Source organism: Rattus norvegicus, chromosome 7 (assembly GCF_021556685.1).
Source record: "Rattus norvegicus strain SHRSP/BbbUtx chromosome 7, alternate assembly SHRSP_T2T, whole genome shotgun sequence".
In the NCBI taxonomy this organism is placed as follows: domain Eukaryota; kingdom Metazoa; phylum Chordata; class Mammalia; order Rodentia; family Muridae; genus Rattus; species Rattus norvegicus.
The window spans coordinates 82,730,065-82,802,153 of record NC_141540.1 but is presented as its reverse complement, the minus strand read 5'-3'; positions in this window follow the sequence as shown (position 1 = coordinate 82,802,153).

Sequence of the window (72,089 nt, the reverse complement as noted above, 5' to 3'; positions counted from 1 at the left end):
GGACTTCATTTTATAGCTGAGGGAAATAGCCAGTCTAAGACGATAAGCTCTCCCCAGTAATGTTGTTACATTTAACTTACATAGTCATTTAGGCAATGTCAAATTCATATGCAATATTCCGTGCGACACTCTGAGCCAAATATCAAAAACATGAAAATTTACTCATTGTTACATATGTTTCATGGTGTATGCATGACAATTTCTTTATGTCTAGATATTAAGGAAAACATTCTTGTTTATCTGTGAAAATAAATTTAAGTCCCATGATCTTTTTCTTTTATTTGGTGTGACAATCTGTATGTCTGTTACTGTCAACACTTTTCTTTTTTCTATTGCCATGTCCAATTCCATAGCTATGTCTGATTTGGATTCTTTAAAGTTCTTTTTCTCTTTGAAAATCCATCACTAGCTAGACAATAGATTGAAGGTGACAGTAATATAAAACGAGCCTAAAATGTTGTGTTTCTAGATAATAATATAGCATATTATGGATATATTGTGTTGCTGTTCATAAAGAGATTCTGTAATAACCCACATATAAGTATCAATTATTTCCATAGTAAAATTGTAACTTCTATATCTTCATTAATTTTTGAGAATTCTTTACAGGGAATCTTAATCACATTCCTCCGAGACCTACTACACTTTGTGTTACTTGTTTTAATAATTCATCGACTCCTATTTGTGCTGCTCATATGATTCTGTGTGTGGAACCATTTACTAGACAATAGTTAACCTGCTAATAGCCAAACTCTGAAAGGTTCACCTTACTCCAGAAGCCATCAACTGCCTGTAACTCTTCAGATATGATGAAGAAGCTCATGAACTCGTCCCAATTCTATGTGTGGTGGCTAAATTGAAGAGTTTTTGATTAATTTCATTGGCAGAAAAATTTCAAAACAACCTGGTATTGACTCTGTTGTTTGGTTATTCATGTTCACTCTTAAGACAATCTATAATGAAAGGGAACAAACTGAGCAGTGAAAAATACAAAATGTACAGGAAACTATAAAAATTCAGGGAGAAAAGTTGCACCAGGAAGTGGAATTGGGCTAAATCATTGTTCAAGTTAATAAACACATTAAAGAAAAACCTGATGTTAAATGTAATCAAAGAGTTGTTACCTCAGGACAAGACTCCATGCAACTAAGCTTTCCACTAGCAAAACTGAATTAACAGATTAGATTCAGGCATGGTGGTACAGACCTTTAATCCCAGCACTCAGAAAACAGAGTCAAGCAGATCTCTGAGTTCAAGGCCAGCCTGGTCTGCAGAGTAAGTTTCAGGACAGATAAGTTTAGGTGTTTTAAAAAAAAACATTAAAAATGGATAACTGATGAAGATGTACCTGAAAGAGGGGTCATGTTCCAGCCCCCGCAGGCAGCAGAACTTGGTACTTTGGGCCAAGTGGTTCTGGCTTTAGAGCTGAGAATAGAAGAAAGGCATTATGTCAGGGTTGTCCATGAATAGAAGACTAGAGAGAGCACTGTGCAAAGATGTGAGGGTGAAGCCTGGATTACCGTGAAGACCCCAAATTATTGGAGATGCCAGAGCCATGGGCTACCTGAGCAGAGGAGTTACGAGCAGGGAGTAGAACCAGACCACGAGAAAGAAGTAAATGTACTGCAGTCAACAACGCTGGAAGTTGAAGATCTGAAAAGTGCTTTGACGTAAGACATGAAGATTCATAGTTTGGAGTTAGCCCAATTGGTTTTTGGTCTGCTTTGGTCCAGTATTTCTTCACTATGCTCCCTTTTTTCAATATGAAATGATAATATGTGTCCTATGTATGTTGGAAGTATGTAATTTGAATTTTGATTTTACAGGGGGGTAACAGTTAAGAGATTAACTTGAATCTCAGAAGAGACATTGTACTTTGGAATTTTAAACAGTGTTGACACTGTTATAGACTATGGGGACTTTTGAAGTTGGACTGAATGCATTTCTGCATTAAGTTATAGCTACAAAACTATGGGGGGCAGGGAGTAGAATGTGATAGTTTGAATAGGAATGGCCCCCATAGACTCATGTTTGACTGCTTGTCCCATAGGGAGTGGCACTAGGAAGAGTGCCCTTGTTGAAGTAGGTATAGCCTTGCTGGAGGAAGGTTTCAGTCTTTTTCTGCTGCCTGCCTGTCAAAATGCAGGACTCAAAGCTCCTACAGTACCATTTCAGCCTGTATACTGCTATGCTTTCCTCCATAATGATAATGGACTAAATTTCAGGAGCCTGTAAGCCAACACCAATTAAACACAGCAATTTGCAAATTCACTTGGAATAACAAAAATCCAGGATAGCTGAAACTATCTTCAACAATAAAAGAACATCTGGAGGAAGCACCATTCCTGACCTCAAGCTGTATTTTTAGAGCAATAGTGATAAAAACCTGTGTGATATTGGTACAAAGATAGGCAGGTAGATCAATGGAATAGAATTGAAGACCTGCAAATGAACCCACACAACTATGGTCACTTGATCTTTGACAAAGGAGCTAAAACCATCCAGTGGGAAAAAAGATAGCATTTTCAACAAATTTTAAGTCCAAGTGGATCAAGGACCTCCGCCTAAAACCAGATACACACAAACTAATAGAGGCAAAAGTGGGGAAGAGCCTCGAACACATGGGCACTGGGTAAATTTTCCTGAACAGATCACCAATAGCTTCTGCTCTAAGATCAAGAATCAAAAAATGGGACCTCATAAATTTGCAAAGCTTCTGTAAGGCAGAGTACTGTCACTAGGACAAAACGGCAACCAATAGATTGGGAAAAGATCTTTACCCATCCTTTATCCGATAGAGGACTAATATCCAAAATATAAAAAGAACTCAAGAAGTTAGACTCCAGAGAGCCAAATAACCCTATTAAAAATGGAGTGCAGAGCTAAACAAAGAATTCTCAGCTGAGGAATATCGAATGGCTGAGAAGTACCTAAAGTAATGTTCAACATCCTTCGTCATCAGGAACATGCAAATCAAAACAACACTGAAATTCCACCTCACACCAGTCACAATGGCAAAGACCAAAAATTCAGGTGACAGTAGATGCTGGCAAGGATGTGGAGAAAGAGGAACACTCCTCCATTGTTGGACTGCAAACTGGTACAATCACTCTGAAAATCAGTCTGGAGGTTCTTCAGAAAATTGGGCATTCTACTACCTGAGGACCTAGCTATACCTCAAAAGATGATCTAACATACAACAAAGACACATGCTCCACTATGTTCATAGCAGCCTTATTTATACTAGCCAGAACCTGGAAAGAGCCCAGATGCCCTTCAACAGAGGAATGGATACAGAAAATGTGGTACATCTACCCAATGGAGTACTACTTAGCTACCAAAAACAATGACTTCATGAAATTCATAGGCAAATGGATTGAACTGGAAAATATCAACCTGAGTGAGGTAACCCAGTCACAGAAAAGCACACATGGAATGCACTCCAGATAAGTGGATATTGGCCCAAAAGCTCGGACTACCCAAGATACAATTCAAAGACTACATGAAGTTTAAGAAGAAGGAAGACAAAATTTGGATGCTTCAGTCCTTCTTAGAATGGGGAACAAGGGGTTGGGGATTTAGCTCAGTGGTAGAGCTCTTGCCTAGCAAGCGCAAGGCCCTGGGCTCAGTCCCCAGCTCTGGAAAAAAAAAAAAAAGAATGGGGAAAAAAATACTCATGGTAGGTAAAGGGTGGGAGGGACTTGGAGGGAAAGGGAGAGGGGAGGGGAAAAAGGAGGGCAGAGTCAGGTATAAGAGGAGAAGGGGAAGATATACAGAGAGTCAGGAATTTGAACAGAGGTGTATAGCAATGAGGGATGAGGAACTGGGGAAAAACATTAACACTGTTCTATGTTCATATAAATAAAGTAAATTGGCATATCAGAAAAAAAAAACGTGAACTGCCAGCAATCACACAAAGTTCCCTAGTGAAGTATTTCTGAAAGCCACATTAATTTATAGATCACTATGAACTTAGATATCAATTTTCTGTCTCGAAGAAAGAAAAATAAATAAAAAACTAATGAAAAGATCTCAGATTTCAAATGCTGAGACTGGTTTTCAAAGCTATTATAGTGGGCTGACATGAAAACTCCTACCTTAGACTTGTAAATTCATCTTGGTTTCATTATTTCTTTTATATTTCATGTTGGAAGTTAATATTCAAAAGCAAATGCTGCAGTCTATAGTTTGACCAGAATAAGTTGATAGATGCTGTGAGGTTCTTTCCTTATGAAAAGGTGTAAGAGTACCTACATAGGGGTCATTACATGCATCGAACGGCAAGCTCCACTGAGGGCTATGTTTGTCACGTGGGAATATGATCAAGTGTCTACTGAGATAATTTGTGTTGAAAATATATCATCCCTTGCAGTTTTTCTTCATGGATGTTAAATAGTATAAAGGAGTAGAAATGTACACTGTGAAAATTAGACAAAGCTTTCACTTTTAGAGGAATTTTAAATTCTATCATATTTAGACAAAATAAAAATATATTTTATTCTTATTATATGTTATGGGTATAAAATTCCAAAACTTCAAAAATTATTTCAATAATCCAAAAGATATTTTTATTGATAATATCTCTTCAAATCCTAATGTTTTCTGTTAAAGCTCTAAATAAAAGCAAAAATGTCTTGATTTTGTTTTAAATTCTAAATTTTAAATTAATTCTCTACTTTGCTCTTCACTTAAAACTCATATTCAAAGACCATGTTTACCTGTATCTGAGCTGGTCACAGGATATAATAAAGGATTTGAAAATAGAAAAACATATTTTGAATGACCTTGGCATTTACTTCTTCCTTTTTGTAAACAAAGAAAAAAAGCATTTCCAATGTTTTAGGCAGCTTCTTTAAGAAGATGAAGAGAAGATATCTTTTGCTTACTCCTATACCACTCACAATTCTCTAGCTATAGAACCAGTTGGGATATCCATCAGCAAATGTATGAGCAGAAAACAGTGTCTGTATGTGTGTGTATGTGTGTGTGTGTATGTGTGTGTGTGTGTGTGTGTGTGTGTATACAATATGCTATAAATACATATAGTGATGTTTTATCCAGCCAAAAAAATAAGGAAATTATATCATTTACAGGAAAACTAGAGATATTATGTAAAACAAGCTATATTCAGAAAGAAAAATTCATGCTTAATATTATATGCAGAATCTATTGTGAATGTATATAACAGGAAAGTGGAAAGTGGAGGATAGACAATGAGTATGAAGAAGGGGTGAGAGAGGTCAATAAAAAATATTGAAAGAGAAGAAAAATGAAATATTTTATCTTGTATTTGGCATTTAGATTTAACCATAAAATGCACATATATTAATATATTACATATGTGTCATAAAGGCAGCAGGGATCATTTAGGGAAAGAAGAGACCATCAAAAAAGTGAAAGGATGAATAAAGCTTTAATTCTACTAACAGCAAATTACAATGGCATGTGTATGAAAATGGCATAGGGAAGCTCATCGTTTTTACTCTAAAAATTAACTTTAGTTTGCAGGCATATTTAAAAATTTCAATGCCTACAAAATTCTCAGAAAACCAGCAAATATATAAAAGAAGAATTCACAAATTTAGCATGAAAATATATCTATATTTGACATGTATTGAAGTTACTAAAAAAAAAAAATAGAGGGACTGGAGAGATGGCTCAGTGGTTAAGAGCACTGACTGCTCATCCAGATATCCTGAGTTCAATTCCCAGCAATCACATGGCGACTCACAACCATCTCTAATGGGATCCAATGCCATCTTCTAGTGTGTCTGAAGATGCCTACGGTGTACTCGTAGACATAAAATACATAAAATAAGGAAAAAATCTTTTTAAGTTACAAAAATAACTTCATAGAAATCAGACCAAAAAAATCATGTTTTATCTTCATTCCCAAAAGAAGATTATCAGAAAAACTACAGAATTTCAACTAACAACCTGAAACTTTAAGATATATTCAAGGTGATAGAAGTTAGATAACTCAATTATTGCAGTAAAAGAAAGAAAACATAAGCATGCCTCTCTGAGATGTTTAATTTTAAAAACACCAAGAATATACATGAAGAATAAAATATGTTGATAATGTTGGTCTGAGAGTTGCCAATTTACACATTAGCTATATAAGGTCTTACATACTAAAACCCATAGACAGTACTAAATGAAGTAGGAAAAGAAAGCTCTTAATAAATATTTTAATGTACAGTCATGATACAGGAAAAAAGATCAAGGCTACACTCAACCTTAAAGCTCTATTGAGTAAAATGTGTGTTAAGATCAGTAAAAGTGCTTTCCCTTCCACTGGTGCTCTTACTAGGCTATTCATTGCTACCTATGAGGTCAGAGTCCAGGGTCAGTCCATGTATAGTCTTTAGGTAGTGGCTTAGTCCCTGGAAGCTCTGGTTGCTTGGCATTGTTGTTCATATGGAAAGCGGGAAAGGGAATAACATTTGAAATGTAAGTAAGAAATACCCAATTTAATAAAGATGGGAAAAATCAGTAAAAGTAAGCACTATAAACATGAGCAACATGTACACAACATGTTGAGAAGAGATAAAAGGAGCTTGAAGAGGGAGGATAGAAAAAAAGCACACTTGGCAAAAATGAAAGCAGAATAGAATCGTGAGTGAGCATCTGCAGAGGGTAGAGATATTTCCAAATATTACAGTTACTGTAATAAGTACAACTTGTATACAATCATTAAAAGACAGTATTCTGTTGACTCAAAGGGACATTAAAATAAATACAAGTTTTTATTTCATATTTGTTGTCAGTTTCAGTAATACAGATGCTAAGAACTCTGAAGACGATGCCTCTGGTGTGTTATGAAATGAGTGGTGGGAAAGGTCAATGACAGTTTCAGGATGGCTACCAGAAAGACAAGGCAGAGACAACACCAACCCTGACTTCTATGAAGAAGAAAAAGAAGAAGGAGGAGGAGGAAGAGGAGGAGGAAAGGGAAGAAGAAGGAGGAGGAAGAAGAGGAAGAAGAAGAAGAACAAGAAGAAGAAGAAGAAGAAGAAGAAGAAGAAGAAGAAGAAGAAGAAGAAGAAGAAGAAGAAGAAGAAGAAGAAGAAGAAGAAGAGGAGGAGGAGGAGGAGGAGGAGGAGGAGGAGGAGGAGGAGGAGGAGGAGGAGGAGGAAGAGGAGGAGGAAGCAGCAGAAGCAGAAGCCGAGGAGGAGGAGGATGACGACAACAACGATGACCTTAGGCAGACTAAGCAGAGAGCACCAAGAATATAATCAAATGAACAAAATCAAAAATGAAAGGGGAGATATAATAGAATCTGAAGAAATTCAAAAAATCATCATATCCAACTACAAAAGCCTATGTTCAACAAAACTGGAAAATCTTGAGGAAATGGACAATTTTCTAGACAGATACCAGGTACCAAAGTTAAATCAGGATTAGATAAACCATCTAAACAATCCTATAACTCCTAAAGAAATAGAAGCAGTAATTAAAAGTCTCCCAACCAAAAAGAGACCAAGACCAGATGGATTTAGTGCAGAATTCTATCAGACCTTCATAGAAGACCCCATACCAATACTGCCCAAACTATTCCACAAAATAGAAACATAAGCAACACTATTCAATTACTTCTATGAAGCCACAATTATGCTTATACCTAAACCACACAAAGACACAACAAAGAAAGAGAACTTCAGGACAATTTCCCCTATTAATATCGCAGCAAAAGTACTCAATAAAATTCTCACAAACTGAATCCAAGAACACATAGAAACGATTATCCATCATGATCAAGTAGGCTTCATCCCAACAATGCAAGGATGGCTCAATATATGGAAATCCATCAATGTAATCCACTATGTAAACAAACTCAAACTAAAAAACCACATGATCATCTCAATAGATGTTGAGAAAGCATTTGACAAAATTCAACACCCTTTCATGTCTTGGAAAGATCAGGAATTCAAGGCCAATACCTAAACATAGTAAAACCAATATACAGCAAACCATGGGCAATAGGGAAAATTTCCTGAACAATGGCTTATGCTCTAGGATTAAGAACAACAAATGGGACCTCATAAAACTGTCAAGCTTCTGTAAGGCAAAGGACCCTGTCATTAGGACAAAGTGGAAACCAACAGATTGGGAAAAGATCTTTACCAATCCTACATCTGATAGAGGGCTAATATCCAAAATACACAAAGAACTCAAGAAGTTAGACTCCAGAGAGTCAAATAACCCTATTAAAAATGGGGTACACAGTGTAAGGGGAAGCCCTGTGTCCTGCTAAGACTGAACCCCCAGTGAACTAGATTGTTGGGGGGAGGGTGGCAATGGGGGGAGGATGGGGAGGGGAACACCCATAAAGAAGGGGAGGGGGAAGGATTAGGGGGTTGTTTACCCGGAAACCGGGAAAGGGAATAACACTCGAAATGTAAATAAGAAATACTCAAGTTAATAAAAACAAAAAACAAAAAAAATGGGGTACAAAGCTAAACAAAGAATTCTCAGCTGAGGAATATAGAATGGCTGAGAAGTACCTAAAGAAATGTTTGACCTCCTTAGTCATCAGGGAAATGCAAATCAAAACAACCCTGAGATTCCACCTCACACCAGTCAGAGTAAATAAGATCAAAATCTCAGGTGACAACAGATGCTGGTGGGGATGTGGAGAAAGAGGAACACTCCTCCATTGTTGGTGGAGGAGAAGGGAGACTGACATAGTGAACAATAGCCAGTGAGTCAAGCAATCAAGCCTACCCAGTGAAAGTCACATAAACCACGGGTCAGGAGGCCTTATAAGTCTAAGAAAATAGCAAGCAGCTGGGGCAATAACATCCTGGAACATATACAGGCTTTTCTGCCTTAATTACCTCTTCAACTGGCTGTTTATTTATGTTTTAATAAACCAAAATAGTAAGTAAAATATTTTCCTGAAGTTGTGCCATTTTCACAAGTTATGAAAATTGAGGAAGTCATCATGAAGCCTGACTGACTCGATGTTATGCACGTAACTCTAGTTCTTATGAATTCGTGAGTGCCAGGACCATGCCATAGCCTGAAGACAGTGTTAATGAATTTTTCCATATCGATGGCTCTTACCTCTCTCCATTTCTGCAACATTCCATAAGCCTCGAGGTCAGAGACGTGATTAGGTTCTCGATTTGAATATAGGGAGAGCTCAATGAATTATCAAAATAAGTCCACATTCTTACGAAGTCATAGAAAGAGCGGGTCTGAAAATATTTCTCGGCAGTGCTCAGAGATATGGCGATAGATGAGTAGGCAGAAAGGCAGAAGAATCGCCTACCACCATTTTTGGCTTTAGAGGCAGAGGGCCCACAAGTCACAAAATACTGGTGACCTATCAAAGCTGAAATCAACACCCTGCTGACAGAAAAATGAAAAATGAATACCTCCATTTTACCACTTTGACAACACAAACTCTCTACAACTGAATGAACAAATAAAGACCTTACCTAAATCCTCTGAAGGAAACAGAATCTTCTGGTCACCTGTTCTTAGCCTAACTTTGGTAGAGTTAATGAGACTGTTCCAAGTCTTTACAGTGATTGGAAAAAATTTCCACAAAAGTAAATTACTCACACCCACGTAGTATAGTTTGATACAAATTGCATGCCAGAAGTGTTTTCTGTTCAAACAGACAGACTGCAGATATTGTAAGCATTTATTTAAACTTTATATCTACCGTTGAGATCTGCTATTGAGGATTCTCCCAGAAGCTTGTCTGAGGTCACTGCTTCCAGGCAAGTCATAATTCTTTCTTCATATATTTACTGAAAAATCTCAATCTTCCCATTCCAAAATAAGGTTTGTATTTCTCCAGAACAGCTGTGGGCAAATCCATGGTACAAAATGCTTTCATTTAACAAAAAGATATGATTTTGATTATAATTACCAGAGAGATTACCAGATTGTTATAGAAAAGTAAAATAATATTTTTAAATTCTTAAACTTTTGTTATCACAGTTAAAATTTCAAAATGAGCATGAAAGTTATTACTCCTTCCTAAAATGAAGGTTTAAATGATCCCTTCAAACGCAATCCATTCTTGACTTTAGGAATAAATTGGACCCATATTTAAATACCTCATTAATTCACTGTGAGATTGCAATTTGCTTAACCCCTTACCTTGTATTGCACTTGCTGATGAAATTTACTTCACAGAGCTGTGGTAGAGAAGACAAAACTACACACATCTCCTATGATGATACTTGGCACATATTAAATATCAATAAATAATATATTTATCTTTTGTTTCACTAGTTCATACATAGTAAAGGAAAACTGTCCACTTTTACAAATTACAACTCTCTAGAGATAGATTCAATTTCTCTTCCAGTGCCCTCCATGCAATAATTAGAGCAGTATTTAGTAATTAGATAGAACTTTATAATTTAACATAGATTTAAAATACCTCATTTGCTATATAGCCATAGCAGTGAGCACTTCATACACTTCCAGAAGGTGGTAAATTGAGGCCCCTGTGGTGGTTTGAATAAGAATTGCCACATAGGCGCATACACTTGAATGCCTAGTCATCATAGAGTGGGACTATTTGGGAAGGATTAGGAGGTGTGGCCTTGATGAAAGAAACATCCAGATGAGATTGGGCTTTGATATTTCAAAAGCTCACACCAGATCAGCCTCTCAGCCTCTCTCTCTCTCTCTCTCTCTCTCTCTCTCTCTCTCTCTCTCTCTCTCTCTCTCTCTCTCTCTCTCTGGGGTGTGTGTGTGTGTGTGTGTGTGTGTGTGTGTGTGTGTGTATCTCTATCTGTCTGTCTGCCAAGGTGTCTCTCTGTCCCTCTGTCTCTTGGCATGTATGTCTGTCTGTTTGCCTAGCTCTTTTCAGTTTCTCTGTCTTTCTCCTGCCTTCAGATCAAGATCTTTCTCTCAGCAACTGTTCCAATGTCATGATGAAAATGAATTAAACCTACAAAATTGTAAGAATGTTCCCAATTAAATGTTCTTTTGTATAAGACTTGTCTTCATCATGGTATCTTTTCACAGTAACAGAGCAATGACTGAGACGAGCCCAAAGGAATTAACTGATTTGAAAATCACTTATATTGTAGTTGATGCATCTTGGTTTCTGTCTTAGCTTTTTCATGTTTCTGTGATAAAACACTCTGGTAAAAGCAGCCTAAGGGAGAAATGGTTCCTTCTACCTCATGGGTCAGTATCAGTTCAGTTCAACATCACACTCATTACAGTCCCAGTCAGGAAACAGAGAGGGATGCACATATGCTATTGCTCAGTGCCCTTCCTCTATTGAGACCATCCGAGATCCCAGTCAGGCACAGTACCATGCATCCCAATTTACAAAACAATGACAATGTACCACATGTATTCCCAGAGGCTCATCTACCAGATGATTCTAGATTTTCTTCTAACTGACAATTTATGCTGGAAATAATTGTCCAGCACTATAGGCTTTTTGTTTTGTTTTCTTTTGTTTTGTTTGTTTTTCTGAAAACACCCTTCTCCTTGCTTCACTTGAGATATCCCTATAGAAACTTTCAAGTGTTAGACAAGCTACTTGGCTCATCCAGTCATGATCCTGAATACAGCTTATTGGTTTGACAGTAGCAGTACTGGCAATTCACACTCACACATAGTCACTTGCTTCAAGGATCAGTGTCTCACTCTATTTGAGCAAATGGATCCCATTCAATCATTTCTGAACTTCAAGCAAGCATTTTGCTCAGATGTTAAGGTGTTAAATTCTGGAGTGGTACCTGTGACTTCTGTAGTACCGGGAAGGCGATACTGAGCTCAGAATTGAAAGAAGTAGATGTCCACACAGCAGTGAAGATGTAGGCAAGCCCTCAGCCCGCTTCTCCAGAAAAACAGTTTCAGCGTACTCCTGCTCTTTACTTCCACAGTGCACATGTGTATCCTTAAAATTGCTTCAGGCTAAAGCCAGTTTCTGTGATTTTGGTAACTTGGATAAGCTCTGAAATGATAATGTTGGTACCATTTTCCTTGGGCAAACCATGAATAAACACCAGTGTTCTTCAAATATCCCTCCTTGCCATTTCATGAGTTCAATCTTTGATACTGTGAGGAAAAAGACAACCATAAATTATGGTGTCATTTTTATGCATCAATGAATGCAAGACACTAGAGCAGAAAATGGCACAAAATGTGGAAGACACTCATACCCTGGAACTACTTCAGTTCATCCATACGTGTCACACTCCAGCTAGCATATACTTTATACTTGCCTTAGTCCACCCAGCCTTTCACAGCATTGAACCACATTTAGCCCAGCAAGGTATTTGCTTAGGTCTTAGTATAGAAATAATATATTCTAAAATGTCCTTTTAAACTTTCCTACTTAAGCCCCATCTCACACATTCCATGCTGACCTGCATAAAACCCACCCACAATGAAATTATCTGATAAAGTTCATTGAAATAAAACAACCCCAAGAGGTCAAAAGCCCTGATCAAAGCTGTAACTTGATCAATTCTGTATCCTCAGGAACTAGAAAAATTAAGTCATAAAAGAATTCAAATAAAATTTGATCATTACTTGAAATAAGTAAGATGCTTTAGAGATTTTTATGGCCATCCATAGAGCCATCCAAGAAACCACTGATGGGTACCTTACCTTCTCGTAGAATTACATAGGATTACTTGGTTGTGTTAGGGTAGATATTATAGTAAAAAAAAAAAAAGAAGTCTTGCTTAAACATTTTCCCTTTCTTCTTCTATTTAAGACTATGTTAAACCATTCAATTATAGTGTTATTTAGCATGTCTATTATATTTTATCCATAAAATCAATTACTGTTTAATGTTTAAAGAATATAGAAAAAATAAAAAACTTTAACATTTATGTTTGACAACTGAAATTTGACAAAAGACAAATTTAACTTGGAATAATAAGAATCTTGTTCAAAACATAGTCAGATAGTTCCATTTATTTTCAGAGTGGAGAGTGAGGGGGTGATGTCTATAGTCCATCAAAGGACAATAGGAACACCAAATAGTGTCCATAAGAAATGCAATACTCAACCAGTTACAATAAGATGCTGGATGAAGATCTTGCCAGCTGTTAACTCTGGTTTGGCAATGTTATTGCGGATTATTCCTCCTCAAAACCAAAGTTATGTTTTGCCTTATGTGAGTGGTTGTAGCTATGTAATAAACTCTCTCAAAATATATTAGAAGTGACAGTAATCAAATGAAAGAATAACACAGTTAAAGAAATATGTGTGCTACTCTGATTCCACCTGCAATTTAGATGGTATGGACCAAATGATCCCCCACTAGGTGACATCAATCTGACAGAAGCTATAGCCCTGGGAGAGGAGTATGTCTAAATGCATCCCTGTCAGGCGTTCTTAGACTGAAGAGAGGCAGAGAGGAAGCCCAGTGTTTTAGTTTCTACCAAGCATTTGACACATTGTCTTCATCCTGCTGCTGATCTTGGCCCTAGAAGGACTCTACACTTTTTGTTAGAATTCTAGCAATAGTGTGTCTCCAATCTACACAAGCATATTGGGAACTATCCTGACTGAAACAGTGCCTGATGGTGTGGATGCCCAGGATCTTGCCTGGTATGTTCAATGTGTTCAATAACTTACCATTTAATAACTGAATGTCCAACTGGAGACCAATTGGTTACATACATTAGACTTCTTTTATATATATTTTGTAGTATTTTACTTGGTTATTACATACACAAACACCTCGATCAGTGTAAGAGAGTGAAATAGTCCTTTTCATTGACAAACAGCTTCTACCATAGCTTGAATTTAAAGCATAACTTTCTCAAAATACACCTTTTGTGTCTGACATATGCTCACCTGGAGAAGTGTACTGCTGAAATGTAAAAGTCTTTTGAGGATGGGTTTAGTATTTGAATATGAACATACTTATAGCTTCTAAGAAACATGAAACTGATTTACATATTTTCCAGAAAATATTTTTCATGATAAAAACAACAGCTAAGCATGCTAATACACTTAATAGATTGCCTTGATCATTTTCTGAGCATATATACTTAGAATAAGGTTACTCCAAAAAAAAAAAAAGAAGACAGAAAATATTCTTGTGTGTGGTATAGGCATGTGTGCATTAAACCTGTGCCTGTGGAACCAGAGGGGGACACCAGTTATCTACCTCTTCACTTCAGTACATTTTGTCCAAAGATTTCTCATTAAACCTAAAGCTTAATATTTTTATCTTGGCTGGCTAACCAACAATATCCTAGAATCCACTGATCTCTACATGGCCACTGCTGGAGTTACAGGCAGGAGCCATGCAACTGTTTTTTGTGTGGGTGCTGGAATCTGAATTCGGGGCCACATGCTTACAAAGCAAGCATTTTATCCACTGAGATATGCACATCACTCAGTAGCATTCTAAAACCACAGAAGAAAGTACATTGTCAAGCTAAAGTCTAGTGAGATAACACCAAACATGTGAGACTAAATGAAGCATGTTAAAACAGTGAAGAATTTGCTAAAATCATCACAAGTGCTTATAAAGAAAGGAGGAAAGGAGGAGGAAGGCTTTATTATAATTTAATGTGAATATTAAAGTGTGAAAAGTAAACTTTAAAATAAAATCATGAATAAAAATTTCAAAAGAAGTCATTGGACTTCTTCCATGGTAATCAGATAGATATATGTATATATAGATAGATATAGATAGATAGGTAGATAGATAGATAGAGATGGATGGATGGATAGATAGATAGATAGATAGATAGATAGATAGATAGATAGATAGATATGGATGGATGGATAGATAGATAGATAGATAGATAGATAGATAGATAGATAGATAGATATGGATGGATGGATAGATAGATAGATAGATAGATAGATAGATAGATAGACAGACAGACAGATAGATAGAGATGGATGGTTAGATAGATAGATAGATAGATAGATAGATAGATAGATAGATAGATATGTATATATAGTGCTACTCATATGAAGGTGCTATACAACTTAATCTTATAGCCCTCAGTAGAGGGGCAGTTGCAGTTGCCAGAGGCTGGCAATGATGAAGAGAGCATCATTCATGGTGCAGGACTGATCACAGGGCATAAGGCAGCCAGAATTATGAAGCAATGGAAGTGGCTCAGCAGGTAAAGGTATTTTCTGCTCTGCCTCACAAGCTTGCACCACTGGGGTCCAGATGGTGGGAACGGAAAACAGACTGCTGCAAGTTGCCCTTTGACCTCTGTATGTGCACTATGGCATGCATGCTTCCACATGTACATATACATTAAATCAATAAATTCAATGATTTCTTAAAGTCCTGCTATCCTTCTTCACAGTAGGATAATGCTACATACCAATTATGTGGTATTTTGAAAAGCCAGAAGAGCAAATTTTGATATTTTTCAACATAACATAATGATAAATGTTTAAGAAAATAGGTTTAGCCTGGCTTAAGGCAAATGCAATGTATAATATGTGTGCACTATACACGGACTAAAACGTCACAAGAGGCAGTACTATTATGTATAAGTGTTGCATTTTAGCTCACAATACATGCAAGCCTTATTTCTTTATAGTAGCTACAAACAGAAAATGAAATATAAGAACAGCCATTTAAATAGCTACAAAAATGATTTAAATTTTTTAAAGAGTAAAACTGCTCCTTGGAGAAAGCTGTAAACCATTATTGGAAGACACCTTTAAATAAATCTGTAAATGGAGAGATATTACGGCACAATGATTCTCAAACACTGTTACTGTACAATTGGAACCATGTGACATTTCATAACTCCTGGATCTGCTCACAGACGTTATTATTTAATCAGTCTGCCGTGTACCTTGGCTTTGGGAGTTTGTAAATCTCTCCAGGTACCTCTGCTGTGCAACCAAATTTAAGAACTCATGCTTATCCTGCTTTAGGGTGTCCACTCAGATTTCTTCCGGAATGTAGAAAAAATACCTGTCTCCTGCAATGTTCTTACTTGACAGCTCTCAAGCATTTCAGCTGCACACCACTGAAGGCCATTTCATAAGTTTCCATAAGAATGTCACTGTGCTCCCTAATCTAATGCTTAGCCCAGCCTAATTTAGGCATTTCTCATACCCATATGCTTTTATATCCTCTCCTACTAAGGGATGCACTTTAAATTAAACACAATATTAAAGGGTATCATAGTGAGTCTTGTGTATCTTCTCAGTATGTGTAAGCCATGCAATTCATACTAATTAATTTTACAGATGCATAGCTTTCCATCATGTATGAACATATATGCTACCACTGAAACTGATTATTTATTTATTTATCTCCTCCATTAGATCCTTTGCATCTCGGTGGATTTGGATTTTCTTTATAAGGGTATAAATCAAGGGTCTTCTGAAAGGTATACCAACAGAGTCAATTCAATGGACCCTTGAGGGGCTCCCAGAGACTGAACCACCAACCAAAGAGCATTATGTGGGATGAATCTAGATCCCCTGCACAAACGTAGCAGATGTACAGCTTGGTCTTCATTCAGATCCCCCAACAACTGGAGTGAGGACTGCCTCTGACTCTGTTACCTGGCTATGGATCCTGTTCTCCTAACTGGACTGTCTTTTCTGGGCTCAGTGGGAAAGGATGTGCCTAGTCCTGCAGTAACTTGGTGTGCCAGATGGGTCAGTATCCGGTGCGAAGTCTCCTTCTCAGAAGAGAAGAGGAGGGGGCAAGGGCTGTGTGAAGATCAACTGGAAGGAGAGGGGTGGCTGTGGATGGGATATAATGTGAATGAATGAGTGGATGGATGGATGAATGAATGAATGAATGAATGGATGAATGAATGGATGAATGAATGAATGAATGGATGAATAGGGGAAAAGAGACAAGAGTCTTAAAACAAGAAATAATTTCTTAAAATCTAGATATCAAGTAATATGAAGCCTAGACAGGATAGAGAGCCAAGACACAGAACATCATGAAAGGACAAGACTTATGACAAAAGGTAAGAAAGGGAGCTGGGAGGAGAGCTAACTGACAGGTCTTATGAGACAAAGTTGAGGATCTACTAGACTCATAAGCATTACAGACCTTTCTCTTTCTTTCTCTTCATCAAAAGTGCCAAAAGATAGTTTTCAAGATTCCTCATCTGTTTTCTTCCAAGACAGCTCTGTCACTACACAAAAATAGAAATTTTTTTAGCGCCACGAATAGTCAATAAATGCATGTTTTTCCTTTTATTGGATATATTTTATTTAAATTTCAAATGCCATTCCCTTTCCCAGTTTCCCGAACATAAGCCCCATCCCATCACCCTCCCCTTCTTCTATAAGGGTGTTCCCTCACCAACCACCCTCCCACCCCCGCCAGACATTCCCGTACACCGAGGGTCCAACCATGGCAGGAACAAGAGCTTATCCTTCCATTGATGTCCAGCAAGTCCATCCTCTGCTACATATACAGTAGGACCCATGGGTCAGTCCATGTATAGGCTTTGGGTAGTGGTTTAGTCCCTGGGAGCTCTGGTTGGTTGGCATTGTTGTTCTTATGGGGTTGCAAGCCCCTTCAGCTCTTTCAATCCTTTCTCTACTTCCTCCAACAGGGATCCCATTACAGTTCAATGGTTTGCTGCTAGCATTTACCTTTGCATTTGACATGCGCTGACTCTGCCTCTCAGGAGAAAGCAATATCAGGCTCCTGTCAGCATGCACTTCTTAGCTTCATCAATATTATCTAGTTTTGGTGGAGATATATATACATATATATATGATGTATAACCATGTGAGGCAGGCTCTGAATGGCTATTCCTTCAGTCTCTGCCCCAAACTTTGCCTTCATTTCCCCTCCTATGACTATTTTTGTTCCCCCTTTTAAGAAGGAGTGAAGAATACGCACTTTGGTCATCATTCTTCTTGAGCTTCATGTGGTATGTGCATTCTATCTCTGAGAACTGCAGCTTTAGGGCTAATATCTACTTATCACTGAGTGCACATCATGTGTGTCTTTCTGTTATTGTGTTACCTCGCTCAGGATGATATTTTCTAGTTCAATCCATTTGCCTATAAATTTCATGAAGTCATTATTTTTAACACCTCCATTGTGTAGATGTACCACATTTTCTGTATCCATTCCTCTGATAAAGGGCATCTGAGTTCTTTCCAGCTACTGGCTATTATAAATAAGGCTGCTATGGACATAGTGGAGCATGTGTCTTTGTTGTGTATTGGGGTATCTTTTGGGTATAGCCCAGAAGAGGTATAGCTGTGTGCTCAGGTAGAACTATGTCCAATTTTCTGAGGAACCTCCAGACTGATTTCCAGAGTGGTTGTGCCAGTTTGCAATACTACCAAACATGGAGAAGTGTTCCTTTTTCTCCACATCCTTGCCAGCATCTGTTGTTACCTGAGTTTTTTATCTTAGCCGTTCTGACTGGTGTGTGGTGGAATCTCAGGGTTGTTTTGATTTGCAATTCCCTGATGACTAAGGAGGTCAAACATTTCTTTAGGTACTTCTCAGCCATTCGATATCCCTCAGTTGAGAATTCTTTGTTCAGCTCTGTAGCCCATTTTTTCGAACAGTTATGTGATTGTCTAGAGTCTAACTTCTTGATTTCTTTGTGTATTTGGATATTAGCCCTCTATAGGATGTAGGATTGGTAAAGATTTTTTCCCAGTCTCTTGGTTGCTGTTTTGTCCTAATGACAGTGCTTTACAGAAGCTTTGCAATTTTATCAGGTCTCATTTGTCAATTCTTGATCTTAGAGCATAATCCATTGGTTTTCTGTTCAGGAAGGTTTCTCCAGTGCCGATGTGATAGAGAATCTTCCCCACTTTTTCTTCTATTAGTTTGAATGTACCTGGTTTGATGTGAAGGTCTTTCATCCACTTGGACTTATGATTTGTACAGGGCAATAATTTGCATTCTTCTACATGCTGACTTCCAGTTGAACAAGTATCATTTGTTGAAAATGGTATCTTTTTTCCATTGGATGGTTGTAGTTTCCTTGTCAAAGATCAAATGACTATATAGGTGTGTGGGTTCATTTCTGGGTCGTATATTCTATTTCACTAATCTGCCTGCCTGTCTCTGCACCAATCCCATACAGTTTTTATCACTATTGCTCTGTAATACAGCTTGAGTTCAGGGATGGAGATTCCCCCAGAAGTTCTTTTATTGTTGAGGATAGTTTTTGCTATCCTGGGTTTTTTGTTTTCTGTTTTTGTTTTTTTGTTTTTTTTTTTGTCATTCCATATGTATTGGCAAAATGTTCTTTGTAACTCTATGAAGAATTGAGTTGGGATTTTAATGGGAATTGCATTGAATCTGTAGATTGCTTTTGGCAAAATGGCCATTCTTACTATATTAATCCTGCCAATCCATGAGCATGGGAGGTCTTTCCATCTTCTGAGATCTTCAATTTCTTTATTCAAAGACTTGAAGTTCTTGTCATACAGACTTTCACTTGCTTGGTTAGAGTCACACCAAGGTACTTTATGTTATTTGGGACTATTGTGAGGGTGTCATTTCCCTAATTTCTTTCTCAGCCTGTTTATCCTTTGAGTAGAGAGAGGCTACTGATTTGTTTGAGTTAATTTTATACCCAGCCACTTTCCTGAAGTTGTTTATTAGGCTTAGTATTTCTCTGGTGAAACTTTGGGGGTCACATAATTATACTATCAAATCATCCGCAAATAAAGACATTTTGATTTCTTCCTTTCCAATTTGTATCCATTTGACCTTTTTTTGTTGTCTGATTGCTCTGGCTAGGACATCAAGTACTTTATTAAATAATTAGGGAAAGAATGGGCAGCTTTGTCTAGTACCTGATTTTAGTGGGATTGATTCAAGTTTCTCTCCATTTAGTTTAATGTTAGCTACTGGTTTGCTGTATATTGCTTTTACTATGTTTAGGTATGGGCCTTGAATTCCTAATCTTTCCAGGACTTTGATCATGAAGGGGTGTTGAATTTTGTTAAATGCTTTCTCAACATCTAATAAAATGAACATGTGTTTTTTTTCTCTTTGAGTTTGTTTATATAGTGAATTGTGTTGATGGATTTCCATATATTGAACCATCCCTGCATCCCTGGGATGAAGCCTACTTGATCATGATGGATGATCCTTTTGATATGTTCTTGGGTTTAGTTTGCAAGAATTTTATTGAGTATTTTTGAATCAATATTCATAAGGGAAATTGGTCTGAAGTTCTCTTTTTTTGTTGGGCCTTTGTATGGTTTAGATATAAGTGTAATTGTGGCTTCATAGAAAAAATGTGGTAGTGCTTTGTCTGTTTCAACTTTATGGAATAGTTTGGACAGTATTGGTATGAGGTCTTCTATGAAGGTCTGATAGAATTCTGCGCTAAACCCATCTGGTCCTGGGCTCTTTTTGGTTGGAAGATTTTTAATTGCTGCTTCTATTTCTTTAGGAGTTATGGAGTTGTTTAGATGACTTATCTGCTCCTGATTTAACTTTGGTACCTGTTATTTGTCTAGAAAATTGTCCATTTCCTCCAGATTTTCCAGTTTTGTTGAATATAGGCTTTTGTAGTAAAATCTAATGATTTTTTTAAAATTTCCTTAGATTCTGTTGTTATGTCTCCTTATTCAGTTCTGAAACACTCTCTGTACCCTCTGGTTAGTCTGACTAAGGGTTTATCTATCTTGTTGATTTTCTCAAAGAACCAGCTCCTCGTTTTGTTGATTCTTTGTATAGTCCTTTTTGTTTCTACTTGGTTGTTTCAGCCCTGAGTTTACATATTTCCTGCCTTCTACTTCTCTTGGATGTATTTGCTTCTTTTTGTTCTAGAGCTTTTAGGTGTGCTGTCAAGCTGCTAATGTATGCTCTCTCCTGTTTCTTTTTGGAGGCACTCAGAGCTATGAGTTTTCCTCTTAGTATAGCTTTCATTGTGTACCATAAGTTTGGGTATGTTGTTCCTTCATTTTCATTAAATTCTAAGAAGTCTGTGATTTCTTTATTTCTTCCTTGACCAGGTTATCATTGAGTAGAGCATTGTTCAGCTTCCATGTATAAATGGGCTTTCTGTCGTTAGGTTTGTTATTGAAGACTAGCCTTAGTCCATGGTGATCTGACAGGATGCAGGGGATTATTCCTACCTTCCTGTATCTGTTGAGGCCTGTTTTGGAGAAGGCACCGTGATGTGCTGAGAAGGTATATTCTTTTGTTTTAGGATGAAATGTTCTATAAATACCTGTTAAGTCCCTTTGATTCATAACTTCTGTTAGTTTCTATATGTCTCTGTTTAATTTCTGTTCCCGTGATCTGTCCATTGCCGAGAGTGGAGTGATCAAATCTCCTACTATTATTGTGTGAGGTGCAATGTGTGCTTTGAGCTCCAGTAAGGTTTCTTTTATGAAGGTGCCCTTGTATTTGGGGCATAGATATTTAGGATTGAGAGTTCATCTTGGTAGATTCTTCCTTTGATGAATATGAAATGTCCTTCCTTATCTTTTTCGATAACTTTTGGTTGAAAGTTGATTTTATTCGATATTAGAATGGCTACTCCAGTTTGTTTATTTGGACCATTTGCTTGGAAAATGGTTTTCCAACATTTTACTTTGAGATAGTGTCTGTCTTTGTCTCTCAAGTATGTTTCCTGTATGAAGCAAAATGCTGGGTCCTCTTTATGTGTCCAGTCTATGTTTTTTTATTGGGGGATTGAGTACATTGATGTTAAGAGACATTAAGGAATAGTGATTGTTGCTTCCTGTTATTTTTGTTGTTAGAGGTGGAATTATGTTTCTTTTGGTTTCGTTGCAAGTTTACTTTCTTACTTTTTCTAGGGTGTAGTTTCCCTCCTTGTGTTGGAGTTTTCCATCTATTATCCTTTGTAGGGCTGGATTTCTAGAAAGATATTGTGTAAATTTGAGTTTGTCATGGAATATCTTGGTTTCTCCCTCTACGTTAATTGAGAGGTTTGCTGGATATAGTAGCCTGGGCTGGCATTTGTGTTCTCTTAGGGTCTGTATGACATCTGCCCAGGGTTTTCTGGCTTTCATAGTCTCTTGTGAGAAGTCTGCTGTAATCCTGATAAGTCTGCCTTTGTATGTTACTTAATCTTTTTCCCTTACTGCTTTTACTATTCTTTCTCTTTTTTGTGCATTTTGTGTTTTGACTATTATGTGACGGGAGGAATTTCTTTTCTGGTCCCACCTATTTGGTGTTCTGTAGGTTTCTTGTATGCTTATGGGTATCTCTTTCTTTAGCTTAGGGAAGTTTTCTTCCATAATTTTGTTGAAGATATTTACTAGCCCTTAAGCTGGGAATCTTTGTTCTCGTCTATACATATTTTCCTTAGGTTTGACCTTCTCATTGTGTCCTGGATTTCCTGGATGTTTTGGACTAGGAGCTTTTTGCATTTTACATTATTTTTGATGGCTGTGTTGATGTTTTCTACAGTATCTTCTGCCCCTGTGAATCTCTCTTCTATCTCTTATATTCTGTTGGTGATGCTTACATATATGACTCCTGATCTCTTCCCTAGGTTTTCTATCTCCAGAGTTGTCTCTCTTTGTGATTTCTTTATTGTTTCTATTTCCATTTTTAAATCCTAGATGGTTTTGTTCAATTAATTCACCTGTTTGGTTGTATTTTCCTGTAATTATTTAAGGGATTCTTTAAGGGATTTTTATGTTTCCTCTTTAAGGGCTTCTACTTGTTTATTTGTGTTGTCCTGTATTTCTTTGAGGGAGTTATTTATGTCCTTCTTAAAGTCCTCTACCATCATCATAAAAGTGATTTTTAAATCCAAATCTTACTTTTCAGGTGTGTTTGGATATCCAGTATTTGCTTTGGTGGGAGAACTGGGTTGCCAGGTAGTCCTGGTTTCTGTTACTTAGGTTCCTGTGTTTGCCTCTTGCCACTGGGTTGTCTCTGGTATTAGTTTGTCTTGCTGTCTCTGACAGTGGCTTGACTCTCCTGTAGACCTGTGTGTCAGCATTCCTGTAGAACAGCTTTCTTTCAGCTGGATCTGGGAACAGAGTGATGCTCCTTGGTTTGTGTGAACTGAAGCCTCCATATCTGTTGCTTGGCACAGAAAAGTTAGTCTTAACTCTGCTCTCAGGTGTGTGGGTGCTACTGGCGACTGGCTTTCAGCTCTCACCGAAACCTAAAGGGTCCTGCCCTGACTGCTCCAGGGTCCCTGTGCCAGAGGGCACAGATGGCACTAGGCAATTTCCTCTTGAGTCAGGAATGTGGATTGTCTCTGAGTTCTCAGGATTTTTGCACTTCTGAGGGTCCAGCTCTCTCCCCCACAGGATTTGTACTCAGGAAGCTGTGTGACTTGTTCAGTTCAGTTCTGGTTGCTGGCAGAAACCAGCAGTTTCCTGCCACTTACTACTCCTATATTCCTGTATCCAGAGGCACTATGTTTCCTCTTGGGCCAGGAATGTGAGGAGAAGTGGTTTGAAGTGGCTGGTGGTCTCCCCTGAGGTCTTAGGATTATCCACACTTCTGGGAGTTCAGGTCTCTCCATCACAGGATTTGGGTGCAACTAAATACATGTTTTAAATGGAAAATGTTTGCTATATTTTTATATGCCTATCCTCAATGCAGTAAGAATGCATAAACATAACAATGGAAACAAAACATGGTGGTCAAAATATGATAAATTATACTCCAATGAAAAGAGCATTTTTCTGAATCTAATATTAAATAAGAAGCCACAACAATGAATTAAATCTTAGTGAGGTGGCATTCTTAGCTAATGTGAAACTCAACAAAAGAGATACAACCCCAATTTATAAACAGATTAGAGTAATATATATAACTAGAAATAAATTAAGATATAAGTTCTGTATCTAAATTTATAATTATGGAAAAATATGCTAAGTAGAAATTTTTTTATCATGTGAAAATCTCCTCAGAGAAACTCTTTTCTTTTAGAAAGTTGCTAGAGATTTAAGTAAATTGAATTAATGTAGACATCTGATGCCAGGAAGGGTTAGGTAAATACCACAGAATCCACCTAACTTAAGGAATAAAAACCCTCTTGTTGAAAGGATTCAATTAAAGAAAGGCATTCAACTGTATAGTCATGAAGGGGAAACACTCTAAAACAAAAGCACCCACACTACAAAATGTCAAATGACTCTCGTGCTTTTGAAAGTGCTGGTGGGCTTACTAAGGCAGATCTTTTTCAGCTTGACCTGAAGGAAAGTCCAGCTGTAAAAGGCCCATGGGGACCCACTCTGTATTCAAAGCTCAATCTCACCAAGAGAAGTAAAACCCAACTGTATGTCAGCCTTGAAGGGATGAGTGGTTTTCATTTAGCTAGAGAATGTGATTATGTAGAACATGAGCTGGGAACACACTTTAGCCCAGTTCCCACCCCAAAGACCAAATCCAAATGAATCCCTTTCAGAATGTATTCACCTAGTACAACAGAGGCTCAGTTAAGTTCAGAGAAAGCTGTGACATGATAGACTAAGTCAGTTCTCCCTGTTGCTGAAGCTGGTGCCAAGAAATTGGAATGCTCATTGGATAAAGCCATATCCTGCTTGCGCTTCCAGCTGTCATCGATACACAGCTATCTCTTTGGAAGATCTAGGGAAAGGTTTACTATTGTGTTCAGGGGCAAGGAAGCCAGTTGTATACAATGCTGACTCTGAGTTCAATAGTTCTGGAACCTTCTATATTTGTCCACACCATTATACAGCCCTGCTTTTCATTCTGTTAACAAAAGTCACTCACTCTCTTTGGTAGAACTTGGGTTTCAAGAGAGGACACACCTGTTCTTTCCACCACTGAACTGACACATCAAAGCATAAGCTACTTCCCATGCAAGCTCTAGTTCACCAACCACATTGTGCATGGAGGAGAGATGATTTAAATTTTCCCCCAACTAATGCTTTTGTTTATGGAAACAATATTTGGGAATTTATTATGGTACCTCATAGAACCAGCAATTTTACCTGGCTTTCACTTTCTCTAAATGTTTACTTTTTAAAGTTTAAATGAAATTTCCAGAATGATAAGATCCCGGGAGCTGCATTAGAAATGTATTTCCCCTCACTATAGGTGATTATAAAGTGGCATATGGCTATTTCAAGTTACCTAGAGAATGAATGTCATTCGAAATCATCCTTTACAAAAAGTAGAAAGAGAATTATTGAATTATAGATAGAAGTTAGCATTGATGAACATCAAGTGGATAATAAAATACATCTATGTAGGTAGGTATGAGGTACAGTATGCTCTCGTAGCATACAGCATTGATCTTTCTCATAGATAGTTCAGTTCACTTGCTATAATGCAAATACAGAAGGAGCCTTTCTTTTTTATTGGTGATTTTATTTGTTTACATTTCAAATGTTGTTCCCCTTCCTGGTTTCTCCTCTGCAGACCTATTGTCCCATCCCCTATTCCCCCTGCCTCCATGAGGGTACTCCCCCACCCATCTACCCACTCTTACCTCAGCACCCTAGCAGCCCCCTATACTGGGGCATCAAGCCCTCACAGGACCAAGGGTCTCCCATTGATACCAGATAAGACAATCTTCTGCTACATTTGAGACTGGAGTAATGGGTCCCTCCATGTGTACCCTTTGTTTGGTGGTTTAGTGCCTGCAAACTCTAGGGAGTCTGGTTGATGAATATTGTTGTTCTTCCTATGGGGTTACAAACACCTTCAGCTCCGAAGGATCTTTTCATAGTACTTAGTTTAACTGTTGGGTTGGTTGGGCCAAGATAGTTGATAAAATGTTTTTTCTGGGTCCATTGAGGACAGTGGTTTCTAATGAGATAAACATTTAATTCATAGGCTGGATAAATGAGACTATATTCTCCAACATCAGTAGCTACCATCCAAACAGCAAAAGCAGCAACTAGAAAAAAAAAGACTAACCTCTTTTCAGAAAGGATGCCTTCAGATGGGCTGCATTTGAGTTCTAACATCAGGCTTTATCAGTCCTTTCAACTTGAAGTGAAGCACAGACCCTCTTGGGCTCCAGACAAAAACTTTCAGACTGAGGCTTCCATCATTGGCTCTCTTGGCTCACAGATGTTCAGATTCAGGTTGGAATTTTGCATGTATTCCCTGAAGTCTGCAGATCATTTACTATTGATATCAAGACTTAACATTCTTTCTTATTAATGCAAGCAAGAACTTGTAATGGTGATATGTTCCTTATCTTACTTCTCTAACTATCCTTGACTGATACACACAAGGAAAGAAGGAATCCAACATAATGATAAAACCACAAGATGTGTTCCTAAATATCTGGTGAATAGAGTAGCTTCAGATCAGAGGTGAAAAACAGGACAATCTAGTGAGAGAGAGGGAACTTATTTCTAACTTAGACAAAAGGAAACTGTTCTTAGAAAAAGAAAAATTACAACTGAAATGAGCAATTGCATGAGAAACATACAATCGCGTGCTTCAAGGTAAAGGAGGTGAATAAATCCATCAATGTTTAAAACAGTTTTAGGGTAATCAACATTAATGTGTCTTATAAAATGGAATTATTTCCCATCTGCACTTCATGCTTTATTCATTGTTTTTTGCTTTTAAAATCCAAATATGTCCGTTATGTTTATCACACCTTTTGTTTAAAAAAGTGAAAAGTCAAACCACAGGCTGACAAAAAAAAATTACCATCTGTCAAAGTATTTACATCTTGATAACATACTTTCTACTGAATACTTAAAATAGGGAGATGACTTGAATATATTATGAGAATAGATCATACAGTGTGGTGGTACATATACCAGCCTGCAGAATAGAAGGTAGGAGACAGTCAGGGGTTAAAGGTCATCTTCAGCTACATAGGAAATTCAAGGCCAATTTGAGCTACATGAGATTCCCAACTCAAAAACTAACTAAATAAATAAATAAAATAAAATATTACTACTGGTCAAATATAAACCATGACCAAAATATGATAATTAAAATCACCCTAAAATGCCATGTCATGTTCAATAGACTAGCTAAAATTTTTAAGGCAACCATTGCCTAGATTTAGCACAATATAGTAATTGCAGTGTTCACACGTTGGTGTTGGCAATTTTAAATGATGCCATGGCTTTGAGAAATCTTGACAGCTTCTGGTAAAGTCAAAGACATGCTTATGTATTAACAATCAAAATCTCCCACCTATACATCTATAAGAGGAACAAGAACACATGCCCTTATGAAGTCTTCTCCTATATGTATTAGAAAAAAACTAGAATCATCCAAATTTCAATCAACAAATCAACAGAAAAATAAACTGTTATTTATACAAAATATTACTTATATACTGACAAAACTACATCGCTGTGAATAAAAAGCATTAACTGCTGACATTCATAGCCAAGAAAATAATGAATTAACACCCAAAATCATTCTGAGAAAAATAATCAGACACATAGGAATACAAACAGTATAAGTTCATTTTTGTGAAACTCCAGGAAGGTAACGGTAATATAGGCACAGAATAATGCAATAGTAGTCTGGGGCTAGTGAAAGGTCACAGGAAACTGCAATGATGCAGAAGGCTTGGGAGGTAAGAGATGTGTTGTATTTATAGAGTAATATCAATAACAGTGTAGCAATAGACACACATTTGCAAATTTACCAGCCTCACTGTTACAGTGGCTGCATTGCACTGTATGCAAATTGTGGTTAAGCTAATTGTAAAACCCGAAAAAGTTGCTCTTTTCTCAAAATACTCCCATGAACACAACCCTAATCTACATCAATTCTTTGCTCATGCTTCTTTGTGTGTACACTTGGGTGCATGCCCATGTGTGTGTGCATGCCCATATCTACATGCGTGTGTACATGTGTGTGATGATATATGTGTATGCATAGGTGTATATACACGTGCATGTGTACATGTGTGTGGTGGTGATGTGTGTATATGCATAGGTGTGTGGAAGCGATATGTTCCAGGTGTCAGTCCTCAGGAACTATGACCCTTTGTGATAAAAGCTCTCTCCCTGACCTGGAACTCACTTACCAGACTTGATTGGAAGGCCAAAGAGCCCCAGTAATCATCCTATCCCTATCTCTTCACTGCCAGATACTACAAAAGTGCATCCTCAGGCCCTCATGCTTGCAAAGCAAGCATCTTACCCCCTGATCTATAAAGCCGACCCTCAAGTCCCATGCTCTCATGAACCATGCCCCTGTTATTCTATTTAAAATGTCTCCCCTGCTCTCCAACCTTTACTTCCCAATCCTGTATCTCTGACATCCATTGACAGTAGGAAATGTATTAGATAATGTGTATTCATTGTATAGTTCATCATTTATCATCTACTTTCTCAAACTGAAATGAAATCTCCATGGAACCACAGAAGACTTACTGTGCTTATGTTTGTTCATTAATGTGTATGCTCATTCTCATATCCCAAATTGGTATATGCCTCACACGCAGCAACAAGTCCTTATTGAATAAGTGATCTTGAATAAGGTCTCTCAAGAGCAGATCTTTTTACAGCAATGTAATTTCAACAGATCAATTGACTAAAAACTATTTAAGCATTAAGAGCATCTTATTTTTTAATATGGTCACATCTAAGAGGCATTTCTCACATACATTCTCTGTGTTATTGGTTGACTCTCAAATCTCCATAAACATTTCTATTACTTATACATTATAAACTTTAATGAGACTCCAGTTATATGTAGAGAGAGAATGGGACAGGGAGAATATCTATGCACATCAAACACATACTAAAAATGTAAAGAAGTACATTTTAAATTATCCTTTTGTACACAGATAATGTCAAAATTTATGGAAGACCAGAAGCAGTCTTACATTCTATTGAGATGTCTGTGCTTATTTGTCTAACACAGTACATTACAAAGTTTTGCTATTTTGATAATTACATACTGAGGAAGATGATAGGAAAATATTAAAAGTCTTTGTAATTGAGTAAAACATACCATAACTCACAATATCCAATACTATTGAATCTGAGCAAAAGCATTGGGTACCATTTTGGGGCATACATGGTGCCACCACATGCACACTATGGAATATGCATGACACACATTCAGAACCAAAATTGCAGTAAAGTCACATTATGTAACAAAGATCAGAACTGGCAGAAACACATCAGACCACTATGCATTAGATCTTAGATTATTTTGTATTGTTTCTCATTTGAAGACTTTTAGGGTTGTCAAATTTTCATCACTCCACATTCATTCACATGAGGGCACAACCCACAGGTTGAGAAACTTTGCTGTTGTCAAAAATGAATTTATATACCATCTGGGTATTACTACAGATTCAGAAGATCTGTACATTTTAAAAGGCATAAAGGTCATCATGTCAAACTCAGTGTCAACAGAGGTACTGGCATGATACATCCAATAAATGTTATTTTAATCACATTGTGTCTTAGGAATGCTTGAGAGGTTAATTTACTCTGAGGCCCACTTAAGTAAATTTCCTTGCTAAAGTGTAAAAAGAACTTTATTTTATTTACTATAATCAAATTATCTAATGCTATTGAACTGCTTTCCCATCGGTAAATGAAGTTTTCAGAGGAAGTAGAGTAGCTGAAGTCTGGAGAAACACATTTGAGTTTTAAAGAGTCTTTTTAAGTAAAGGTGGGCTTTGATAATTATTGAAATTTTTGTTTTCCAAGAGCACATCAGAACATCGCAACATTGAAAAGAAAGCCCACTGATTTCCAGGCGATCCTCCACATCCCCAATCTAAATTGTTTCATTCATCTTTTGAGTTTATAAATTACCAATGATTTTCAAATAAATCAAGTCTCTTCTCCTTAGACGTATACTAACTAGAGGCCCCACAGTACTAGCCACTGAGAGTCCCAACTAGTTAACAAAATGGTTTTAGTAGTTGGCTGTGTACTTGACTAATTCAAAAAAAGGCAAGTTGAATGATAAACTTGGAGAATTTTTCACATTTAGAGTTAAGAAATGTTCAGTTATTTGAATAAGCTACCATAGGTTGTATTTTGAGACCCACATCACAAGGCTACCTAGAGTTCCAAGTTACCTAATAAGAAATGACAGCATGATGTATATGTCAGCAAGTTTCAATTTGCATGAAATATTATAAGAAATGAGTGTCTATGACTTATTCCAGCTGAGGTAAGCAAAGAATGGAGTTATAAACACTTGCTAAGAGAGTTCTAGTCCTCTAACATCACCAGTAGCTGGACCATTTACTAACTAGCATTGGGGAGACTGAGTAGCTACATATTAAAGAACCAAGCTAGGACATATGTAAAAGGTATTGAAGTCTTAAAGGCAAGGTCTGACACTTGAAGGCTACTAGAATAAAATGTCAAAAATTCAATGACACTAATCATATATATATACATATGTGTATATATAATCAAAACTCAATGACACCAATCTTAGCAGTGTTTGTGTGTGTGTGTGTGTGTGTGTGTGTGTGTATGTGTGTGTGTGTATGTGTGTGTAACTAACAGAAAAAATCCACAAAGGAGATTACAGAAAATTTAAAAGCTTCTGCATAACTGAAAGAAAAAAAGACCAACAGAAAAAAACACCTTACAAAAAACAAACAAACAGTAGTTATAACCATGCAATGGCTTAATGATCAAAATGCATAAAATATCAAAACAAGTGGTGAAATAATAACTGATTAAATCAAAGCAAGGGATCTAAAAATAATTTTTCAAAGACATATCATTGGATACTATTTACATAAATATCATTAAAATCACTAATTGTTTGGGAAAATGCTAACTACATCCATAATTGGATACTTTATACCTATTTGAATATATAGTCAACAAAAGTTGAATAATAACAAGAATTCGGTGACAATGTAAATAGCACAAAGTATATGAAAAAAACAATATGAAAGTTTCTCAGTTAACAATAAAAATACATATCATATCAAACTCATTACTTGGGTGGGCATTCAAAGGAAATAAAATTAGTTTTCTGGAAATGTCTATGCCTCTTGTTCACTGCAGTGACATCCACAAATCAAGTTACACAATCAACCTAAATGTCCATTAATGAATATGTGAAAGCATAAATCACACACACACACACACACACACACACACACCTCAGAATATTATTCAACCTTGGAAAGTAAGTAACAGCATGTTTATACTTACAATACAATATATTAAGTAAACTAAGTCAAGCATGAAAGAAAATAGCATATGATCACCCTTACATGGGGAATCTAGAAAAGGTGAATCCATAGAAACAGAAAGAATAAAGAGTGAGGTGACTTAGCAATACCACTCTTGGGAATGTACCCCAAAGATGCCCCACCATGCCACAAGGGCACATATTCCACTGTGTTCATAGTGGCCTTATTTGTGATAGCCAGAAGCTGGAAACAATCCAGATGTCCCACAACAGAAGAATGGATAGAGAAAATGTGGTTCTTTTACACAATGGAATACTACTCAGCTATTAAAAACAAGGACATCCTGAGTTTTGTGGGCAAATGGATGGAACTAGAAAATATCATCCTGAGTGAGGTAACTCAGACCCAAAAGGACATGCATGTTATGTTCTCACTAATAAGTGGATATTTGTCAAAGAAAAAGAAGAAAAAGAAAAAGAAAGGAAAACAAGTACAGAATACTCAAGATACAGTCCACAGAACTCAAAAAGGTCAACAAGCTGAAGGGCCCAAGTGAGGATACCTTAGTCCCACTTGGGAGGGAGAATAAAGCAATCACAAATGGGGAGGGAGAGACCTGGAAGGGAAAAAGGACAGGGACAGGGGTGGAGGAAAAGGGGAACATGGGGGTTGGAGATTTAGCTCAGCGGTAGAGTGTTTGCCTAGCAAGCGCAAGGCCCTGGGTTTGGTCCCCAGCTCCGAAAAAAAAGAAAAAAAAAAAAGAAGGGGGAACATGATCTGGTATTGGGTGGGTTAAAAGGACTGAAGCCCCAAGACCAGCAGAAAGGATGGAAACAGGCGACCTCGAGAGGAAAGAGGTTGGGAGAATGTACCAGAGACCTGGGAGGCGAGAAACTCTCAGGATTCAATGGGGAGTGACCCTGAATGAAATGCCCTACAGTGGGGAGAAGGAACTTGTTTATCCTACCTCCAGCAGAATCACAGGGCATCAGTGAGAGATGGGGTTGCTATCCCACAATCAAAACTCTGACCCATATTTGTTCCTGTCTGAAAGAACTGCAGTGATGGAAATGGAGAAGAGCCTGAGAAAAGGAGTCCAGTAACAGGTCCAAAGTGGGATCCAGCTCAAGGGGAGGCCCCAAGACCTGACATCATTACTGAGGCTATGGAGCACTCACAAAAAGAGACCTATCATAACTGCTCTCCAAAAGACCCTACAAGCAGCTGAAAGAGTCAGATGCAGATGTGTGCACCCAACCAATGGACAGAAGCTGCTGACCCCTCTGGTTGAATTAGGGGAAAGCTGAAGGAAGCTCAGGAGGAAGACAACCCTATAGGAGGACCAATAGTCTCAATTAACCTGGTACCCCAAAATCTCTCAGACACTGGATCATCAACCAGGGAGCATACAGCAGCTGATATGAGACCCCCCAACACATATGCAGCAGAAGACTGCAAGTCTTGGTTCAGTCAGAGAAGATGCACCTAACCCTCAAGAGACTGGATGTCCAGGGAATTTAGAGGTCTGGTGGGGTGGCTGGGGTGGAGATATCCTTATGGAGATGGGGCAGGGGAGGGGTAGTGGGGGGGTTGGTATGGGATGTGGAATAAAGTCGGAGGGAGGGGAATAAAATCTTGAGTGTAAAAATAAATAAGTAAATTATTTTTAAAAACTGAGGTGAGAAATGTGCGGGTCTGTGGGTAAAACACAGAGCCTATGGCTTGCCTAGTCACAGTCCTGTGCACTGATAACAGTGCCAGGTATGAGCTGCAACCTGTGGAGATGACATTAAATTGAAGCAGAAAGGGGCTGATTGCTTCCACGACAGCCATGCAGTTATTACACAATGGGCATTAAGGGAGCTGTCAGGGTCAACAGCTGGGTCAGACTGATGGCTACCCTTTTCTCCTCCAGGAGCATATATAACACCTCGCAGCACTATGGAAGCAAACCACTAAGACTAGCCAATACACATCTTACAAGTATACACCAGCTTGAACCCTTTTGCAGTAGATGGTTTAACAAAGAGGCATACTCTTGTCCAATGTGCAGAAAATAATAGACTGCTAAGGATTCAGCCCTAAATGGGATGTATACATCAAATCCTTCCTCCCAAGGCTCAGTGACTATTGTACATGAGGGCGTACAAAGATTATGAAAGCCAGAGATCGAAGGCTACAATGAGGCTAAAAAAAGAAAATACATAGAATACTTATTCAGCTAAGAAACTGTTAAGTACATGCCCACATAATGTGATTGACATTATTCAATGTAAACACAGATACTACTTTAACCTTTATTAAAAACATCACCATAATGTAAGGCTTGAATAGAGTCTGAACTACTGTGAGACCTCCCCGCACCCCCAAGTGAGGTGCGAGAATGGAGTTCGATGCAAACACAAGAGGTTTACTTTCCAGTGTGTCTGGGTCAAGCTTTAATCAGCCCCTTGTGGCGAGTGACTGAAAGGCAACCCTGACTGGTTGTAACAAGCAGTTTTTATACTTATTAGGGGTACAGATAACATCAGCAAGGTTACAGTTTAAACTTATATGACTTGCCTTAGAGCTCTATCTGAGACCAGAGGGTCAGGTGACTATCAATCAGTACATTCTGCGGATTTTCAAGAATGTTCCTCCTCCTCCAAAGAACTTTGGTTGGGAATGGAACTTGGTCTAGCCTTGACCCAAGACGGGAAGCTGGTACTTGCCTAATCTTGACCTGAGGCGGTGGGTGTAAAGTTGGCAAAAGCCCTTAGGGTCCTCATAACCTACCTACTTTCTACCAGGCCAAAACTCCTAACAGCTCTTACTCTTCAGTAAGAACTAGGGTCCTTCAATACCAGAATCTCATAATGGATGGTTAAATTGGGTAATGACAAGTCTAGTGCCAAACTGACTCTGGGAGTGATATTTCACCACATTATCTTTGTAAAGTTTACATGTTGTAGCAACAGATATGGTTCAGTCAGTAAAAAGCTGTCACATAAACATGAGGTTTAGAGTTAGAATTCCCAACATCCTCAAAATAAGCTGAGTGTGGTAGCACACACGCCTATAATTCTAATGCTGGAAACACAAAGGAACATTGTAGAGAGCCTTTTTAGTGAACTTGCCTCTAGACACTTGGCAGGAATTTGACACTATCAGGACAAAAGAAATAATCAGGAATCTGACTTTGGGCCTGGACTCAGGAAATAGGCCCGGATTAAGAACATTTACATTTGAGTTAATACAAAGCTCAGAGCAGGCTCAGTGGAAGCATGTGTGCCAGTCCTTTTGTCTTGGTCATCCTGATTAGCCCCCAGAAAGGTGTTTATGGGATTTTGTTTATAGTCCTGCTTGTTCCTTGACTCAGAACTGATCTTACTATTCTGCATGTAATTAAAGTGGTATAAAAGCAGATTGGAAAACAATAAATCTGCTTCAGCCTCAGAACTGGCTGAAGTCATGTTAAACGTTGTCTATTTGCCTTTTTTCTTTTTAATCTTCACTCCTGCCCTGGAGAACCTGTTGACTGACTGAGCTGGCTTGGTCAGACTATCCCTAGAGTGCACTGGCCAGCCAGTCTAGCAAAACTAAATAGATCCAGATTTAGTCAAAACCTCTTTCTCAAAATGTCAAGTAGTAAACAATTGAAGAGGGGCCCTATCATTGCCTACTGTCCCTCACACACACACGAACACCCACATTAAAATGTACACATACCCACACAAACATATACAGTATATGCCTCCCAAACACACACGCACAGAGTTCTTATGATTTTGTAGCTAGGAGTTAAGGTTAAGAACTTCTCATAAAATTCTTTCTCCAAAACTTATGGAAGATCCCAAACTTGCCTTTAGCAAAACACTCTGTGAAGAGATCAGTTCCACAGCCATGTGTTGGCAGAACATACTGTATTCTGCACATCTGTCAATAAGAGCTTTACTGCAGTCAGATATATAGAATTTAGTGGAGGTGTCACTTCTGAGGGACTGGACAAGTTAATATGCCCAAAACTCAGTGCTGGCACATATCACATATACTTGAATATCATTATTTGGGAAAGGAATTATAAAAACTTACAATTCCTGAGAAAAGGCCAGAAATTACTACTACATGAAAAGCAAATACACAAATACAGTAATTCAAGAACTCAATAAAGATGTGATGACTTATAAGAGAACTGTATTCAAAATATGAGAAAGTAAAAGGCAAAGTCAAAGTTAAGGCTGCATGATGTACAATTCAACTACAGGAGAGTTCACACCAATGTGCTATTCTAGGCCCTGGATATTCATAACGTGACCCTAAAATAGACAACATCAGCATTGTCTGGGGCTTGTTTAAAGTGAAGAATCTCCTACCTTGTACCAAAGATAACCTGACACTTGACACTGAAGGCTCCATTGTTGATCCAATCAACCAAGTAAGAACAATTTCTATTCTAACTTGAAAGTTCCTGCTTGTGTCCCCATGACATTGCAGTGGAAGGGGTGTCTTATATACACTCCATAGCCTAAGTCAGAACCTATCCTTTGCATCTTGAACAAAGATCACACTTTCTGTGATTCTGTGGAGAATGAGAACAGGAAATTAGACTGAAATGCATTGGTTTGAAACTCAAGAACCTGGGGCTAAAGCTATGGCTCAGGTGCTGAGAACTCCCTCCTATTCTGCAGGACAAACATTTAAGACTCGGGTTGGGCAGCTAACAACAGACTGAAGCTCTGACTCCAGTTGTGATGCCATCTTCTGACCTCTGTGGGCACCTCCACTCGCATGTACATAAACAGACACACACATAACTAAATTCAAACTTGCAACTCTGTAGGAGGGGAGATTAAGCTATGCTTTTTAGCCTTTACCTTTATTAGATATTTTTGCTCCCGGGAGCCTTTTCTAAAATTATTTCCAGCACTGGACTACAGTGGTTAAGGTAAAAAATACTTTTTTAAATTTATTTTTGGTTCATATGTTATGTCTATGGGTGTTTTTCCAGCACGTATCTTACACAGGCAACCCATGCCCACAGAGACCAAAAGGGAACATTGGAACCTCAGGAACTGGACTCCATTCTCATAAACGAGTTAACAATTTCATAGATATAATAAGGTAAATAGGATTCTTTTTGCATGTGTAGACAGACAGGATAACTTCTACAATCTCTAATGAGAACCGAGCATGACATGGAAGAATAAAACACATTATAGTAATTTGTGAGTAATATCAATAGAGGTGGAATGGTCTTTGAACATTTTCAAATGCTACCTTATGTACACTCACACACACCCAGGGTAAATTATACACTCTGTGTACGTACAAATATAAGCAGAATTGTTTTTTACTTTACTTCAGGGAAGGTTAGTTCTACCAAGTAGACTATGGGAAATAGAAGTCTAATTACATACAGATCAAAGGAAACAGGTATTTACTCTCCAGGCTCTCTATTCAAACATAGCCAACTTTATCACACGTAAACATTTGAAATCCAAAAGTGAAGATTCACAAAGGCTAAAAACAGGAGCATTTGTCTAAGACTCTATGATTGTAATATAAGAATATTTAGACATTAACTTTGTCTGACAGAAACTAACTGTAATATCTTAAATGTGTTCAGAGTTAATGTTTTATACTAAAATTGTTCAGTACGATGTTGTATTCTCCTGCAATGCAATATCTACAAGGTTTTTCATAATGCTTTAGCTGATGCTTTTTTCTGTATACCGTATGATATTCTTCCCTACATGATAAATGTTGCTATTTCTCTGTGTGATCCACTAATGTTATATTTATACATATTTGAAGAGCATGTTTTCCATTGAGAATTTTTCTTTATTTCAAGTAAGTTAAAAGTTTTATTCATTATAGAATGATTTCATACAATCATAAGTTAATCTTTAATTATAAATAATCTTTAAAATCATTTTTCTTTTTAGAGAGATGACTAAGCAGCTAAGGTCACTGGCTGTTTTCCAAGAAGATCCATGTTCAATTCCCAGAAACCACAGGGCAGAGCACAACCTTCTGTAATTCCAATCCCAGGGAATCTATTGCCCTCTTCAGGCACTCACATGGTACACAGACATATGTGCAGACAAAACACTCAATACGTGTAAACATTTAAAAAGCAATTTTTAAAAATGAAGCATATTTGCCTAATATTAAATTCTGCTATTCCTTTTTCGTTCATATATAATCATATATTATATTGCTTTTCTCTAAATTTAGTTTAGCCAGTTCTCTTAGAAATACCACAAAATTGGCCATTAAATTTAGTCATAATTGTTGTAGTTTAACTAGACTTTACATTTCATTTACAATTTATCTTAATTGTTGATGTGCTGAAATCATTTCTATCCTATTTGTACTTTCACAGAAGCAAATTTTCTGTTCCGTTTTCTCTGGACTTTGATTTGGATACTGTGCTGGTTGGTTTATTGTCAAATTGACACAAACTTAACCATATCTAGGAAGAGGGGATCTTAATTAAGAAAATGCTTCTACCGACTGGTCTGAAGGTAAGTAAGTCTGTGAGAATTTTCTTTATTGGTGATTGATGTGGGAGGTTGCAGCCCACTATGGAAGGTACATTCCCTAAGCCACTAGCCCTGGAGCCTATAACAAAGCAAGCTGAGCAAGCCAGGAAGCAGCATTTCTCTGTGACCTTTGCTTCATTTCTTTGCCTCCAGGTTCCTGCCCTAAGTTCCTTCCCTGACTTGCCTTCATGATAGAGTATTAACTAAGAGTTGTAAGATGATATAAATCCTTTCCTCTCCAAATTCCTTTTTGTCATGGTGTTTTATCCCAGCAATAAAAATTCTAATTAATACAATATCTTGTTTGCTTTATTTGAATTCATGTATTCTGTCTAGGCTTTAAAACTATGGTTTTTCTTTAACAGGTTCCAATCTAAACTTACTTAACATCTGTACATTCCTCTCATAAACTGTTGCACTCTTTAGAACATTTTTATTTCAATAGTGTACTGAGGTGCTACTTTTCCCAATATCTGGGTTGTATCTTCTGAAATTTATAATAATATGAATTCACTGATATTGTTTAAACTATATTTAACTATCCTCTTTCTTTTAATGTTCTATTGTTCTACGTAGTGTTCGTATTAGGAATTGCCTTCAGCAGCAACACTGGTTGGTCACTGTTGCCATGGCAATGGCCATACATTCCCAGAAGACCTTTTGGCTCAATTCACACCTCCACCTGGGAATCTTTATGTCACATTCCAAATAAAAGGCAGACTCCCTCTGCCTCCTCTTTCTCTATTCTCTTCTTTCTCTCACCCCTTCCCCTTGTCTCATTCCCCCATTAAATCTCACCTTGTAGAACCATGTTGGTGTTGGTTTGGTGTGCTCTTTGCAGACGGGCACGGCTGATATTTAATAACAAGATTTTAATAACAACACATAGTCATAGAGACTTCAGGTATACTAATATTTTTGTCACAACAAATATTTATTTAGATCTTTATTACACTTAGGGTAATAATTTGATTCATAGTATTAGTAAAACCTTAAATTATCAGTTAATGATGTTTTATTTGGCCCATGGGGACTTGGAGAGAACACCCACGTCACTTACATAAAGATCTTCAGGAAGCTTCAGATAGCTGAGACAGACAGAAAAAACATACTAAAGAACTGAGATATGAAGGAAAATAGACCATAAAAAAAAGAAAAAAAAACTTCCTACATGATAATGGAGTTGGGCACTCTGCCTAAGGGCAGTAAAATTAAGAAGAGCGGTAAGGAAAACAGAATTACATGACTCGCTTCCATTTACATTTCACTGGAAGAAAACATTCTCAGGCCTTAGAGCATCAAAAGAAAGGTAACAGGCTACCTGTGAGGCCAGAAAAGGAAAGAAGGGATAAAGAAGCATCTCTACAATTATGGCATACTACGTACTATAAACTGCATATTAAATGCCAAACACCCATCAGCGATCTTCAATCAGAGTACAGAGATAATAAAAACTAATCACCTTTTGAGCAAAAATTCCATTGTGAATCAAGCCTTTTTATATAAATAAAAATGTACACACAGTTGGCGAATCAGAGCTTTGCCCTCTATGCCTCAGTTCTTGCAAAATAAAGAGCCAAGACGGTTGACAATTGGCAGAGAACCATTGAATAGGCTAAAATAGCAAGGACAGAGTAAGCAATGGCTTTAGATCTGATCCCCGAGTGCCCCGCACTATCTCGCCAGCAAGAACACGCGGGGACACATGAATCCTACTGCAGCTAAACGTTTATTGAATCTTAAAGAGAGGGTCCTGGGAGCCGGCATGGCACGGCTTATATACACCCTAGCGCGGCGCATCCACACCTGATTGGTCGCTTACCCATGATCTCATTAGGCACGCCCCGGAGTGGGCAAAGACCTGGCACGAAGGCACTCTTGCACATGCTCACACAGTTAACTTCCTGAAAGGAAGTTGGCTGGCGCGGCGGAGGCCAGTGCCATCTTGTAATGGCGAAAGCTATCCCGGCTTTCCACATGGGGCGCAGTGGAAGCCAGCGCCATCTTGTGGTGGCGAATGTTATTGCGGCTCTCCACATCCGAGTAGACACCTGCAGCTTCTGTGAAAGGCTTGGTGTGGGGCAGGGGTGGGCCGGCAGAAAGCAGAGACTGATTTATAGCAATGCTTGTGATTCTCCTGCGTGACTGTAAGCGTCAGCCACCCTCTCTGCTGCTGGGAAGGTCATCAGTGCACTGCAGTCTGAGGTGGTATCTGGTCAACCTTTCTGACACTGCTCAGGCTGCTGCCCCTGCGCCTTCATTCAGCTGAGGGGAGACGGTGGGTGTTTGGGGTTGGATAGAACCCAACAGAACCAAAGGTTCTCACTTGCCACCTTGGGTAATAAATTATAACTTTATGAGCCTTAGATTTCTCACCTGGAGAACAGTCGTGATATGTATTTTACTATATCATTACAAGAGTTAAGATTTCAAGAGCTATAAATCACCCAAAACTATGAGCTTGTGCAGAAGGCTCAGTGGATAGAATTCTCTAGACTCATTTTTCATTTCTCTATGCTCAGGTATAGTATTGTTTGGGAGGAGGGGTAAATTTTTTTAAATTAAACTCAAAACAATCTGATTTTTTTAATTTATAATATTATTTTGAATCATACAACAGAATTTTAAGAGCATTCATTTAAATGAACCAGCTCTGTTATTTAAAGAAAATCATGAATCCTATTAAGGTCCAATCTTTTCTTTCTCACAAAGTGCCAACAAGTAATATACAATATTTTCCATATGTGTCCCCATGGCGGGGATCGCAGATGTCCTGGCACATGGTACAGTAAGAACCACAGTCATGCCTACAGGTTGAAGTACATAAAAACAATTGATGTATGGAATCAGAGTTAATGGTGCTTAGAAATTCAAAAACACATGACAGGCTTGAGCTATGTCCTTTGAGGAAACTGCAGATATCCCTAAAATTTTCTCCCTGGTAACAGTGAAAGCAATGAATATTTTGTTCTTTGTGTTCTCCAGGAGGTTTGCTCTCTAGAGGTCATGTCCCTGAACAGATTCCAAAGGAAAACATGCAGAAGACCGGGGCGATTGTGCTTAGATATCGCTTCTATAAATCCAGCTAGGCTGAATATAAGACATGGATGTTAAAATGCGCTATATGAACATCCATGAAGATTCACCATTTTGTCAATATGAAGAAAGCTGAAAAGCACCCAAAACAGGAATTCGCATTCTGAAATCTGGCTTCAGAGAAAAGGTAAATGAAGCAACCATTTTTGAAACTATACAAACAACCCAAGTTAAAAAAAAAAAAAAACCTCATTCACTACTGTGCACTTGAGGTAAATTCTTTTTATGCCTACGGTGTGTCTATGTGTGCAGGAAGGGGTTAAGGATAAAATAATACAATTAAAAAAAAAACCTGCTTCTAAAACCACACTGAAGAGTAACAAATCCACCTTGCTTACAAAGCTGCACCACAGCCCAAGTTTAGCCTCCCTTTTTAGAGGAAAGCAATGATACACTAAAGAAGTATTTGTAAAAGTTATAAAAAAATCAAACTGGCATGACCTTACTAAGAGTCCAGTTTTAGAACTACCCTGGATTGAATGTCAGCCATGACTCCACTAAATGACACTGTGGTACTGTAGCTACCCTTCCTCACAGGTAACCTAAATATTTAACAAGTTGACCTGCCATACATTTCCCCACATCAAAAAATAATGCAAACTGCTACCCTAGTATTATTATAATTATAACTAATTTCTCATTTTCAAGTTTATCTTGGACTGAAATAGTATGGTGCACCCTGACCCTTGTGTCTTAGTAACTGTTCCTTTGTTATGAAAAGGCACCGTGAACAACAGCAACTCATTAAAAACAAGCATTTAGTTAGGGACTTGCTTACAGTTTCAGAGGACAGTTTATTATCATGGCTGCAGCATGGGGACATTCATGCTGCTGAAGCAGTAGCTGAGAATTTTATATCCTTATCCACAGGCAGAGAGAGAATGACAAAGAAACAGAGAGACAAAGAAACAGAGAGAAAGAGAAAGAGAAAGAGAAAGAGAAAGAGAAAGAGAAAGAGACAGAGACAGAGACAGAGACAGACAGACACTGGGACAGAAAATAGCTTTTGACGCCTAAAATCCTACTCCTAGTGACAGTGACACACTTCCCCCAACAAGGCCATAGCTCCTAATTCTTTTAAAAGTGGAATTGGGAACTAATCATTTAAATGTATCAAACCTGTGGAGGCCATTCTCCTTCAAACCATCAGGCCTTAGTCAGCATTTCAGTCTAAAAGGCTGTGAACTCTTAGGTCTTGTTCACCTTTCATTTCAAGCACTGATGCAAAGCAATGCTCTTAACAGAGAAGTTACAGCTGCTGCATGGTCCTGGGCATGGTCATGGTTGTGGTAAGACAGAGTAACTGTTCCTTCACTGTGTGTCTTGTGACTCAGAACAGCGTAGCTCCATTTCTGGAAGTCTAGGAAAACATCTGCCTTACAAGATCACACTCTGGGAAATGCTGTGCACTTGTTTATCTGATGAAATAAAACAATGCTACCCATTCACTTTCCTATGTGTAATTTACATCAGTGCACACTCAATGGCCTTTCATGGATGATGAACTTCTCAATTCCCAAGATGGTCCTCATTTCCTACTTACTTTCTGACTCATGTATTTCACAAAGTTCTGTATTTGTAGAATACTCACTGAAGAAGAAATATGTATACACTAAATTATTTTTGGTTAAGATTTTTAAGGTTGTATCAAGCTTTTAAAAAACTCAACGTATAATTGAATATATACAATATTGTATATATTCAATTATACATTTATATTCAATTTTATATTTGTTATACAGCATAATGATTACTACATATGTTCTAATGCTTGAATTGCCAACAAAAGTCAATAATGTAAATCTCTCTGGAAAACATAAAACTCAAATTATTATAAACTATTGCAGCTTAGGCTCAGCCAAGCAAATCTGTTTCTTGTCCCTAGGCCCACTGTTGACATTCCTCCTTGTAAATTCAGAAGTCCTTCTTTCTCTCTCCATTTCCTTGGCAGCCCTGATTACAATCTGGGTCACCAAACTTCTGTCCAGGTCCCATCCTTCCTCAGCAAGCTATGTCTGACTCGTCTTTATCTAAAGTTTCTAGGAATTTATAGGTATGAAATATGCTTTCGACAAAGCTGAGCTTTAGACATTAATACAGCATGTGTTTGGGGACATCTACAGGCTGTGTTCTGCCATCAAAAAAATAATCAAACCGTAAAGAAAATATGGGTGCTTTCTTATAAACAAGTACTGAAAGAATGAACTACCTACTAGAAACATTCTTAGAGCATTCTTTTGGCTGGAGGCAGATCACAAACCCACGGAAAGTGATGAAGAATAATGTGTGTGTATAACTGCATATGTTTTATATAAACATAAATATATATGATACAATGTAGAATAACTATATATGAAAGTTCCATATAGCTATATAAGTCACACAATATGGTTGTTACATTACATGTATATAGACTATGTAGAATATATTACAATATGGAATTACTTAAGCAAATAGATAGATGTACCAATCAATACCATCTCACACCTGTCAGACTTTGCATGCTCATCTTTTCTTTGCTAATTAATTTTATACTTGTTATCATTACAAAAGAAGACAATCTCAGTCCTATTAATCATCCATGTAAATCCATATGTGCTGGCCTATAGCTAACTTGCTGATATCAAAATCATTTTCTGTGGTGATTATAACACTCACCGCCTGAATGCTTCAAAAAAAGTTTCGAGGGATAGATGTTCGTCCTTCACATGTGTTACTCTGTGGGGAGCGGGAGTGGCGGCAATCCCAAGATGGCGCCTGGGACTGCTGCCAAGTCTTACGTAGCACCTGACTTCCTCATACACCCAAAAGTAAGCCACGCCCATCGTGAGAGCTGCGCAGGCGCACCATGACACAGGATCGGGCCATTTGGCGTGGACCTATGAACTGAGACTTCGTAGACTGGACTGATGGGGCGTGGTTACGGGTTTTTTATTAGGGAGTGTGCTTGGGGATGAGACAGATTGCTGCTTGTATCCAGAAAGAAAGGTTCCTGAATAAACTGCTTTGAGAAGAACGTCGTGGTGTCGCTCCTTTCTGCAGGATGGAGACGGAGACAACATTACTCATAGTTTTATAAGTCATATTTCATAATGTAACATGAAAATACTTTAGAAAGTCTGAAAATAAGAGTTGGGTGTGTGATCCCAGAACTCTAGATACCAAGGCAGGGGGATTCTGAGTTCAAAGGCAGCCTGGGCCACATGGCAAGACCTTTTCTCAAAGACAAAAGCCAAACTGAGAAAAGACAGAAAAATGAAACTGATGTTTTCATGTGAAATCGATAACATTGATTCAATGTTTCAAGTTTATAAATATTGTGTGTTCCATTTAGCCAACATGGGTTATTTTGAGGACACTGCTGGATTACTTTCTTCTGCAAAAACCTCTTGTGAGCAAGGAGGGCAGCTACTGTTGCCTGCATCTCAGCTGCTGCCAAGGGTATAATGAACCGGCTTGTTTCCGGTTCTCTGTGTTCTGGTATTGAACAGGCCACCCAGATTCGCTGGTGTTACTCCCCTGTGCTGCTCGATGTCCCTAGCCCTTTAGGGACTGTGGTAAAATGTAGCAACAAGAGGACCCTCTGTGCATTAAAAACCCTGTGTTTCTCTCCTGGACTCCTTTCCTATCTGAGGTCGCAATGGAAGGAATAGCCCCTGACGGCAGTAAAGGTTAATAAGTGCTCGCTTCTAAATTCAGACAGGCATGTTAGTGAGGGACAGGACAGACAGAATAATGCCCATCCTGAAAGAAGGGCTCCTGAGAGGAGCAGGGCCTGTCATACAGTGCTTGAGTTCTACTTGGCACCGTGTTGGTTACAATCTAGATTTTGGAAGTGAGGAAACTTTTACCAAGTTGTCTTGCAAATTATTTTTTTTACTAAAATTGCTTGCTTTAAAAGGCTAATTCAGAACTGAGCATCAAGCCTCACACCTGTAGCCTCAGCATTCAAGAGGCAGAAACAGAAAGACAGCCAACAGCGTGTAACAAGGTCCTTTCTTGCAGACGGATACCAAGCATACCTGTCTCCAGAGAGGCTTCATCCAGCGGTGATAGAAACAGATAGAGGCCCACAGCAAACATCAGGCAGAGAGAGCCTGGGCAGTCTTGTCAAATAAAGAGTAGGGGATAGAAGTAAGAGAGCTGGAGGGATCAAGGACACCACAAGGTCCAGAGTCAACTAACCTGGACCCATGGGGGCTCACTGAGATTGAGCCATCCACCAAAGAGCATGCAGGGGCTGGACCTCACCCCTCACATTTGTTACAAATGTACAGCTGGCTCTCCATGTATGTCTCCTAACAATTGGAGCAGGGGCTGTCTTTGACCCTGTCGCGTGCCACAGGGGATGAAAAAGGATCCCCTTCTTCTTCCTGGCCTGCATGACTGGACCTCAGTAAGAACGGAGGTGCATAGTCCTGCTCTAACTAGATGTCCCAAGGTGGAGTGGTACCCAATGGGGGCTTCACTCTCTCTGAGGAGAAGGAGAGGGGTTATGAGGGGAGGATTTGAAGGGCGAGATTGGGATGGGCGAGAGGATGGACGGGGGAGATGCGACTAGGATGTGAATGAATTATGGAAAGAAAACAGCAACAATGAGAAGCTGATTCCTGAGGCAGGGTGAGGAGCGCGCCCTTCGACGACCTACATTGCTAAGGCATACAAACCCTCCAGGAGGCTTGGGTAAGCCTTGGGTGAGTCTTCCCAAGCTGCTTTGTTTTATTGCTTTAAATGTTTCATAGCTTTTCTTTAGTTATTTAATAAGGAATAATAAATTCATTTGCTTCCAAAAGAGGAACATAAGAGAACATTTTGACCTAATGAAAAGAGAGAAAATGTCCTGGTATTTTTAACACTCTGTAGTAAACACCAAAGGCAAAACCAGGATTTTACTGATAACACAGACTCTCACAGAAATAACGCCTAAGCCAGTTACAAGAAGAAAGAAACCTAAGGGTTGAAAAGGGAGGTGTTGAGGTGAGAAAAGCAAGCTTCCAACAGAGTATTAAATTTAAATGTCTAAAGTCAGGAGAACTCGCCACCAACTTAGCTCTGCAGGGAACAGGACTGAAGTGATGCATAAACACCCAGACATTTGGAAGAACAGGATCTTGCTGAGTTATTCTGAGCCATTCTAAAGAGGCTGGGGCTTACCCGGAATGGGAATGCCGCAGTGCCCGCAGTGCCCGCTGTAAGTACTTTCTTATGAGATTTGCAATTGAGAATGAACATGTTGGTCCTTAGTGGAAAATAGAATAAACATGTAATGCTGAGGAGACATGGAGACCAGTAACACAGACTTGGGGTGTAAACACACACACACACGCACGCACGCACGCACGCACGCACGCGCACGTACTTCATCCACATAAAGACTGCCTCTTTTGCAAGTAGTGTACTGAAAACTGGTTATTAATGTGCAGATGAATGATGTGGAATCCTACACCTTTCCTTGTGTAAAAATAAACTCCCAGCGAATTGAAGACCCAAGAATAAGACCTGAATCTGTTACAGGAAAAACAATTCAAGATCCAGGCTCTGCAGAGGACCTCTTCAAAGGCCTCCCAGAGCTCAGGATGTAATACCAAGAACTGACAAATGGGATTGCATGTAATGAGAAAGCTTCTGTACAACAAAGCAAACAATCACCAGAATAAAGAGAGAACATCCCAAAGGGGGTGGGACCTGCTGGCTCTACATCCGGCAGAGGACTGGTACCTAAAATGTATATGGAGCCAAATATATGTATCAAAACCCAAGCAGCCCAATCAATAAAGTGGCAATGAAATAAACAGTGTAGAACTAGAGAACTAGAGTTTATTAATGTAGAACTAGAGTTTTTAAAAGGTTACTCATTGTCAGAGTCCGGATGTGCAGGGCCGGACGTGCCTGAGGGAGAGCCAGAGATAGGACTTGCCAAACCAGCTATCAGCCCCAAGGACATTGACCATCTGTAGCCACCCCCTCCCCTTCCTTCACCCCCCTGAGTGAGATTAGCCACCCTACCTGCCTGCCGAGCTGCTAGAGAGCACGTACTCCTTGCTGATGTAATTTCGTGCCGAAAGTAACTGTGCACCATTTGAAATGACCAATCATGTGTAACCGCGAGGATGCCCCTATATAAACCCCCGAGTTTGGAAGCTCGGGGTCGATTCCTCTGTCTCCTGTGTGAGATACATATTGACCCGGGATCCCGCTAATAGGGATCTCGTTAATAAAAGCTACCTCTTGCTGTTACATCAAGAATGGCTACTCGTGATTCCTGGGGGCACCCCACCCCGCGATCGGAGCGAGAGACGCGGCTCCCCGTTTAGGGGTACGCTCTTTCAACAGACAGGTTTTAAAAGATGAAGTACAAATATCCGGTAATCATGAAAAATGTTCAACATCCTTCACAATCAGAGTTTTAATGAAAATAAAAATACTAAATGTATGAATGTTGTTTCTTTTACTTTGGTTCTGTGGTACATATATTCAGGATTACTTTTGTTATTCAGGGTCTTTTGTGCTTTCACATGAATTTTAGGACACCTGACCCCCATTTCCATTCCCTTCCTCACCCTCTCTCCCACCCAGTTCCCTTTCAATCCACCTCCAATGACTATTTTGCTGCCCCTTCTGAGGTAGATTTAAGCGTGCTCTCTTGGGACCTCTTTATTACTTGGCGTCTTTGGGTCTGTGGGTTATAGCATGGTTATCTTATACTTTATGGCTAATGTCCACTTACAACTGAGTACAACCATGTGTGTCTTTCTGGTTCTGGATCACCTCACCCAGGATGATATGCTCAAGTCCATCCATTTGCCTGCAAATTTCATGACGTCTTTGCTTTTATTAGCTGAATAGTGTTCCTTTATGTAAATGTCCCACATTTTCTTTATCCATTCTTCAGCTGAGGGGCATCTAGGCTGTTTCTAGTTTCTGGCTATTCTGAATAAAGCTGCTATGAATATAGTTGTGGTATCGTGGGGCATCTTTTGGGTATATGCCCAGGAATTTTATAGCTGGGCCTTGCCAATTTTCTGAGAAGCCAGCAAATTGGTTTCCAAAGTAATTGTACAAGTTTGCACTACCACCAGCAATGAAGATTACCCCTGTTCCACATCCCTGCCAGCATGAGCTGTTACTTGAGTTTTTATCTTAGTCATTCTAAGGGGTATAAGATAAACTCTCTGAGTCATTTTGATTTGCATTTCCCTAATGATTAAAAACACTAAACATTTCTTTAACTATTTCTTGGCCATTAGTGATTTCTCTGCTAACAATTCTTTGTTTAGCTCTGAACCCCACTTTTTAATTACATTATTTGGTTTGTTGGTGTCAATTTCTTGAATTCTATATAATTTGTATATTAGTACTTTGTCAGATATGGTGTCCTTAGTCTTGTAAATCTTTTTCCTTTCATGAGATTGCATTTATTAATTACTGATTTTAGTGCCTGAACTGTTAGTGTTCTGTTCTGGAATTTGTCTCCTATGCCAACATGTTCAAGACAGTTCCCCACTTTTTCTTTTATTAGATTTAGTGTGTCTAGTTTTATGCTGATGTCTTCGATCCACTTGGATTTGAATTTTGTGCAGGGTGATAGATATGGATCTATTTACATTAGTCTACATGCAGACACCCAGTTAGACCAGCACCATTTATTGAAGATGCTTTTCTTTTTCCATTGTATAGTTTTGGCTTCTTTGTCAAAGATCAAGGTCCCTTAGGCATGTGGGTTTATTTATGGGTCTCTGATTCTATTTTATTGATCAACCTATTTTTATGCCAATACCGTGAAGTTTTGATTACTGTTGCTGTGTAGTATGCCTTGAAATCTGAGATTGTGACAACTCCAGAAGTTCTTTCATTGTACAGGATTGTTTTAGTTATCCTGAAGATCAGGTGTGGGGACAGTGGGTGGAGAAGAGGGCTGGGAGTGAGAATGTCGATAGCTGAGAGGCATCTCTTGGAGTAGCTGGAGACCTAGGACAGGGGAGGTTCCAGGGGATCTATGGGGGTGACTGTAGCTGGTACAACTAGCACTGGAAAATATGGAGACTGAAGTGGCCACTCCCTGTATCCAGGTAGAATTTCCATTGGAGGGAGGGGACATCAACCCACTCACAAAATTTTCAATTCAACATTTGTCCTGCCTAAGATGTGCAGGGATGAAAATGGAGCTGAAATTGAGGAAATGGACAACCAATGGCTGGCCCAACTTGAGATACTGTCCTTGTAAGAGAGCCAATCCCTGACATTATTAATGGTACGCTGTTATGGTTCAGACAGGATCATATCATAACTGTCCTCTGAGAGAACTCATCCAGCAGCCTCTACTGGGATCCAGGAGAGACTCACAGTCAAATATCAGGCGGCAGTTGAGGACTCGTGGAAGAGTGGGGAATAGAATTGAGCAAGCCAGAGGGGTCAAGGATACCACAAGAAGACCTACAGAGTCAACTAACCTGGAACTATGAGGGTTTACTAAAACTAAAACACCAACCAAATATCATGCAATGGCTGGATACACATTCATAGCAGATGTGAAGCTTGGTCTTCATGTGACTCCCCTAACAGTTGGAGCAGAGGCTGTCTCTGACTCTGTAGCCTGCCATTGGGTTCCATCCCTCTAACTAGGCTGCTTGGGTGGGCCTCAGTGGGAGAGGAGGTGCTTAGTCTTTCTGCAACTTGATTTCACAGGGTGGGGTGGTACCCAGGGGGGTTCCCCTTCTCCTTAGAGAAGGATGCAATGTGAACAAAAAAGAGAAGAAAAGAAAGAAAGAAAGAAAGAAAGAAAGAAAGAAAGAAAGAAAGAAAGAAAGAAAGCAGAGAAGAGAAAAGAAGAGAAAAGAAAGGGGAGAAGATAACATCTAACAAATGGGGGTAGAAATGTAGAGAAGGGGGTCTTTATCCACTGCTGGGGCAATGTAAATAGGTCTGGCTGCTACTAAACTCTGTACATGTTCTTAGTAAAAAGGAATATACCTCAGAAATGTAAATGTTGGCCTCAGAGTCAAAACACCACGGAGACACTTGCTTATTGCAACAGTATTCACAATAACAAGTTCTGGGGTCAGCATAGGTGTCAATTCGCATACAGACAAAGAAAGTGCTACATATATACACAATAGAATTTAATTTTAACCAAAACCAAAATGATATTATCAATGTCATTGAAGAACGTATTAAATAAAATAATTCAAATAATTCAAACTGCGAAAGACAAATATGTTTTCTTTAGTTTGTGGATTGTAGACTCTTTATAAATACACAAATTGTTCATTATACTTGTGATGTGTATGTCTGCTTGTGTGGTGTGTGGTGTGTATGTGCGTGTGTGTGTGTGTGTGCGCGCGCGCGCATGCGTGCCTATGAGGTGACATGCAAATACAGGGAAGACTTACAGTAATGAGGTAAAATATGGGGAGATAGGTCTCAGGATTTCTCTGATGGAGAAACCATAACCAAAACCAACTTGAGTAAGGGTGTGTTTACTTCATCTTACTGACAGCGTAAACGTCCGTCACTGAGGGAAGACAGAGCGAGAACTCATGCTGAACCTGGCATCGGGAATTGATGCAGAGGCAATGGAGGGGTGTTGCTTGAGATTTTGCTGCTCGTGGCTTGCACAACCTGTTTCTTACATTATACACGGCCACTCTGAGGAATGGGGGTAACTACATCACATGTCAATCAAGATAACGCACACCACAGCCCAATCTGGTATGGGCATTTTCTCAATTAATGTTCCCTCTTCCAAAATGGTATCACCCGTACCATGTTGCTATATATAAAAATTAGCCAGCATAAGGTTAAGGAGAAAGGATAGTATGTGAGAGGTGTATGTGGTTAAAGAAATAATATACTTTTGTGAAAATATTTATAAAATCCATCACTATTGTGATGGTGTGCATATGCTTGGCCCACGGAGTAGCACTATTAGAAGGTATAGCCTTGTTGGAGTAGGAATGTTCGCCATGGGTGTGGGCTTTGAACCCCCATCCTAGCTGTCTGCTAGTCTGCAAGCAACCTTCAGATGAAGATGTAGAACTCTCAGCTTCTCCTGCACCATGCCTGCCTGGATGCTGCCATGTTCCCGCCTTGATGATAACGGACTGAACCTCTGAGCATGTAAGCCGGCCCCAATTAAATGCTGTCCCAATATAAGAGTTGCCTGTGTCATAGTGTCTGTTCACAGCAGCTAACCCCTAACTAAGACAACTACTTACTATGAATATATTCCAAGGAAACTTAAAAACTAAGAAAAATAAAGAACACTTGTGTACAAGAGAAAAAGTAACTTAAACTCATATCATTAAAACTGAGTCATATCAGGGGAAAAAAAGCTGGAATCAAGGTCCCTGGGTTTGCCTGCTGGTCAGTCCTGACAGGTGTCTACCCAGCTTCTTGGTGTTACGTTAATTAGAGCTCAGGTACAAATTGCAGCCCAATGTTTGACACAGGGTGATTGCTCCAAAAACGATCCTTGTCCCTCATGCTGATAAACGCCGTCATTAAATGAAAGCTTCCCTAAGTAAACGGACAAAGGAAAAATTCTAAAATTTAATTTTCACCACACAGGGTAAATACTCAAGCTTAGCAAATTAGGACAAGAAAGAAACTTCTCTGATTATATCAAACTATGCATTAGCAGGCAAGAAACATCCAGGTCTTGAAGCTTAATATCCTAATCTGTAAATATGGAAATAAGATCTACCTTGCCAATTCATCCAAATGTTACAGGAAATGACATGAGGAAATCATATATAAGGTGCTCTCTGCTGTGTGGTAGATGTTCACTGAACCCTCAAGGCAGCATAGAACCTGGGGCTTGCAAGTCTGCACTTTAGAAATGAGACCAAGGTGAGAGTTCTTAATTGAGTCTTGTACACAGATGATGACCGGCATATAATTGAGAATCAGACGGGAAGATGGAAAGAGGGTGTCTGGGGAAGCATTTGATTTAAAGAAAGGTGGGGGAGGGGTGGGGAAAACAAGGAGGTAAACAGGACCAAGAGTTAAAGTGTACCAAGTACTAACAGTTCAGAGGAGAAAGGGGACATCATTGCATGATAGATAGGCACAGAATTAAATTCTGGGAGAAACCAAGGAATGATGCCAACTGTAGAAACTGCTGTGAAGAACAGAGATAGCATCTCACAAGCGTGGACCAGGAACTAGTGACGTCAGGAGCACATAGATAAGTCTTGGATTCTGACATATGAATGACTCACTATTAGAGGATTTTTTTTGAGGATGTGGGTGGTTTTTTTTACTTTTTGTTGCTAAGGAAGGCTTTTTCTGATTTTGAAAGAATTTTAAATTATTTGTTACATACTTATTATCAATCCTACAAACAATGCTATGCTTGTTTATGCTGACTTAAAATTTTTCATATTTTCACCTGTATAAATCCCAGCCACATCATGTATGTGTGTGTATGCACTCACTTGTGCTTACAGAGCATCTTTTCACATAATTTTCCTCTGTTTTATTGATAATTCAGAGAAAGTAGTTTGTAAAAATTGAGCATTTTCAATACTTTAGAAGTCTGAGAGTATTCAGTATAGTTTCAAAAACCCATATGCACATAAAATGTTTCCATTCTTCAGACTGCAATCTTCTGTATCGACTAGTCCTCGTGTCGGTTTTCTTGTCACTAAATGGAGCTCTCTATTTGGAGCAGGAGGTATCAAAAAAAAAGCAAACATCGTCCAGGAGATCTCAGAATTTCAGAGTCTGCCTGGTCCTTCATGCCCACAGCCCATTAAAAGCTATCTGGGATCCACCAGTCACTCTCCCATTGTAACTGGGTGCATTCACAGTGAGTAATGCAGCAGATGAGATCTGAGCTCGTTCTCCACTTCCTCTGCAGGAGGTACTTCAGGAGCAAAGCAGTTTGAAGGCTCCTGGTCTACATTCTAGAGCCCAACTGCCTGTACTCAGTGGGTAGTATTAGCATGAAGAAGTTTTGTTATCTGAGTAACTACCTTGTAGAAAGCCCTCTGGAACTGTGACAGAAAGTATATTTTACAAGCTTCGTCTTTCTTGTCTCTAAACGGAAAAGGGTTTTTATTTTCCTCTTAGAGGGTTGTGAAGATAACATGAATTACGAGGTGCAAGTACCTGGAACAATGTCTGCTGCGTTAGTTAGTTAGTTAGTTAGTTAGTTAGTTAGTTAGTTAGCGCTCAGTGGCAGGCTTGCTCCTTTTCCTAATCATCAGCTCACAACAGGGTCGTATAGAGATTTGAAGGCTCGATCTTCCTTTGTGTCTCATCTCCTATAGGAACTGAAATCCAACAGAGATATTGAAATAGAAAGACACTCACATAGTAAAAAGAAAATCTCAAAGTGTTTGATGTTCATGCCACCCTGAAGAAACAGCTATGTAAAACAATGCCCTCTGGGCATGCTGAGTCCCATCGGCAACATCATGTTCTCAGAATTTTATCAATTCCTGGACGTGTGTTTATGCCTGTTGAAACTCTCAGATTAAAATGTGGTCGCGATGATAAAAGGATTCTTATTGTGTGACTAGCAGTGGACAACAAGAAAAAGCAACAAGGCCTGTGTTTTGGAATTTGAGACATCTGGAAGTCTAATGAAATACATGGAAGGGAAAGACGAAATAACCCAGTAGACACATGACGCCTTACAGGCTGTGCAGGAGCAAGATTTGAGATGAGTTGAACGGTCCATAGAAAAATGCCCACATATTTCATAAACACACAATAAAGAGAAAATGGGCTATAAAAAGGACAAAAATGTCCCAGACCAGATCACAAAGGACACTCAAGGACAGAGTGTATGTATTACCTGGTTCAGTGCTCACACAGCGCGGTCAACTGGGTGCCGGGTAACACAGAGGTTCGAAGTGCCGGGAAATCAACAATGATGAAGAGAAAGGGCCCTGCCCTTTGCACATGAAAATGATTCCCTGTGGAAATAAGTAAGAGAGTGATAGACGTTTGTATTGAGACAAAGGATCAGAATAAGAGGAAAGTATGATATTTGTAGGGACTTCAAACAACCTTTCTCCTTCTGATCATGCTATTTGATTACACGTGGTAAAAAGGCTACGGGCCAAGGGCAGATGCCCGCCATGTTCAAGCAGCCTGTCCTAGGTTTGAGAAATCTCCCTCACTACCCCTTTATTGTGAATAGTCATCTCTTTGTCTCACCTAATTACAGATTTTAGGACGACTAAATAAACTCTCTGAATGAAATAGAATTTGACTCATGGATGCTAAAGGAATGAAAACATCCAATTCTTAATATCCTTTCACTCCAAGGTGGAGTTACCTGACCATTTTTTACAATTGTTTCGATAATGGTAACATTTCAGGTGAAATCCTTTCTCATCTAAATCCTCTGGGCATTTGTTTCAATTCGTGTCCACTTAGGGAGCGCTAGTGTTTCCTCCACTTGGCATCACAGAGAATGAGATGCAGTTCTCAAAATGTCCGCACGGTGGCAGGAGGGGACTTAGTCTGCCTTTCACAGATGCTCCAATATGCTTTGCTTTTTCTTTTCTTTCTTTCTTTTTTCTTTTTCCTTCTTTCTTTTTTTTTTCGCAGACACATGCAGACATTTTATTTGGTCTTTCTTTAGTTTTGAGCATTTGTGATATTTATACATTTTTAGTTGGACATGAAGTAACAAATCTCTCTAAAATGCTTTTTGGATTCTGAGGGTCAGCATTATCTAGTTCGTAAGTGTACCTTAATGTTTTTGAATGAATTCTTATCGGTTTTTCTGGATGTTTTTGAGGGGAGGAATTTTTTGTTTGCTTGAAAGGAAAGTCAGTAATTTTTTAATAGTATTCTAATACAATTAGACAGTATCCAAGAGGCTGTGATTAAAAATCATGAAAAGAATATAAATTGAGTCAAAATATTGGAGATCTCTACCAAATTGTTTAAATCCTACCAAAATTACCACATTCCAAAAATAAATCTGACAATGGAGTCCAAAATCAAGGGTCTTTCACTTTGAAGAAAAAAATTCCTTTGGAATTTAATTTGTTTACAATAATATAATTGCGCGCGCGCACACACACACACACACACACACACACACACACACGTGGAGAGAGAGAAATAGAGATAGAGAAATAGAGAGAGTAATGTGAAGAATTAAATCTCCACTGTATTACAAAGTTAACTAGAACTATGGTTTAAAACAAATGACATCTGAAAGGTCAAATGTTGCCAAAGGGGAAAAAGTTCCTCTCCTAGAATCTTAAAATTTTAACGTTGTAACTTTTCTTTCCAGTGTTCTAATAATAGATTCAAAGAGAATTGGAATCACTGAAAATTCTGTGTGATATAGGCCTTTTCCTATTAATATATTCATAATTTTGGTTTCCACATCATATAACACTGCAAACTAATTACTGAAATTGATATAAAATTTAAGAATCCTATGCAGGGTTAAAGAAAGCTGGCATAGCATGCTAACATGCACAGCAGTCTCACAGAGAGAAACTGGCAGGGACTGGTTTGACACCTGAGCCCTGCTAATGGCTCATTGAGTGATAGAGGGGGAACTATGTGGTGTTACAAAGGAAGTTTTCATTCACGAAAAGGAGAGAGATGTGAAAAAGGAGGAGAAAGATATTCTACTTCCTATAAAAATTCTTCCCCAGATAAACAATTCAGGACCCCGATGAAGGCTGGGCCAACCCCACTGATGCCTGGGCTGTCACCATGGTTACCACCGGATAACCCAAGTAAGAAACCCCATAGAGAACAATGGATACAAGGGCTTATTGAGAGGGAAGGCTAGCACATGCTCAGGAAGTGTCAGTCACTCCTTCCTTATTCATATATATTCATATATTCAAAACTATCCATATTATTTAAAAACAACGTAGTATCTTCCTGTTCTTTTCCAAGAACTAAACAGAAAGATCGTGTTCTTAGTCATGTCAGTCTTTGAAACATACTTCAGCCCCAGGAGCCATAAGACATAGTAGCAGCAAAATCTGTGTTTTAAAGTAGCATGGATTGACCATGTAGATGTCTTAATAAGCATTATAAGTATTTTATCAGAAATTATGCGCCATCAGAAACTCAGTCAGTAAAGTGGAAGATGTTCAGAGAAAAGTAACCAAAGAAGATGTGTATCTTAGTAAGGCTTCCTATTGCTGTGAACAGACACCAGGACCACAGCAACTCGTACAAAGGAAAGCATTTAATTGAGGCTGGTTTACAGTTCGTAGGTTTAGTCCATTGTCACTGTCATCATGGCTGGAAGCATTGACACTTGCGCAGACATAGTGCTGAAGGGGTGACTGGAGTTCTACACTTGGATCCACAGAGAGCAGGAAGAGACAGTGAGCCACTAGGCCTGACTTGAGCTTCTGAGACCTCAAAGCCCCCCAACCCACAATGGCACACTTCTTCCACCAAAGCCACACTCCTAATAGTACCACTCCTGATGGGCATATGGAGGCCATTTTTATTCAAAGCACAATGTGTCAGAATATAAAGAGTGCTAAAAGTTTTGAGACATGTAGGTTTATAAAGGCGAAGCTAGAGAAGAAGTGAACATGATGAATAAAGTGCTCAGTGAGATGAATTAAAGTCGCACTACTCAGATTTTGTAACCTCAACTACTCTGTCACATTTGTGAAGAGAGCTACATCATACAGCAGTTGTAGGTCTCTCCACTGGATAACTTATGAACTGTTGGAAGTGAAAACAACTGGGAACACAGGACCGTTGGTTCAAAACTTGTTTGAGAAAGAGTTTCGACTAACCTATCCTAAGCTATCCTGTGTAGTCTGCCCACCACAGGGAGCTGATCTTCCCATGCAACAGCAGTAGCTGCAGTGACAATCAGATGACCTACCTGCTATCCAAGAAAGTCCCCTCCCTTGGTGACCTGGATCCAATCCAGATATAAGATAGTTTCCCCTGGAGAGCCTGGCCTGTAACACGGACAGCCTGATACTTACTAGGACCATTCTGCAATGCAGCAAAAGAAGCCAGGTTTTAATCATTGTTAAAAATAAACCTTGTGGGGAAGCACAGGGAGGAAAGCCATAAAGTGTCTTGCCAAGGGTTCAAATCCCTGGATCTTGCTAGGGCATTTCCTGAAACTCCATAAGCTTCCTAATCTCTGCTTTCTCCCTGCTGAACTCAGCATCTTTAATGATGAAATTAATTTGATTTGGTTATGGTTCCTTTCAACTAACATAATACCAGTTATACAAAAAATGTATTCTCCCTCTGTATTTCTTCAGTTCTCCCTCTCTCTGTCTTGTACTCTTTTCTTTGGCTGTCCACCAAATGCTCAAATGCTCAATTCCTATGCTGGAACCAAGCAGCCAATATGACAGTGCCAGACCATGGAATCCTCATGACTCAGATCAGTGCCCTCACAGAGGAGGCTCCAGAGACACTCCTTCACCATTCTGTTATCTGAGGACCCCCTGGGAATCTACAAACCAGGATCGTGTCCTTACTGGACACTGAATATTCCTGTACCCTCATGGACATCCTCCAAAGTTGTAAGGAACTATAGTGCAGCTCCTGTACAGTGCAACTCTGTTAAGCGTTCAGTCTTTGTGTGTTAGAGTTTAGGTACGAAGCCTCCCCAAAGACTCCTGTGTTGAAGGCTTGTTCCACCAGTGGAGACTCTACTGAGGTCATTGGATCATGAAGACACTACCATTATCAATGAACTAACCTATATAAATTTACAATAGGAAATGCCATTAGCAGATGGCATTCTCGTTAGAGAAAGTAGTGATTGAGGATGTGCCCTTGAAAGGTATTAACTCCGTCCTCTCTACTTCCTGGCTGAATACTGGGAATGTTCTCCTGTTCCTACCTTGCCATGAGCCTAAGACTGACGGAGTCAGTTGCTATGGATTATATCTGTGAAAAAGTCTAAATGAGCTTTTCTCCCTTTCTAATCATTTTCTGTCCAAAATGGTCCCTTGTCTCAGTGGGTCGATGGATAAATATGGAAACTGGCTAGCACATCTTATAGCCACTGTGCATAGCAGAGAGTACGCAACAGAGGCAGAATTATCCTTGCTGGTCTAGAAGCAGAGTTTAACCACTGTTTTAGCTGCTTGGATTTTGGAAAGATTCTGTTGGATATCCAAGAGCACTAATAAACCAAAAGAAAGCTGCTTTTGGTGATATGTTCAGTCTGAAGTATCACTTGAAGTACAGTGATTTATATCCATAATCTCAGCTCTGAGAATGTGGACACAAATGAGCCCATAAAGATTAATGGATAGTCAGCCTAACAGAATTTGTGGACACTAGGTTCCATGAAAGACCTCAAGTCTCAAGAAATAAACAATCTAAAAGCGTTAAGATGGCTAAGGATGTTGAACACATTGACATATTTACTAACAATTTGTATTTCTTCTTCGAGAACTTTCTGTACAGTTCTATGATCCCAGATTTTCTACTGTTTTCTCGAGGTTTAGATTTTTTAGTTCTTTGTATATTCTAGAAATTAATTTTCTGACAAATGTATAGTTGGCAAAGATTCTTCAAATCCCTAGCTGCCTTTGCTGTTTGGAAGCCTGTTAGTTTCATGAGATTCCCATCTGTCAAGCATTCCTGGACACAACCAGGAAGTCCTTACCTGTGCCTTTAAGCTGAAGCATTCTCACTTCCTTCTTGTTAGCCATTTCTGGGTAACAAATCTTATACTGAAGTCTTTTGACATTGAGTTTTGTGCTGGGTGAATGGAAACATCTAGAATTATTGGTTGTCATGATGAAATTCAAATCTGGTGTTACCAGCACTATTTATTGACGATGCTGTTTCTCCTCCAATAATTATTTTTGTCATCTTTGTAAAGTATCAAATAACTGTAGTTGTGTGCAGTTAAATTTGAGTCCTTTGTGCTATTCTATTCTGAGATCTTTATTTATCTGTTTTCTGTCCTTGTTATTCTTTCTTTTTTTTAATTCTTTTTATTAATTTTTATTTATATGAGTACACTCTAGCTGTCTTCAGACACACCAGAAGAGGGCATCAGATCCATTACAGATGGTTGTCAGCCACCATGTGGTTGCTGGGAATTGAACTCAGGACCTCTGGAAGAGCAGTCAGTGCTCTTAACCACTGAGCCATCTCTCCAGCCCCTTGTTATTCTTTCTTAATTACTATGACTCTGCAATATAATTTGAAATCAGATTTGATACCTCTAGGAGTAGGCTTTCTATTTAGAATTACTTAAGCTATCTTTTGCACCTTCATATAACACATGAAATCTGTGAGAAATGCCCTGGTGTTTTGCCTAGGGTTGAATTTGGATATTGCTTTTGGTAGGATGGCCATTTTCAGAGGTCAGTTCTCCTAATCCCTGAGTCTAGGAAGTTTTTCCATCCTCTGGTGTCTTCCTCAGTTTGTTTTTAAGATTCCATCTCATTCCAGTCAAAATGGCCAAAATCAGAAATATGATAAAAATTTAGTTCTTGTCACTCTGCAAGTGAGAGTATGAACCAGTGTGGCCATTTGGAAATCAGTGTGGACAGTAATAACCACTCTGCAGAGTCAACACTAGGCTGTTTGGATTTTCCTCTGCCAATGCTACTAATCCAAAACTCTTCAATTTAGCCTCAGGCAATTTTTTTTGGACAAGGGCAGAAATCAGCCACATTCCTAAGCAAGCTATAATAAGAACAGTCTCTAGGCTAAGTACTACAGATCCTCTCCTCTGATACCTCCTGAGCTAAGCACAGTTCGAATCGCCCTCAGCACCACTGTCTTTTACACCCCTACTAGTATGGCCCATTAATCCGTACTTTGAGCTCTCAATTGCTTTTCTAATCCAAAGTCCACATTCCTCCAAACAAAAGCATGGTTAGGCCTATCACAGCAATACCCAAATTCTTGGTAGCACTTCTGTTGGTTATGGTTTCTGTTGGTTATGAGGTTTTAAAGCACACAATAGTAAATTGAAGGTAACAGTCTTGCTTTCTTTAGAATGCCTTTCAGAATCAGAAATCCTATGGAGGTTAGTAATAAGGGCCTTAAACTGCAGGCTTTGGGTGGAACCCAAGTGTATGAAACATGAAAGGCACAGTAATCTCACTGAATGGTCTGTGGAGTTCTAGAGTCTCCTCCCTGCCATAGCATCTCAATTTTCTCTCTCCTTCCCCAGACTCTATGAAGATCTCTCTGAAACCCCTCCACTAAGAGATCACAGCTTGAAAACTGTTGACACTGAGGTGACCACAAATGAGTGATATTTCCAGGCTCTAGCAGTGATACACAATGCCCTCTTTGAAGGCCATTTTGATTACTTTGTGAAAGCTAGCTGGTAAATCAACTTCCCAGAAAAGCTCGATGAAAATGGAAGAGATAAAGGAAGAACATACTTTTATATGCCTTTTCCTAGAACTGAAAAATAACCGACCAAACATGAAAAACCAGACATGAGTTCATTTAATTTAGGGAATGGGAGCATCTTAGTTTAAAATTACTCAGCAGAATGAATCAAATTGAGAAAGAGAGAGAGAGATTATGCATATAGTAATTGCAGAATACCAGTGCATAACTTAGTGTCAAAATTGCTTCAACTATACACACACACACACACACACACACACACACACATATATATAAAGACAAAGAGTAAACAATTAGTAATGAACGAACTAAATAAGAGAGCGACTGTCTAACAGTAAGAAGTCTGGGAAAGCGATGCTTCAGTGCTAAGAGAGGGATTGTCAATATAGACTGTCAATATAGCTTCCTTCTTGGAAGCTAGGGAGCACACTGAAAATAACGAAGCGACTTCAGTGGTAAACCAAGTTCTGTAGTGTTTAGGTAATATCTAGAAAGCCCAAATGTTTTTAACAAGTGAGGCTGGGACGGATACCGTAGGACAGAAAACTGAGTCATGGGAGTGATGATGGCTGTGGCTGGCGGGAATTACCTCCACTTTAAAAGGCTCCCAGTGGCGACGTTAAATTTCTTCTTGATAAATATGTTTGCTCTGGGAAACATACCTTATAGATTATATTTCTTTTACTGCAACATTTTTCTGTGCCTTATATCTGAGTATCGCTCATGAAATCGCTTTGGTAGCTCTCAATCAGCATGTTTTTCACTGAAATAGAATATAATATTAAATGCTTACAATGTGATAAATGCAGTAAGTGTTGATTGATAATGAGGGTTTTGCTTTAAACAATTTTTTTTATCATATATAATATGTACATGTATTTTGTTTATATACATTTATCTATATGGTTATATATGTTATTGTCTGTGTGCTTATTATGTGTTTATGATTTGTTGCATGTTGAATCAATTTTTTTCTTTTTTCTTTTTTTCGGAGCTGGGGACCAAACCCAGGGCCTTGCACTTGCTAGGCAAGCGCTCTACCACTGAGCTAAATCCCCAACCCCCTGAATCAATTTTTTTAACTGTTTAGCCATACTCAAGATAATTTTGCAAGTCACTTCACTAGATGACTTTCTGGTAATGGCAATTAACTTCTTTGTTTTGAAATTTCATGTCCATAGACATTTTTTAAGAAATATATATAGTCTTCCCTAGGGATGGTCTCCCTAATATCTTATTCAGTACTACTGATCAGCTCTAAAGTAATATACCAAAAGAGGGATGGAAGAGTTGGAGGGAAAAAAACAGAAGGAGGAAATTACATGTCAATAAAATGCATACATTTCCATTATGTAATTACATTTCAACTAAAAAATAAAATTTGTAAAAAAGGAGAGTGCCTATCTCCTTTGAGACAAGGTCTCTCGTTGGCCTGAAGCTCAGCACTTGTGCTTGCCAGTTGGGCTGGCTAATGAGTGAACCCCAGCCATCTTTCTCTTTCCTTTTCCCCGTCATCGGAATTAAAAATTCATCCTATAACCTGGGCATCCCTATGCAGGTTTTTCACACAGAGTCTTTAAAAACTGAGTTCTCTCCCCATCCCAGTGATTGGTCTTTTGAAACATATGACTAGTACACAGCTACTCAGATAGTAAACATCTTCTGCATTTTAGCAAAATAGTATCTACTATAACCTTAGCCACAGAGGACACACACACTAGCAGGGGATGTTCCAACAGTTTATTTTCAAAAACTACAACTAATTTTGCCTGCACATCAGGTTGCTGTCTCCTAGTTTTAACAGTATAAATATTACAATATAAAATGTTCTCTGTATAACTGAAATGACTCCAAGATCTCTTTTTCTGAAAATCATGAAAAATTGTTTAATTCTGGAAGCATTTTCGATCTGACCAACCCACTCAGGTTAAAGTACTACTGGATCGTATTTCAGCTGAAAATTTCTTACACGTTTTAGGCTTCTAGTGCACTCAATGCCTAGGTGACTATGAAGATAGTGTTAACTGCTGCATTCCTTGCCTGAGTTTTTCCTAGAGCATAAGAGGTGCACGCTTCTATGAATAGAAGAGTAAATTTAGGGTAAGGGGTTCTATAACAAACTGACAACTCGCAGTAAGATCCCGTTCCTAATTCCAGTCACCTGAGGTCACGTGTCAGGAACTTCCACAAAATTCTTCACCCAACTCAGGGCCAAGGGAACTTCGAGACTCTTCAAATGACACGAAGAAGCTCAAATGAGAGATGAGGGCAAATATCTTAATTTAAAGTATTGCAAACACAATGTGTCCTGAGGGGTGGAACTACAGATAAGTTTGCTTTCCTCCAATGTGTTTAACATGGCGTAGCTATGAGTCTGGTTCCCCAAGTCCAGTGGCTGTGGGGAGTACTGGGGCAGTGAAGAGAGGTGCTACGTTCGCACCCACCACTATGTAAACTAGTTTGAATTTCACCAGTAATTCTTAGTATCTTCTCGGGAGGAGCTTCGGTTCTGAGTCCTTCTTTCAAAACTGATCTCTGTCCACTCTCATTTGGTAGATGGAATGGATGATCAGGGTCAGGGGGTTGTCACAAAGTCAAATGAAAGCACGACCTCCCAGAGGCCAGCTCAGGATCATCTGAGCCTATCCCAAGCAGATGCCGGTCAATAACTGCAAACATCTTAGAATCCTGTGAGTTAGAGAGGCTAGCAAATGACTCTGAGACAAAGAAAGTAGGAAATAAGTGGTTGAAATGCTTTCACAGGATTGGGGTTTTGCCCCCGCACCAGCAACAGAATTTATTATGAAGCAGTTTGAGAAAGCTCAGGGTTTGGCCATGATATTCTCCAGCAGAGTTTTTTTCATATGCCCCCTACTCATAGCTGAAGAGGTGATGGATTACAGACTGCAGCCCAAGTTACATCACAGTTACTGTGCACTTCTTCTTGATTATCTTAAGATCACAAAGGGTGTGATTTGGACCCAAATCTTATAAAGAAAACCTGTATGATTTAATTATACTCTGTGATACCCACCCGACAGATATTACCAGCCTTACCCAGCTGAGAAGGGGAGCCATCTTCTGATGCCAGAACTGAGTAGAATGGGATATTAATTGCCTGTGAGTGAGCCTCAGAGTGGAGTCGAATCCTGAGTGGGAAACCCAAGTCCTCCTATGGCCCTCTTGTATATGTAAGGCAGGATTTAAGATCTTAGAAATCTCCTGGTTACCTAGTGACCGGTACTGCGCCTGATCATGAATGAGCAGTGTTGGGACAGTATGCTTCCACTTTGCAAATGCAAGGACAGAATTCTTAGATGCTGAGGCAGAAGTAGTCTTTGGGCAGAACTGAGTGTCCCCATTCTTTCCACATCTGGAAATGTAAGCTGGTGTAGCTCATCTAGGATTTGCTTTATTCTTCCCATCAGTTCCTTGCCTGGATCCAGAAGTCAAGTTCCTTTCCTTATTCCCCTCAAATCAAATGACACTTAGCTTGAGAAACAATGTGCTCTTAACAGCTGAACAAAAGTTCCATGTTAATGAAGCCGTTTCTTCATAAGGCAACACTGGCAGCCACAGTGGAACAGGGACAAAGGCATGCTTCGTCTCCTCCCACAAGAAGGTACTAGAGAAAGGGCATTCTCAGGACCTATCTGCCCCGACTCTTCCACTCTTAGTGCTAGCCTTTCCTCTGCATAAGCATTTCATTCTGGCTACAACGTCCCTCAGGGTGTCCCTACTTCTGTCTTTACGGCATGCCAACTCCTCTGAGGCTCTCGAGTTTATTATTTTAACCATTCAAAAGGAAGTTCTGCGAATTGCCAGTAAGGTGGGAAGTCTGCTAGGGAGCAAGTCAGAGGTCACCATTGAATGCACAGAAGGGAAGTCCTCCATTCAGACAGGGATTTATGTCTCTCACTTTGGTGGGACCTCGCTGAGTGTGAGAATGGGCTCTGAGATGGTCAATTTACCCCTAGTGCATGCAGCTGTGCAGGAAGTAGATATCAAAAGTATGTTTGATATTGCAACATGTGACCGATGACAATTTCCATGCTTGCAATGAAGACTTTAAATGTAAAGCCCTTAGTTGCCCATAAATTCCCTCTGGAAAAGGCTGGAGAAGCCTTTAAATATCTAAAAAGGGAGTGGGGCTGAAAGTTATGATCAGGTGTGACCCCCCCCAATGACCATAACCCCTAAACGCAAATTTATATATGCCCTCAGCCCACTCAACATCTAAGGACTAAATGGTTAGAAGGATTGTTGGTTTTTAAAGCATTTTCAGAAGAAAAAATTTTGGCAAGATCCATGAATTAATAAATTGAGGAGAAGGGAAAATAGTAGATTACACGAGGCTAGGAACATGCAATAATAAAGTTTGAATAATTCATGTTGCATTCAGCAGTGAGAAAGAACTAGTTCAAATGTTTACTAGTTTCTTTTCCTCCTCCTCCTCCTCCTCCTCCTCCTCCTCCTCCTCCTCCTCCTCCTTCTTCTTCTTCTCTTCATCCTCCTTCTCCTCCTCCTCCTCCTCCTCCTTCTCTTCTTCTCTGTTTTCTTTCATAGGTTAACTTACTGTTTTAAAACAAAGGCTAAGTGCCTTCTTAGCACAGTAGGAGTCAGTCTCATAAAACAAAGGCTAATTACTTCTTTTAGTAACTTCCCCTTTTAGCCCAGGCCTTTGAAGATCCTAGTACTAAGTCTTTTCTCTCCTATACTGTCCAGTTTAAGGTTCAGTGAAATAATTCCCATCAATAAATGTAGATGCTACAGTATTGACATTCTTTTTGTTGTTGTTTTTGTCTTATTGGTTATTTTATTTATTTACATTTCAATTGTTATTCCCAGTTTCCCCTCCATAAATCCCCTATCCCCTCCCCCCTCCCCTGCTTTTATGAGGGTGCTCCCCCACCCACCCATCAACTCCTGCCTCAGAACCCTAGCATTCTCCTACCCTGGGTCAGTGAACCTCAGCAGGACCAAGGCCCTCCTCTCCCAGTGATGTCCTTTAAGGCTATCTTCTGCTACATATCCAGCTGGAGCCATGGGTCCCCCCACGTGTATTTTTTGCTTGGTGGTTTAGTCCCTGGGAGCTATGGGGGATCTGATTGGTTGATATTGCTATTTTTCCTATGGGGTTGCAAACCCCTTCAGCTTCTTCAGTCCTTGCCCTAACTTCTCTATTGGGATCCCCACTCTCAGTCCAATGTTTGATGGCATGCATTCATGTCTCTATTGGTCAGGTTCTGGCAGAAAATGGCCATCTTACCAAAAGCAATCTACAGATTCAATACAATCCCCATCAAAATTTCAATGCAATTCTTCACAGAGATAAAAAGAGCAATTCTCAAATTTATCTGAAATAATAAAAATCCCAGGGTAGCAAAAACCATTTTCAATGATAAACAACTTCTGGGGGAATCACCATCCCTTACCTCAAGCTATACTATAGAGCAATACTGATAAAAACTACATGGTACAGGACAGGCAGATAGTTCGATGGAATAGAATTGAAGACCCAGAAATGAACCCACACATCTTTGGTCACTTGATCTTTGAAAAAGGAGCCAAAGCCATCCAATGAAAAAAATAAGATAGTATTTTCAACAAATGGTGTTGGTTCAACTGGCAGTCAGCATGTAGAAGAATGCAAATCGATCCATTCTTATTTCCTTATACAAAGCTGAAGTCCAAGTAGATTAAGGACCTCCACATGAAATCAGATACACTGAATCTAATAGATGAGAAAGTGGGAAAGAATATCAAACTCATTGGCACAGGGGAAATTTTCCTGAACAGAACACCAATGGTTTATGCTCTAAGATCAACAGTGGACAAATGGGACCTCATAAAATTGAAAGGCTTCTGTAAGGCGAAGGACACTGTCATTAACACAAAAACAGCAACCAACAGATAGGAAAAAGATCTTTACCAACCCTGCATCCAAAAGAGGGCTAACATCCAAAATATACAAAGAAATCAAGAAGTTAGACTCAAAAGAAAAACAAATAACCCTATTAAAAATGGGGTACAGAGTAAACAGAGAACTCTCAACTGAGGAATCTCAAATGTCTGAGAAACACTTAAAGAAATGACCAACATCCTTATCCATCAGGGAAATGCAAGTTAAAACAACCGTGATATTCCATCTCATATCAGTCAGAATGGCTAAGATCAAAAACTCAGGTGACAGCAGATGCTGGTGAGGATGTGGATAAATAGGAAACACTGCTCCATTGCTGGTGGGATTGCAAGCTGGTACAACCACTCTGGAAATCAGTCTGGCAATTCCTCAGAAAATTAACATCCTTTAAAAGACCCAATATTCCTGCCAGTTATCAACTCCTTGCTATGTTCCCATTCACAGAAAAACTTCCTAATATCTGGTTAGTATAACTGTCTCTACTTCATTCCTTCCTATTATTGGGTGGCATTGGTTATGTTTTGATTCATTTTAATAAGCAAGTATTCATTCTGTTCTCACCATGAAAACCTGAGTGAGTCAGTGGACAAACTGAAGGTCTGTTCTCATATCTGGGTGAACATCACTCAGCACAGTTGATAGTACTCTTCTTCCTGAACACATTATCAGTGGCTCCCCCATAGGAATGTTGTCTTTCTCATATGCTCTTTCTCTATGGGTCTATCTTTCTCAATGTCATACACCAAATGTTTCTTCAGTTCTTTTTGTATATTGTCATTTTTCTTAGTGAGCTTACTCAATGTTCAAATTATTTAAGTATCTGTTTAAGGTACTTATAAGGTGTTCAGTATAAAACTCATAAATATTTAGCTCTATCTTCCCGAGATCCAGAATGCTGGTACTACATCTGCACTCAAATATTTAACAAATATCTTCCCTGTAATTGCTCCCAAGAGAACTCAAAATCTTCCCCATAAGCTACAGGAAGAAAAACTGTAAATATTTGACTCTAACATAGGTTTGTTTCAACAAAAATGTCCATTGACAATTTTGAAGCTATTTTGTGTTTAATCCAACAAGTATCTAATGAGAAGATCAGAAAGTATTAAGAATAATCACAGTCAGATATCTCACCATTGGAAGGGTTACAAATGCAAATACAGGGAAATCTGTGCTGGAATTGAAAGTATTAAAATATGTAGTCATGATGTTTGGCTTTAAGTATCTAAAGAAATACATTCAGTGAAAGTTTTTTTTTTTCTTTTTGTGGGACTCTAATGTTTATTAAAGCTTCCAGGATCACAGAAAGGATAAGATAGGGAGTGGTCTTTATTCAAAGGGTTGGTAAGAAATGTAGTATCATCATGAAGAACCACATTTTTATAAATAAAAAGAGGAAGAGTTTTAAAGATCTTTTAAAGTACAGGGTTGCCCTTTTTAACACATGATATTGGGGAAAACTGAACATAGACAGGTGAACACTGTGGAGATCTCATACTACTGACTTAATACTGCACCTGAAAGCTCTAGAAGAAAGGAAGAAATCCCTGAAAGGGGAAGGTGCTGGAATAAACAAATAAACAAAAGAAATACAGAGAATCAATGAAACAAAATGATTCTTTGAAAAAAGCAATAGATTAATAAATTCTCATCTAAATTAAGTGAAAGGCAGAGAAAAATATCCACATTAAGAAAACTAGAAATGAAAAGGGGCATAGCAGTTGACACTGAGAGAATCTAGAGAATCATAAGGCTATGTTTTAAAAACCTGTTCTCCACCAAATTGGAAAATCTGGATATGTACCAATTACCAAAGTTAAATCTAGTTCAGATAAGCAATTTAAATAGATCAGCAACTCATAGTGAAATAGAAACAGTCATTTAAAGTCTCCCAAACTAACAAACGTAAAAAGCCCAGGGCCAGATGGTTTTAGCACAGAATTCTACCAAAGTGTCAAAAAGAAATTATCTCCATAGTCTTCAAATTATTCCACAACATAGAAACAGAAGAAACATTTCCCAATTTGTTTCCTGAAATGACAGTACCCCGATACCCAAGTAACATAAAGACCCAATGAAGAAAAAGAATTACAGGTCAATTTCCCCTATGAACATAGATACAAAAATACTCAATAAAATTTTCAGAAACCATATTCAAGAACACATCAAAAACATCAACCACCATGATCAAGTCGGCTTCATCAAAAAGTTTCAGGGTTGGTTCAACATATATAAATCGATAAATTCAATCCACCATATATAAACAAATTGGAAAATGAAAACCACGTGCAGAAAAGGCCTTTGACTAAATCTAATGTCCCTTTATAATAAAAGCCCTGGTGAGATTAGATCTAGAAGAGACATACCTAAACATAATAAAGCCAATTTACATCAAGCCTATAGCCAACCAACATAAATTTTAATGGTGAGAAACTCAAAGCAATTCCATTAAAACAATCTAGATTCCACTAAAACAAAATATATAAAGAATTTGAAAACTAGATAACAAGAAAACAAAAAATCCAATCTAAAACTGGGTACAGGTTGAAATAGAGATTCACAAAAGAAGAAACTCAAATGGCTAAGAAGCACTTACAGAAATGATTAGCATCTTAAGTTATTAGGGAAATGCAAATCAAAACTACTTTGAGATGTCATCTTATACTTATCAGGATGTCTAAGATCAATAAAACAATATCAGCCCATGCTACCAAGGATGTGGAGTAAGCAAGCAGTCACCCTTTGCTTGTATAGCAACTATGGAAATCAGTGTGGTATTAACATTTGGTCTTTAGCTATGTATTGTAATGCTAAATACTGGCCTCCAAGGCTTGGTTGTCTCCAGGGAGAAGAGAATCTGCACATATACAAAATAATTCTATGTGTCCTTGTTTCTTAATTAAAAATATTCATTGAATAAAGATGTCAACAGCCGATAGCTGGGTAGAAGAAAGGTAGGTGAGGTTCTGATTCCTGGGCTTATGGCCTGAGAAGAGACCATGAAGAAGAGACGTAGATGTGGAGAGAGGAGAAGATGCCATGGGGTAGGTGTGTCATGAAAACATGGCCATGAGGGCTGGCCAATTGGAGTTAAGAGCAGCCCGGGTAGACCACATCAAGATATAACATGGAGTTATTGATGGGGAAGTAGATTTTTATAGCTTAGAGTGTAGATATCTGCCCATCTTTAGTGCATTCAAAGCTTATTATAAATATAAAACTTGTATGTCTTTTATCTGAGAATTGAATGGTCAAGATGGGGTAGAAACCCCCAATTGAGATTAAATAAGTATTACAACAGATAGCAGTTCCTTAGGAAGATTGGAATCAATCTACCTCAAAATCCAACTACACCACTCTTGGTCATATAGCCAAAGGACATTTCATTCTACATTTACCCACTCTCTCAACCATGTTCGCTGCTGCTCTACTCATAATAGCCTGACATTGGAAACAACCTAGATGTTCCTCAACAGAAGAATGGATAGAGGAAACGTGATACATTTACACAATAGAGTAGTACTAAGCTATTAAAAACAATGACATCATGTAACTCACAGGTAAATGGATGAAACTAGAAAAACTCATCCAGAGTAAGGTACCCCAGACTCAGAAAGACAAACATGGTATGATATCCAAGCTATAGTCTATAGAAAAATAGACGTTAGATATAGAGACTAGGAGGGATAAATAAATCTCCCTAGAAATGGAAATTGAATAGACAGTTATGAGTGGATGGGAAGGGCTGGAATAAAGAATTAATTGGGAAGAGTTGTGGAGGAGGAGGGAATATGGGAGAGATGGCTAAAATGAAGAGACTGTTGAAGGACAGATAGTATAGAAACCTACTACGGCAGAAGAAACTTCCTAAGATATACACATATGACGGCAATGGAAATGAAATTACCAAATAATGGAGAAGACAAAGCCCCCAACTCCCCACCTCATGTCATCAAATAAAGTTTCCAATTCTGGTTACCTCTAACTGAGTTGTTGGCCAAAAGGGTCCCCTGGGAAGCTCCAAACAAGCCAGGATTGCCAATACTATAGTGTTGCTCTCCACAGATTGATAGCAAAACATTGCTGGAGTCAACACCTGTACGACTCACTGAAGATGGAGAAACTGAGTCAGTGCCTATGCACAGCCTTCATCTCATCTTCTAACATCTTTGGTATAAGAAAGGTCTCTTTGTGTGACCAAAAGAGAAACACAAGGCCAGCTCACAAACCCTTAGATCCATAATGGCGTCCTGCCTATAATATATGCTAGGACATTGGAGGCACAAAAAGCTTGTATAAGTAACCAACAAATATTTGATTTAAATGAAGGTACATTCCACAAGATGGAACCCATACCTGAATGGCACTGCTTGAGTAACTAAAGCCCTGAGACTAGATAGGGCTTGAACCTAGAGCAAAACTAAATAGCAATACAGTAACATTCTGCCACCTCGTTCAGCCATGTTCAGAGAAGCCCATCCTTCAGAAGATGGGGACAAATAGAGACACAACAGACACCATGCAGAGAGTGAGAGACCTTGGAACACTCAGCCCTTAAACAGTGTGTCTCAATCAAATCTCTCCCCTCAGGGCTCAGGGAACCCTGCAGAAGAGGAGATGGAAAGAGTATAAGAGCCAGAGGGAATGGAGGATGCCAAGAAAACAAGGCCCCCTATGTCAAAATGGCCAAAGTTCTTATGAACTCATAGAGATTGAAGCAGCAGGCATAGGGTCTGCACAGATCTGCACCAGGTCCTTTGTGTACATGATATGGCTTCCAATTTAGTGCTTTTATGGAATCCCTGAGCCTGTGAATGAGTTGGTCTCTGGTTGGTTTTTTTTAATTGGGGGGGGGGTGTTCTCGTGGGCTCTTTTCTTCCTGTTTGTTTGGTCTTATTCTGATGTGTTAATTTTGCATTATATCATTATTCTTATTTTATTAAAAAAGAGAAAACATTTACTTTTACGTAAGAACCAGCAATCAAGCAGAGGAAGACAGAATCTCATCTTACTTGGGTTTTTTTTTTTACCCAGAAAAGGCCAAACTACAATAGCTGAAACAGACTGAGACTAGCATCCATTTCTTCCCGAAGTCTCCACAACCCTCTCTATTTCTCCCAGCACCCTTACCTGCACTGAAATTAACTGTGTCTTTTCTTACCTTTTCTTACCTTATATATATATAGTAAAACCCTGTTCTACAAGCAATATATCAATGTTAATGTCTATTGACATTATTTTCTTCAAACTCTAGAGGCCCTGTGTATAGAAGAACAAGGGCTTCCTTTCTACTTTGAGGGATGTTGGAAATAAGTATTTGACATGGAAACTTAGATGCTAAATGCAAAAGTTTTGGCAAGGGCCCTTGCTGTGCCATAATAATGGTATCATAATAATCTATATCATGGGAGCATTGTGAAGTTTAGCCTAACTCATGTGTTGCACTTAGCACTCTGGCTGGACTGGAGGAACTCTCCTTAACTGTGTATATTTTGTCATTACATTAAAAATATGCTCACATGGGCACTGGAAAAAATGCTTGGTAATTCAAGCATTTGGGCTAATAGCCACTTATCAATGAGTGCATACCATGTGTGTTTTTCTGTGATTGGGTTACCTCACTCAGGATGATATTTTCCAGTTCCAACCATTTGCCTACGAATTTCATAAAGTAGTTTTTGATACCTGAGTAATATTCCATTGTGTAGATGTACCACATTTTCTGTATCCATTCCTCTGTTGAAGGGCATCTGGGTTCTTTCCAGCTTCTGGCTATTATAAATAAGGCTGCTATGAACATAGTGGAGCACGTGTCTTTTTCATATGTTGGGGCATCTTTTGGGTATATGCCCAAGAGAGGTATAGCTGGGTCCTCAGGCAGTTCAATGTCCAATTTTCTGAGGAACCTCCAGATTGATTTCCAGAATGGTTGTACCAGTCTGCAATCCCACCAACAATGGAGGAGTGTTCCTCTTTCTCTGCATCCTCGCCAGGATCGGCTGTCACCTGAGTTTTTGATCTTAGCCATTCTCAATGGACAGATCATGGAGACTATTTCTTTTATTCTAAAACAATACCACACAACAACTGGTATTCACACAGGGCCCTTCATGAGCTTCCCAGCATCCTCTGCCCTTCTGGACCACGTTCTGCTGTTCTTCCTCATTGCTCTCAAATCTTATGGCTCACTCTGTACCTGCTGATAGGAGAGGTGCTAGGAATAAAACACAGTAAGTATGCTTCCTGCCT